At 40.3% G+C, this 72,089-nt stretch overlaps 1 protein-coding gene and 1 long non-coding RNA gene across 5 annotated transcripts; one reads left to right on the forward strand and one right to left on the reverse strand.

Moving 5' to 3' along the window:
* Nucleotides 1-33,928: 33,928 nt before the first annotated feature.
* On the reverse strand, nt 33,929-38,960 carry LOC138626802 (uncharacterized). 2 transcript variants are annotated; one of them, XR_011311321.1, is made up of 3 exons: nt 38,685-38,960; nt 38,518-38,597; nt 33,929-34,763 (listed from the first exon to the last, which is right to left on the reverse strand). It is a non-coding gene; the product is annotated as an uncharacterized lncRNA (long non-coding RNA). The 2 variants fall into 2 exon arrangements; XR_011311320.1 differs by having other exon boundaries at nt 38,518-38,960.
* On the forward strand, nt 38,014-48,386 carry nr2f2 (nuclear receptor subfamily 2, group F, member 2). 3 transcript variants are annotated; one of them, XM_069708713.1, is made up of 3 exons: nt 38,014-38,164; nt 42,890-43,417; nt 45,701-48,386. In XM_069708713.1, the coding sequence occupies exons 1-3, from the start codon at nt 38,125-38,127 to the stop codon at nt 45,973-45,975; spliced, it is 843 nt and encodes a 280-aa protein (XP_069564814.1). In that variant the 5' UTR covers nt 38,014-38,124; the 3' UTR covers nt 45,976-48,386. The 3 variants fall into 3 exon arrangements, with proteins under 3 accessions (XP_069564814.1, XP_069564811.1, XP_069564812.1); XM_069708710.1 differs by lacking the exon at nt 38,014-38,164 and adding an exon at nt 40,583-41,843 and having other exon boundaries at nt 42,872-43,417; XM_069708711.1 differs by lacking the exon at nt 38,014-38,164 and adding an exon at nt 40,584-41,843.
* Nucleotides 48,387-72,089: the final 23,703 nt, after the last annotated feature.

Genomic DNA, 72,089 nt, shown 5'->3' on the forward strand with positions numbered 1-72,089 from the left:
TCAATACGTAATCAGCAGTTTTACATTGTTTGGTTGTTTGTCCTTGTGTGTGTAGATGAACTTTCCTGACCTTTGCTTATACGCTGTACAGAAGCGACTGATTTAGCCTGCGCTACCTATAAATCATTAGCATGTCTCACCCTGGGAGACAAATACCACAGGCCTCCCGACTGTATCCAAATATGATGCGCTCAATTATCTCGACATGTTTAAGACCAAATATAAACAGGCCACAAATAACAGAAGAGGTCACGCTGACAGTGCAGTAAGTACATTGTTACTCAAATGGAAATTCAAAAGGACACTCGTGAAATCAGCGGAAAGCTCGACCACCCATCAAACACTGACAAAAACATCCACGCCAGCTCCCCGTAATGTTTGAGTATTGTATGCTTTTCAAAGGCCCCTTCACCATTTTTAATTTAATCTGCAGTGAAGAATGGTTGATGGTAGTTTTTTTTTCAGTCTTACTGTACATAAATATTACGCACAGTCTTTTTTTTTTTTTTTCCCAGAGAGGCTATTAGCCATAATTTCCCTGTCCTCTCCGGGTGTTATTGTCAGTATTCACGTTTGATTAAATCCCTGCGGCATTAGTGACCAGCCTCATTGATTTGCCATCCTGCTTGTTGCATTGACTTGCCAGGCCACAAGAGGCTTTTTGAAGGCTGCTGATCCCCAATATATATTTGTAACACATTTGTTTTAATTAAGTGTTCACACAGCATGGAAATTGGATAGCTGACTAAATGACTGGAACCAACAGTAATACGGCTAATTGCGGTTACTGTTGCAGCCATTGTGCCTCACAGATCAATATTTAGAGTAGCTGGATATTGAATGAAGTAAAAGGAGTGATCAAATAGCTTGGTGAGATTTCGTGGTATATTTTTTTTTCTACAGTAATCTCTAAGAACTTTTAGTAAGTATTTTTCCTACAGTAGAATTTTTTTTTTTTTTAAACTGGGAAAGATTCCCTTTTTAAATTAAATACATTTAATATTAAATGTAAAATTTAAAAAAAATCCATCTTTATCCTGCAAAAATGTATCGTTGGTCTGACATACCGTGCAGTTTTAGATGTCTTAGTCTAGCCAAAAGCATACGCACGGTCCAAATCAGCGTTTATAAACTCCAAAACTAAATGAAATAAAACACTCAAAGGATTAGAACAATTTAGAAAGCAGACCCCCTTCTTTTCCATTGTGCCTCTACCATGCTGTGGCTATTTCTCTATGCCCAGCATGGGCTCCACTTTGTGGCTTTTAATAACCTACCCCTTCAAGCTTCTACCCCCTGAGACACATTTTTCCCTACTTTATTTGTGCCGCTCTGTTTCTACCTACCAGCAGCTGCAGCGAGGAGCGAGCAGTGAAGGCAGCAGCAGCAAATTTCTTCCAGTTGCTCAACACGCTAATACTCCCCTTTTCTTTGCAGCTCAAGCATTATATTGCAGTTTCATTGACTGGGAGGTGTTGTGTTGCAGTGGAATCAATAGCTGAGGGGATCCCAGCCCAACGATTAGCTTGTCAGTCAGGCCTCTGTGGTTGAAAGGAGGGGAGGCAGCGTAAATCCCAGAATACCAGGGGCCACCAGCATGGAAAAGCTGGAATGCTGAGAGCCGCCGATCGCGCTGCACCACCTGTTGTAAGAGGCAACATGTGCTGAGTGTATTAACCTTACTGCTACTGTGGTTTAACCGCTCACTGCTACCACTGGTCCCTCTGCACAGTGCTGATGACTTTAACCTCGCCAGGAAAAGATGCCGCTGTTATCTAATTGAATGAGCTCGAGCTGTTTTCGTGAAAAGTGCGTGCTCGTGTCTGGGTTAATTAGTTTGCCAAAGATCTTTTTTATTTTTATACACTGGAAGACTTTTTATTTGGTTTATTCCTGGCCCACAGTCAGATGATGCAGCGAGTTTGTGGTTTTAGATGTGTTGCTGCAGAGAGCTGAAGTGTGCGTTCAGCGGAGACGTGAGAGAAATGGGTCTTTGATTTCCATAATACTTCGTACATTCTCATGCAGGGCTGAAAACACAGAAACTAGCACACTGATGTGAAAGTGCTTCCCCTTGCACTGTTGACATGTTGGGACATCGGGGAGTCCCCACTTTGAAAATCACTGGCGTACAGAATGTGAGCACTCAGTTAAATCCAGGTTAAGCGTTGTGTCTAAATGATGCAACACCAGTGCAATGCGGTTTGTGTCTTTTAGTTCTGTGTTCTGTCTCAAAATGAACATTAGTAAACTTCTTTAGCGTGTCCGGTGGATTAAATACTTTATAATTCCCCAGGGTCCTCTCCCACTGACAGTAGGCAATGCTTCATTCTTCATTTCCTCAAGCACAAAGCAATTGCAAACAGTTTGTGTACGAGTCCCATTTAGAGAAAATTTTGACAAAGTAAATCTTTGACCTTTTTAGAATGATTTAGCTCTCGTCCCGGGGTTGCCACACAGTTCACCATCGATACAAAGCTACGTGATATTAACAGAAGACAACATACTGTTTTGTGATGTTCCTTTGGCCATTATTCCCCATATGCTTCTGTGACCTTTTCCTGCAGCTCAGTTAGAGAATAGATATGATCGTATCCATTGTTTTATCTGAAACCTAGCCATGATGATCAGAGCAACTGCATATTGAGTACTATTAGAGTTGTATTAGCAGAAAAAAACAGATGTGAAACGCTGCAAAACGCCTGTTTTATAAATATTGGAAGTTAACTCTATGGCCATCAACTTTTATACTGACTATTATTACTTCAAATGCAGATAGGCCTTGATTTAAAAAATAAATAAATAAATAAATAAAAATGTATTACTTTATTTTAAAGTGAATATAGTTTTTTTTCTGTTTTTCTTCTATTACTCTTCAACATTTGATACTTGTTCCAACGTCGGTGTGTAATTGCAGAGTATTAACCGTATTAACTATTCTATCTGTACAAAAGGTTTTTGGATGATCAGGGTGTTTTCAGTATTCTGGCAACACTCTCCTTCTTATAACACCTAGTCAACAATGAATGACTTCACTCATTAGCAGCTAGTCCCTGTTTGATTAAAATGTTGTGTAAGGATGACTATGGAGAAAATCGACTTGAATGTTATTGTTGTTTGGAAGGACCAAACATTCAGAACCCAACCAATACTGGATTTTTGGTGCTGATACCGATATTAAGGAGTAAAACCATTCCAATATTGATATATTGGCTGAAATTTGGTTATGAAACACTTGTGACAAAGATATGTAACGGAGGCAGGCTATTTTAGTTTAATGATAAACTTTAATGTCCCAAATGACACTAGTTATTTTTGTACAGAGAATGTCACTGAGAATAAAATAATTTGAAATAACTGTGAATTCAAAAAACAACACACAGAAAATAATTTCCGATTTACCTCAAGGACCTTTTTCTACATTGATGTTCTGTAAAATAAAATAAACACCGATACTTGTTAAATCATTCGATATTGAATCGTGCTCTACTGTGTAAATGGAGTAAAATTCAGACTTGATCAAACCAGTTAGTATTGACAACTGTAAATGAGAGACCATGGCTTACACTTTGAACTAATATAATCATGGGTCATTTCTCACCAGGTTGTCAGACTCAAAGAACTGTTTCTAGAAAGTGGAAACAGAGGCCATTTCTTCCCGTCAGCGACTGAGAATAACTAACAAGCCTCCCGTCGGGTGGGGGGGGGCTGTGGTACCAAGACTGGTGATCAGTTGATGCCCCCGTCTTCAGACTGGGCTTAGTAAAAGGCAGCTTAAGTTTATGGCACCAAGAGAGGCTGTCGACCAGGGGTCACCCCAAGAGAAGGCTGGGGTGTCAGGCTGCAGCACCAGAGGAGGAGTCAAGGGCAGTCTTGGACTGTTTGTCTTGAAAGAAGATGGTGCGGTGTCAGGGTCACTGCAGAGGGATTGAGACCCCATTAGCAGAGTTACACTTACTTCCACTAGCTTAGCTTCAAGCTTAAAGAGCAATTTGCTGCTATAAAGTTGTACTGAATTTTGACATTTTAATTCAAGCAAATTTAAAATAGAAACTATTTGGAGAAAAAAAAAAAGTGTTTTACTGTTTGGATTTTACATGCTACATGAATACAGATAGGAAGGATCGGATTTTATTATTAGACAACCAGTTATCTTATAATAAAGAAGGGCATAGCCTGACTCTGCCAAAACACATTGTCTCGTGTTTTTTTGTTTTTTTTTTTTTTGCCAGTTTCAGTTTAAATCTTACAGATATTTAATTATTAACTTAAACATTAACTTTTAGCAGAAAGACACTCTAACTGTGCACTGTGGTGAAGAGAGGAGACTCTACCTGCAGTCCGGTACAGGACATTCAGTTCAGTAAGGTCCTTCTATTCAGTACACCTTATGATCCAAACAATTGCCATCAAAAGAGTCTGTTTATATTATGTTATTATATTCAAGAGTGCGTGTTCCATCTGGGAAGTTTGGCAGTGCACCAGTTGTTGTGTCTGCTCTGGTAAGCAGGTAGAGTTTACCTTTTAAAGCTGGGTAGACACTGCAATTTGTATTCATCTTGTAAGATTTGTTAATTCACATTACACACTTAGATTTGCCTTTGTGCATGCAAGAACATTGCTAGTCCTTTATTATTATAAATAGCTTAATGAAAACTGTTCTAATTTGAAAGTGTGCTGTACATCCCTGTGAGAAGTATTTACTCACTCATTTGTTTACCAAGGTGTTCATTTTAAATGATCAAATCGTCAACAGACATTTTGAGGCAACATTTTAATTAGCAGGGCAGTTAAAAAGCAGAGAAAGGCATAGTTAACTGTAGCAAGATGTGAAGCTGGTGCCAATAAAGACATTTGGCTCCAGGAGAAGTTAATGTAACAACTTCAGTCACAATCTGAACTTTCTAAAAAAGAAGTTCAGGTCAATGCAGCTCCGCTATGATCCTCTGTTCACTCACAGAAATAGCTATCGTTTTTTTATTTTTTATTTTACCTACTGAGCCAAAAGAAGTGGCAACTATATGACAACACTTTTTGTTTGCCAATAAACCAGATTTGAAGAGGAAAAAGCTTTTTATTCACTTGGAATTGCACAGTCGACAAACAGGATCACAAATGTATATGTCTGATCACAACACATGTAACTAACTCACTTCAACATGATGCCGTTTAATAGTTTATAATGATGTCTTGTTTTCTGTGGCACACACGTAGCATGTGTTAATGTGAGTGTGTGTGTGTGTGTGTGTGTGTGTGTGTGTGCGTGTGCGTGTGCGTGTGTGTTAATGCGTGTCTGAGAGAGACAGACAGAGGCAGATAAAAAGAGGGAAAGTCTTTGTAAAGAATTTGGCAAGCTCAACAAAGTCCCTCAAGAGTCCTTACCAAAGGATCTGGGAGAATGTTCTAGGTTCCAAGGAGAAAGACCCCTCAAGAGTGAAAACACACTAGCGTTAAGTTATTAGCTCCACTTTGAGCTGTGTATGTGAAACAAGCTCTCACAAGAGCTGGTGAGAATCCCTTAACTCACATTACTCCTCCCCCTGGCTTTGTCTCTTTTTCAGAATCAGACTAGGAGGGTTATTCTCTCCATGTGGATAGGTCCTCGGGCCCAATTATCTGGCTACAATGCTCAATTAGCCATAATCCCTCTTTTGAGGTGATAAGAAAGGGGTTTAAGTTTTTTCTTGCGGAAAACGAACCACATTTCGTGCGATCAAACACAAAATACATAATTCTTTTAGTAAAAGGAGATGGAGAATTATTTATTTAGCTAGAAGTTAGCTCAATTTTGCCCGAGCACATAACATGTGTGCTAAGAAATATGGCTTCGGGACTGTAGATGCTGCCAAGTAAATACAATTGGACACTGGAGTGCGCACTGCAAAAGATTAAGCAGCAGCTTCAAATACTTATGCACTATGATTTTATAAATATTTGAGTTGAGCCGTGGTTGGATGGAATCAGGTAAGTGTCACAGTGTGCAAGGTCATATTTTGTCACCAGGTGCTCAATTAAAGAGAACATTAACCTTGTTTACAAAATACAAGAGCAATACCGAGTGGGGCAGTAAATGTATTGTCATTAAACAGTAGGAGGCCGCTCTCTCTTGGCCGGTTGCCTATGAGCCGCATGAGCTGGGCTGGTTAGCGCACACACATTCACACACTCTGCATTTAAGCCAGCACAAGGGCTACATCTGGGGCACCCCTTTTCCACAGCCAACTAATGACAAATGTTTTTGCTTTACTTTGGCTTGCATCTTAACAAACGAGTTCAAGCCTTCTTGAAAAAGTAGATTTAGGAGCAAGAGGTGCCAGAAGTAGGGGGAAAATGTCTGCCTCAACTTTATGATGTGGTAAGTAAAGGCACTGAATAAGCTGACTGCAAAATAAGTCTAAAGACATAAAAAAAAATAATTAAAAAAAAAAGCCAAACTCTGGCACCCAAAATGTCATTGTGCCGCTCCATATGAGGCTACCTCGCAACATTGCTCTGTTTATTTACGTGCCAGAAAGTACACATGATAAAAACCTCCTCGCGAGGTGAAGTGGAACAGTCTTCACTCTTAATTTTTACAAGTTGCTGTTGAAGGTGTTTGGCAGGAGACATAACCTGTGTGGGGCGTTAGCTTTCCAAAATTTGAATTGCACATGCATGTGGAAGTAGACCAAACTATCAGAGAGAAGGTGTCGGGCCAACCTCCCAGAACCTAAGACTAAAGAAAAATATAAAGTTCATCACCATTACAGAGGTTAATGCTCAGATGGATCAGGATACGCTGATAAAAAAAATAAAAAAAATTGTGAGATCTACCAAACAATAATATACTCAATATCCGAGGCACTCAGGGCTCCTGATCCCTCTCCCTGCTTCTCTGTAACAATACCTGATTCTACACCAAATTTGATACCAAGCGTTACTGCTAAGCTCTGTCACAGGTTCCTGCCAATCTAGGTATTACAACTGTCTCTGTTATTCTTGGAGGAGTGGCTCTCAGTTAACCTCAAATCAAGAGCTGTAATTTGTGGTTGATGGCACACTTTGAGATCTGTCTGATCTCTGCGCCTCAGGCTTCAAGGCGCAGGACTTGATTAGAGACAGTTACATGTGGGAACTACTGCGCTAACCGCAACTCGGAGCCAATGTCAGCCGCATGCATGTCACATGTCTTTGGCTAAGATATATTGATGTGAGGATCTGCAGTAGAAAACGGCAGTATCTTTGTAGTTACAGCTACAAAGGTAAGAGAGACCATCATTGTTTGACTGTCGCTTTCAGGGTTTTTGATCTAAGAATAAATTTTCTGATACAAAGACCATCATAGAGACAAGATTCATCACCTTTAAAGGTTCTCATCCTTTGCTTTTTATACACCATTCAGTTGGACGTAAATACCGAGAATTTAATTTTGATCGGTCTTTTTTTACACATGTTTTGGTAAAAGGTACATTACACAGTTTAAAAACCTTTTTTCTTTAAATAAATGCCAGGTCATTGTAAATTTAGCTTTGGAAATATGTCTTTTAAAACTTAAAATTTCGAATGCAAAAATACAGCTAAGAAGTATTAACATTCCTTAATTTTAAAGCTTCCACCTTTCCCCTATTTAACCGAGCTTAATACTATAATCAAAAAATCTAATATAAATAAACTGGAATTCAAATTAAACTGAACAACTGAGAAAACTTTTTTTTTTTCTTAATTCCTTTACGTGACACAGAAAAGTTGTTATTAATCCACATGCAAGCTGTCCTAATTAACCAAACCCTTCAAATCAGCAATTCTTAAAAATGACAGCAAATTTCATTATCAACATTTGCTGCTCTCCGTCACACACATGCACAAAAATACAGATTTGAGCGGCTTTATGTCGGGGTCATGGCCATGGCTGCTACCCGACCCGCCCCGCCACTCCACACTCCACAGGAATAGATGCTGAAAGGGTGAAAAGAAAGAGAATAAAACACAGCCACACCTTTCAGCGCCTGTGCTCTTGAGGAATTTGATGAGCGACACAAGCAATGAACAACTAATTTGAGCTGTAGCAGAGCCATGGCGTTGCCTATGGATTCATTAGCCCCTTTGCACCGCCCCACACTTCAGTCCTCACCGGCTCTCTCCCTCTGTCTCTCATTCTTTCTCTCTCTCTCTCTCTCTTAACACCCTCAAACGCCTCACTCTTTGCCTTTCTTTCTTTCTTTGCTGTCTATAAGAGGGTTTTAAGCCCGGCCAGTGTTTGTAATTAGCTCCCAATGCTGGAATGGAACATGTTGAGGTGGGTGTTAATGGGCTGGCCAGGCCCTTACTCGCACAGCAGGCTGAGAGCAGAAACAGAAACCAGTCTTTGTTCCTTGGATAGGGAGAAGACAAAACACCGGCATTAAAAGTGTGTAGAAGGACCTCTGGAAAATATTAACTGGCATTCATATTTTAAAAGAACACTTGGACTAAAGCACAAGGCCCTTATAATGACTGTCACCTCTGTATATGTGCTCAGCTGGAAACTCTTTGGCAACTTGGTGTGTACAATTTCAGGACTCTTTATTATCCTTTTTGAAATGTTTTCCATGAGTTTACAGGGCATTGTTATGCAAAACGTTCTGTTTGGTTTTTCGTTCTCCTTTTTGGGGGGTGGGGGTGGGGGGAATTTCCAAAAATATCAAACAGATAACAACTTCTGAACAAGTGGACATCACTGTTGACGTGGACGGGACAACAGCACAGTGCTGTACCATCACTTTCAAAGGAGGGAAAGCCAAAATTGTAGCTTTGTGTGTTCAGTCTTTCAGGTCAGAGTTCAAATGCACTGGGAAAGCAGTGGGCGTTATTCTGAAACCTTTCAAGATCTTCCCTTCTCCCCTTTTTTTTTTTTTTCTTTCTTTCTGGCATCTTCACATTAAGCTGTGCGGCTGCTGAAGCAATCCATTACTGTGTCAAAGTTCTTGTTCTGCTTTGGCCTGGAAGCATAGTGAAACAGCTTGTTTTCATTTCAGTAGGGGAAAGGCAGGACTGTGTTTCAAGTCCCCTGCCCCTCCAGATGTGCCTTGATCAAGGGAAGTTGACTATGTGCTTTGTGTTCTTTAAGACACTAATGTGATTATGTCACATATTTTCAGCTGATTCCCATTGCTATTAGTCTTGGTGTGGGGTCTGCGTTTCAATGGACTCTATGAGGATGGGAGTAGGAGGGATTTTTCTTTCAGCACAGTCTGATTCCTAGCCAACCGGAGAACACTGAGGATTGTGTGTGGGTATAAATCTCCCTTTCTGCGCAGTGCAGAGTAATGAGTATAATATCTTAGCTCTTCAAACTGACTGAATGTTTCACTTGGCTTTGCCTTTTCACCAAAAAAAAAAAAGTATTTGCCTCCAGGACATGTTGTGACTACATAATATGTACTTCAGGCTGTTTTAACTTTATCCTACATAAACCCTTATACATTTTCTTCTCTCTGTCACATAAACTTGAAAAGCCCCGAAGAACCATTTCTGATGGTTCAAATGTAAAGAGAAACACTGCAAACTTAAATCCCCGGTCACAACAGCATTCAGGGCACAAACATTTCCGTCAAATCAAATTTCAGTTGAATTGATACATCAGTGGATTTAATACAAAGTCAATTTGTGCTGTCGTTTTGCCTGAAGTTCAGCTTCGGCAAACCTTGTTTGGACATAAATGTAGAACATGAGCGATACTAAACTTTGGGGTTCAATGCTAATACCAATATCAGAATAAAGAAATTCTGATATCGATACATTGGCTAATATTCTTCATACATATACTGTAAAATGTATAAACACATTTTTTTTTTTTTTGAATGATCCCTCCATTATGGTTATAAAACACTTTTGACACTTGTGACAAAGATATGTAATACACGCAGAACTGACACGCTGACTTCTTGCCCCGAAACAGTAAACTTCCCTTCAAATTTACTAATTATGAATAACAACAAAAGAACAATTTCTAATTTACTCAAGGCATCTTTTTCTACATTGTGTTTGGTAAATAAAGTTTCCAAATGTAAAGCCGATACCGACATATGCGTGAATAAAATCGGCTTGACAATCTATCAGTCAGGCTGTAGACAGAAGCAAAGGAATACACGTAATGCAACAAACCTACAAATGACCAAGGCAAGGACCTACAAAGCTACAAATGTTTTTTTTTTTAAAGTTTTAGAAACAATTGTCAGCAAACTAAGTTAATGCTTCTGGCAGAAGTCAACTCGCTTTGTTCAGGACGGGCAGTTTGAGAATATGTAAAGAAGTTACGTGGGTGAGCCTGGGTCAGGGGCCTCACCGCTGTCCACACAGCGGCGCATTAGTCCAGGAGAGAGAAACCTCCGCACTCTCCACTGCCAGTGTGTCCAGCCACTGAAAGGATGTAAAGAGCCCCACCAAAAAAAAGAAGAAAAAAAAAAGCTTGCCACTAACAGCAGATAGTGTGTGCAGCTAGCACGTGCCCCTGCTTCTTGTGCACTGTCCATTAGCATGTCTGCACGCTGCTAAAGAGCCCACCTGATGGCATTGGGAGGGAACATTCCCCCCTCCCCACCCTAACATTACATTTATCTGCCCGTCCACTCACCGTGTGTCAGGATGACTGCGTGTTATGGAGAGTGGCAGCAGAGCTACACAGTGCATCCTCACCCACCGCTAGATTAGAGGCCAGCTGGGAAGACAGCTCCGTCATCTGCGAATCCAAATGGTGGACCCCACTTTGCTTTAAGCTGCCAGCCTGGGTAAAAACAGGATTATGCCTCCTGCTCACTGACTGGGACTAGATTTGGTCCCTGATGGCTGCCAAACAATTTTGTGACAGGCCACCATCATCAGTAACCCAATTCTCCAAGCCCATAATTGGGGATGGGGCCTTTACCCAGGAGTTTTAGCCGGCCTTATTATGGGTAAAACATATTAAGAACTCCTAATGTCAGCCGAGTCACTATACCCACTCCGGCTACTGTGAAGCCACAGGGTGGAGAAGGAAATTGCTCATTTGCGAGGCATCGTCATCGCCGTCCTCCAAACGAGCAGCTTCACGTCTGATGCGGAGTGCGAATACTACGAAGGGTGGGTTTTGGGACAGTTACAGCCGTACTTGGCCACGTTTTCATTACAGTAAAGCTCCGTGAACAGCGTCGTGCTCAACACCGAGACGCTGCCATGGAGAATCAAACAGGTCGTGGCAGGACTAGTACGGATTTGAGCACTTCCCTGATTGAGACATTATTTACTACATTCTTACCGGCAGTTGGTTGACAGCCATGATTGAGAATTCACTCTCCTGCTGCTCAACCCAGCGAATGCACTCGCCCCGTCTTTAGACTTTTAGACCTTTTTGCGTGAAGAATAAACATATTTTGCAGCAATCGCGTTTTTACTGTGCGGTTGAGGGCTGGCAGTAACTTGACGCTACCATGCAATATTTCCGTTCGTACTTACCTGTCCTGTTAGCTAAAGTGTAGCTAAAGTGGCTAACGTAAGCCCATATGTGTACCAGTCGATGTTTCCAGTAAACTAGTGTTCGCCTCAGGCTGAGGTAACGGGGCCCGTTTCCAGCGTGTTATCTGGAAGATCCCGGCTTGAAACTAAAAAGATGCAACTGCAACCCTGGGCCTGGGCTTCCTCATCCTGGCTCCAATGCAAATCAGTGGTTGACGTCATTACACATCCATCTTAATACACAATGTACAATAAATTGTTCCAATAATTCCCCTAGCTGTATCAATAAATTATGTTTTTATATCTATATAAATTACCAATAACCAGATAAAAATGAGAGCCAAGCTCACAACACAATGGGTTTTTTTGTCAAACAAGCACAAGCATTTGGCCGAGTACATGCAGAGCTTCTCTTTTTATGTTTTTCTTTGTGTTTCACATATATAGCCATTGTTTTTTTTTTTTTTTTTTTCTGTAATACAAGCAAATAGTTTGTTAGACATAATCCAACAGATTGTAACAGCTCCAAGTATCACCATTAAATGAAAGAGGCTTTTATGCACTAGAGTCGTTCTGTCTGTAGATTGAAGGCTGAGACGGCAACAAAACACATTTTGTGAGGGGATTCATTTTATTTTTTTAATCTGAAAGGTCTCCTTTCATAAACAAGAGGCTCGTTTGACCCCAACCAGCTGACTTAAAGTAGGTTAAGTTAGTTCAGTTTTATAAAAGGCATTAGTGAGAAATAAAGGGAGAAAACCTTTGCAGATTAACCGAAGTGTCAGAGTTTTCTCTTTATATCATGACCCAGATTTACAATTCAAGGATAAGTCTGGGAAAGAAGCGTGTAAATATTGAATATGAAAAGTGTTAACAGAAGAAATGTTTTGGCAGAAAAAATATTTTTGCTTGTATGGACATTTTAAGACTCTTTCAGAATCAAACACTCCCCTTACGTTCATGCAAAACATTGCAATGTCAATAGATCTGATACCAACTAAGAGATTTTCTGACATATAATGGGGGAGAATTTGATTAAGAAAATAGAACACATAATCCTTTATAGGTTAATCTATATTTAATGCTGCTGTTGTGTACACACAACAGAACATCCAACTAATGTGTGTACAGTATTAAAAGGTTGTTCAGTTGCTATTGTTTCAATGCGAATGAAAGCTGAATTTGGGGTCTTTGGGATAGAACAAAATTAAACTTTTAAAATATTTGCTATTTTAAAGACTTTACGCTGTTAAAGAATGGCAGTGGGAAAAAATAATCAAAGAAAAATATCAATATCAAATATCACTTAAAATCTTGCACCTGAAGAAGCATAATGATAGAAACCAGACATTGTAGTTGTGAGCAGAGATTCGTACCTCTATGTTTACCAATTGAAGCAGAAATACTTCATAGATGACTATTACTGCAACCCTGAAGTTGAGTAGAATTTTAAAGCCTGACACTGTAGAAAGTGTCCCACAGAGGTTATGTGATCAGTAATTTACCCAAAACTTTGGACTGCATGGATCCATCATAATTTTTTTTAACTGTAATTGTTCAGTGTAGGTGTTGACAAAAAAAATACAAGTTTACATCAAGAGACATGCATTTCTTGTGGGATTTCTGACGTTTGCATTGCCACAAACTGGATAATCCTGCTGTCAACAGTTTGTTAAATGCAAGAGCCACTTTCTGGGTTCATCACTGTTTGGAGCAGATTAGTAGAGGGTAGTGGATCTCATATGGCCTGGTCAGAGGCCATCATTGAAGGGCTTAAAGGATTAATGTTGTCTCGCGCGCTCACTCTGTCTCTCCAATATTCAATCAAACTGTGCTGGGAGGACTCATACAGCACAATTTGTACAAACATGTCTTATCACTGTAGTTTAACAATACACATCCACTGAATTTACTGAACTCCCTATGAGCACATATTACATATTTCTGCCAGATGGTTTACTTAAGGATTTCCCTGACTCCTGTTTAGCACTCAGACATACCAGTATTACAGCATGTAACGTGTTGCAATACAGTGGAAAGCTATCTATGGCCACTGAGTCATGATGTAGTAGTGTCCATGGGCTTGAGGAGGATGGGTCAAAGGCTAAATCCCTGCTTAAAGACACCGTAGTGAGCCTTTTCTATCAACAGACAGGCCATTTCAGTATATGTTGGATAAGATGTAATTTCCCATCTGCTTTATGGCTATTTCTGATCCCTGGGTTCTTGTCAGCAAACTCCTCAGGACAGATATCATCAGTAATATAAGGAGGACTCTGGCAATACTTAGGGCCTTAAAAGGCCCTTCACTTCCCTCAGTCATGTGGCTGGCTTAAGGGGTTTGAGAGCGCAGGTCACAAGTAAACGTTTCACAAACACTATCAAATAGCACAGATTTAAGTGGTTTAGGACAGCTTCTTCTCCGAATGTTGTTGTGTGTGTGTGTGTGTGTGTGTTGGGGGAGTGGCAGGTGGCAGTTTGAATAAAACTTACTGTTTTTATACATTCTTATAATGCATACATGGATGGATACCGAGTCAGCCCAGATTTCCAGAAAATATTTTTATATTCTACCATTTAGTTTTGCCAGATACGTTTTGGGGGTAAACGCTGCCTGGATTATGTTCAATGGCAACTTTCTTTTAAATTGAAGTCTTTTGTACCTTGCAAAACTCCCAGGGAGGTGACTGCGGTGGAGGGTTGGCATACAAAGTTCCCAACCGGCAACCTCGTCTTGTAGAAATTACATTTATATAGCAGTCATTTGTTTCCCTGTGTTAAGTTAGGAGAGGTCCTGCATTGAGTTATGGCAATAAAAGCAATTATTTTAACTGATTATTATTAATAGAGTAAACACATGGTGTCATTTAGCACAGTGGTGCTCTGGGCTGAATGAAAAAATCCGGATGGTAACAATGCTGATGTTCTAAGATACACCCTTAAAACAGTGTTTAATATTTTTTGGATGGCAATATTGTGTAGATACATGGATAACAAGTATCAATATTTTATTATATTAATACATTTATTCGATGCCTGCAAGATTATGAGTTAGCAATCCCATTTTACTGTGATAAAAATGACTTAAAGGAGATGAACAAACTAAAAAATGTGTCTATATGTTTCTTCTAATGAAAGAAAGTTTTCCGTTTGTGACATAATACGCTGTTGAAAAAAGGTAATAAATTGCAATACATTTTCAAAATACTCAGCATAAAGCAAAATGTATATAGTATCGTGACTTCAACATTGTAATAGTACCGTTGCCAGACTTGGGTATCTTAATAATATTGTATCTTGACTTAAGTACCGTGAAGATATCGTATCGTGACTCACTTAAGTATTGAAATAATATCAAAGCCAGACTTAAATATCTTAATAATATCGTATCATGACTTAAGTATCCCAATTAAATTATATCGTGATTTAAGTATCAAAATAATGTCCCATTGGGAGACTTCTGATGGCCCGTGGTTGGGAACGTGAACGTTGCGTTCAAATTTCGTGATAGTCAGTAGGATTCATCCTCTGGGGAGCCTGAATGTCTGTACATTCATTCATGTCAGTCCATCTGATAGTTGTTGAGATATTTCTATCTGAACCAGAGTGGTGATATTCACGCTGCTGTAAACATAATTCAGGTGGCATTGCCTTTCTCACAAACATACAGTTAAATTACAAGTATATAAACATCATTTCCAGCAGAGAGAGTTGAGTTTAAGGTGTATATTCATACAAATAAGTCAGTGAAATAGCCTTATAATAAGCCTTGCTGACTTAGCATATACTGTATGGAGCAGGTAATTAGGTAATGGAGCAGCCATTAATAGGAACACTTTTTTCAGATCCTATGGTCAAAAGGCAACCACAGCCTGGTCATAAATGATAGTGAGCAAAAATGCTCATTAGAGGGAAATTTTAGTGAAACACTAGTTCACCATTCAACTAAAGCATTGCTGTAAAACGGCATTCCTTTTTTATGCCTCATTATAGGCAAACAGAATCTTGGCATATGAAATGAGTTATGAACACACTCTTGAGAGGAATACAAAACAGCATGAGCCTCAGTCTGGCCAGGAGTGCTGTAGTTATAATATAAAACATTAACTTGGCTCCACCGCATCATCCCAACACATGTTAGTGTGGCTGCCAAATGCCAAATTTGAGTTAGAATAATTGTCAGACAAGTTGATGACATATGCTTAAATCCCCTGTAATTTTGAGGTATATTCTGGTACTAGAAGGTGGTTTAATTTCTCCAGAATAATTTATGTTTTTTCATATTTTTCCCCACATTACACTTCTGAATTTGCATTGTCAAAGATGACATCTTCTAAATGAGCTGCTGTGGATTGTTTTACAAGCACAATTTGCAAAGGAAACAGTCTCTCATCCTTTTCGTACTGACATCCTTCAGACAAGTTGCATTCATTTTCTTAGCATTCACATCCTAATCCTTCTACCCTTCATTTACGAGTTTTGGACTACCGTTTTATCCTCCACTCCCACCACAGTACCACAGAGATATGCCTTTGTGACCCAACCGCACTGCTTTAAAAAAATCCAGCTGTTTCCCTAAACCACTTTAACTCCCTCTTCGCTTTATTCATGAGCGTGTATTCTCCTCACTTTCGAGAGAACTGTTTGTGGGTGGATAGCAGTTAAGACAATGAATTGTTTTCTCGGAGTCACTCAATGCACAAGGCCCATATCCAGCTGTGTTTCCTCAAGCATGATACACTTCACTTGTTAAACACGGTCATTAGTTAGTCAACACTTCTTGGGGCTGCCTTGCAAAGAATTAGTGATGACAGTCTCTGCTTCATGCTCCCTCCCACACAGCCAGAGCCTCCCACCGTGAGTTTCCTCAGTCCTACGCCTGCTCTGTTCATGGGAAAGTCCCAGTGCTGGTAAAGTTATGACCAGGGTGAATGATTATGTAGGAACAGCAAAATTTGGTTTCAGTGTTTTACATTCACATGACTCGGAGGGAAAACAACTTTCCTAGCTAAAATCAGTGCATGAAGGTGTAATTCTACATTTGTCTATATGTATGAATATATCTTATCATTTTCATAAACATTGTGATATTCTTCCCTTGAAAGCCTAGGGGCTCGTCCGTTGCAATTTTTTACTAACTGTTGTTCCTTCAAATCACTGCTAGCGGCAGGAAAAATTCTGATCAGGATTCGGAAATGAATTTAAATGCACATATATCTGTCAAGCACACGTTTGTGTCATAACTGTCTCCTCTGAGGACATGAAAATCAGATGTGGAAGCGCTGTGATCCCAGAAGGGGGAGTGTCGTTCCTTGTGGCATTGAGACAACCCAGGACTCCATAGATCACACATGGCCTGCCTGAAATAAGCCATGTGCGGGTGACCCCCTCCCACCATTTATTTTAGCATGCAGAGCCGAGGCGGGCTGGTTATCAAAATTACCTCCAATTTGCTGGAGTTGATCGTTTCATTGAAATGCAGTGTGTGATAAATGACGAAACCCACCAGGAGCTGTTGTCACTTGGTCGTTTGACTTCATTAGAGTTGCACAAAGGATACCTAGTCCTCTCAGGAAGCCGTGATGAAGTAACACGATACATTTTTACTGTGTGGCTGCTAGGAAGAAAAATGTCTCCCCCACGCAAACGCACGTCACATGTACATCCACTGTACACATTTTATTTAAAGTCACTGAAGCTCAGTACGCCGCAGTGTTTCTCCTTGGAGTTTCATTTCAGGAATGCAAATGCCTTGGGCCCAGACACTCCGTGATTTATCTCCTCATTTATCTTTCCACACATCTGCCTGTGCCCTTGTGTCTGCCTGTTGCTCATTCCTCCTTCCTTTCAGCCGGTGTGTCTCCCGTGGGACCCGGGACTCCCCCACTTGCCCCGCTCTGCCCCTCGCGCACATGCTCGTGTGCATACGTATACACGGAGCACATGCAGACGGAGGATGAGAGCATTCAGCTGCTCTCGCTGTCGCGGAGCTCGACGCTCCCCTCACCTTGCTACTGTCAGCTTTGCTGGGGCTCAGTAATCCAGTCTGTTCACGACCACGCGCAGAGGTCTCTGCACTCGGAGCGTCCGCAATCTGCGCCGCCGTCTCTGCTGGATTCAGAAGACTGTGGTGGTGCATTACTGGAAGCCATAGAAAGTGACCTGATACCCACACTTGCTTTCTGTCAACAAAGATTACACTCAGACGAGCGCAATGGGAGTCCCGGGCAGACCGACCTGCTGCTTTATGTCTCATGCGGACAAATAGAGTATGTGCAGGACGGGCTGGAGCTTTGTTTTTCTTGTCAGAAACAGGTATGAATAACAGCAGGGCCTGCCACAACACCCCCCCACCCCCGAGTGAAGTTTCATATCTTCACAGCATTGCCACAAAGTAAACACCAGTGGTGCAATTGCACTATGTTTCTTGACATGTCTTGCTGCTCATTCAGACGTCCCCTGTCCTCTGGTGCTCTGCCCTACACCCGTCTCCTAAAGTGCCCCACATTCTGCCTTGATTTCACATTTCCTTGTTCAGGCTTGTCTCGGGCCCTGCAGAGAAACCACCGCCTGGTGTGAGGTCAGTTGTTATTTATCACAGCCGTCTGCGCGGGGAGTTGACATTCGCACAGGCGTTCTGCTCTGCCATTGTAATTGACTCTCCTTGTCTTTTCGAGGACACCAACAGATATAACTGTGTCAGGACACCTCTCAGCTATATATTACCTATCTCGCTGAGGAAGACAACTGGTGAGTTATCATTCTGCATCAGCTAAACACAAGATGGACAACACGGCTGGTCACTGGGAAATGGCAGGATTTCATGAAGCCAATACAAATCTCAGTAAGATTGATATCTTTCTTTCTTTCTTTCTTTCTTTCTTTCTTTCTTTCTTTCTTTCTTTCTTTCTTTCTTTCTTTCTTTCTTTCTTTCTTTCTTTCTTTCTTTCTTTCTTTCTTTCTTTCTTTCTTTCTTTCTTTCTTTCTTTCTTTCTTTCTTTCTTTCTTTCTTTCTTTCTTTCTTTCTTTCTTTCTTTCTTCTGTATCAGCTAAACACAAGATGGACAACACGGCTGGTCACTGGGAAATGGCAGGATTTCATGAAGCCAATACAAATCTCAGTAAGATTGATATCTTTCTTTCTTTCTTTCTTTCTTTCTTTCTTTCTTTCTTTCTTTCTTTCTTTCTTTCTTTCTTTCTTTCTTTCTTTCTTTCTTTCTTTCTTTCTTTCTTTCTTTCTTTCTTTCTTTCTTTCCTGTATCAGCTAAACACAAGATGGACAACACGGCTGGTCACTGGGAAATGGCAGGATTTCATCCCTCCATCCCTCCCTCCCTTCCTTGTTTTCTTGCTTTCTTTCTTGCTTTCTTTCGTCATCGGGAAGTAAACACTTATTAATGGTTACCTGCATGACAATCAGATAAACAGGTCATGGTAATCATTAAGCCAAGGTTGGCCAGGTTATAGGCCATGTGTGCTCAAAAGCATGTTGGATGAAAGCAGGTTCAAGCTGGTGCTAAAGGAGTGAACGTAATTGTTCTAAGACAGCGATCTTTGACCTGTGATGTGTGAATGCAGCAGAGAGAAACCTCTGCATGACTTTTGTAAAACAGCCGAGGCACATTGACGATTGACAGCAGCTACAGTACCACCCTTGAGATCTAAATAGTTCAAAACGATCCAAATTGTAATGCAGGTATTGTGTGGAGAGTTAGCTGCTGACTGAGTAAAATGAAAAGAGAGAAGCAGAAAAAAAAACATTCAACCCAACTTAAATTCACAAGGTCATTTCAGCTCAGGGATTAAGTAAACTAAACAAAACTACACAAGCTGCAACTTATCAGACTGCTTGCATACCAGGACTTTTTTTTTTATTTTTTATCTCCCTCTCATGTTTGTGAGCGTGACAGAGAGTGCTCACAGTCCTCAGCGGTGTCAAACATGGGAGAGTCCTTCAGAATGCTAAGAATCCATATTCTCTCTTTTATAAAGATTATTAAAAATAAACTTTGGATAATACAGATTGTGGATAATGGAAGGAGCCGGTGTGATGTGAGGACAGTCGCTGATCACTTGTTTCCAGCACACACGCGCCATTTTTCTTTTTAACTTAATCAGTGATTGATTAACTAGCTAATTTATAATTTTTTTACTGAAAGAGATGTGTTGAACTCAAGTTAGCTGGTTATTCAGTGTCAGAATGAGTAACAGTGAACATCGTCTCTAATCACAGTGTTGGCCATGCAGGAAATAGCACTTTAATTCTCTGCCTCAACAAAGCTGTAGCTTTTGTGTTGATTATTTAGTTTATTTTGATGAAATGCAGAGAACTATTTTTTTTATCACTGCTTTCTCACATTCCTCTGTTAACCAAGCAGGGTTGTTTTTTTTGGAAAACGTATTTCTCCTCAACATGATCACTCAAAACCACCGGGGCACTTCAAACACAGATCCTGAATATTTTTCAGCTTTTTAAAATACAGAAAGTCAGTGGTTGTTTGACCTTTAGACGCCTTTACATGTTTATTTATGATGTACTTTTCACTACTTTCAAATTTCTCAGCCGGCACTGTTTAGAGAACAACTTTTCAAACTTAATAATGGGGGTTTGCTAAATAGTGGTCTAAATGATCCACAATAAATAAATAATCTAGCAGACATCATTTTGAAAGATAATATGCCGCAGTTTAACTGAAGAAATAAAGCTCTAGATGTCTGTGGTTTGTTTTACCAAAGTAGATTTGCTGAAAAATTACAATCTGATTGTCATTCTTATTATGACTATTCCATGAAAAGTAAACTTTGACATGCATGGAAAATGCTGACTTTTATGTTTAATTATGTAGATCCTTAATTGTGTTGATGAGACAACATAAATTCAGAATAGCAATAACTTTTACCAACTGTATTTACTTTGTATAACTGAGGTGAAATAAAGGAGATGCACATAGTTGCCATTGATTTTGCCTCAGATATAGAAATTCCAACATATTATTTACATAATAATTTATTGTAATTAAGAAATCGCTCTCTTCAGTGGCTTCAACATAAGCATCAAAGCCCTGATTGAGAACAGAAATGACTCTGAATAGACTTGATGTAGAAAAAAATGAGGGAAGTACCAACACTTAGTTGCATTCAAGTGCACCTCAGTCCTTAAACCCCACCCTTGGCAAGAGATAACTTTTTGTAAACTCTTCTGTTGATTAAAGTCATGAAAGTTCATTTCCCCCCCCAAAAAAATCATCTTCTGGATTGCACATATCACAGCATCCAGATAAAATAGCTGTTACTTACCTTGAGCTCCCAAATAAAGTTTTTCATTTGTTTGAATAAATCCTGATGTTGACACAATCTTTAAAGCAGGTGATCTGCCGTGCATCTAAGCTGATATGTATGCTTTGTTCCAAGCCTTACACAGTGTCAAACTCATTGGTCAAAGCCAAAATAGGAAATGAAGCTGCCAAAAATACAGGCATAAATTACATAAGTGAAAGAATACTCTGAGTCAGTATCACCTCAAGAAAAACTTCAACGTTAAAAAGCGAGGGGGGGAGAAAGGTCATCTGGTTTCCATTAAGAAGATAAAATGGTTCACTCTGAGCCTTTTACTGGCCGCTTTGTTACTGGGAGGCGTCCATGCTGCTCTCTCCATCATCATCCAGTTGACACAACATTAAAGGCTTCAAACAGCCGCACAGGGTTCCTTAATCAAAAACTAATTGTAATAGATATTGAGGAGTGCTAACACTCTGACCGCTCAGCTGGTATCAGTGGTCCAAGGCTGGAGATACCATTAAACACAACAAAGGCATGATAGCTGAGACAGGGCAATGCAAGTGTGAAATACAACATGTGGCTGAAAAGGCACAGATACCCTGATACTATAAAGCACTGGTCTGAGGCGAGCCCGTCAAGCTCGGTTATTTAGAAACAAAACAATGGATCTGGAAAATTCCTGAAAGTGGATACAGCACAGAGATTTAAAATCACTAAAAGCTAACGCAAGGATACTGCGACACAATGTCAGGCTTAGAAAATTAGGAACATGTCAGACCTGACAACATTTTGAGTTTTTCTCTCTCTGTGTGTGTGTGTGTGTGTGTGTGTGTGTGTGTGTGTGTGTGTGTGTGTGTGTGTGTGTGTGTGTGTGTGTGTGTGTGTGTGTGTGTGTGTGTGTGTGTGTGTGTGTGTGTGTGATGTGGGCCTGTGACATAATAACTAATTTAGCAAATTAATTCTCATTAATTTGATGAGTTATTATCATTAACAATAACTCATGTCCAATCAAAGGACTTTTCTCCTATATATTACCCTCTTAGACACACTCCCACTTAGCATATTAGAATTTGAGTCCAAATTCCTGAACAAGGTGAGCGGAGCTTCTCCCTCAGAGTGATACATGGTGCATTTCTCATCCTCTGGGATGACTTGAGCAAGGAATTAAAGCAACACAGACTTGTCTCCTTTAACGTGCCACTCCTGTTGACAAGGCCCATTCTTTTCCTGTTAGTGGGGAAACTGTTTGATAAACCTGTCCTCAAATGAATCTTAACAGACTCATGGAGGTCAGCACTGTAACAGTGGACAGACTGCTAATAGGACCAACTTTTTAAAGGCATCTAATCTGCTCTTTGAGTTCAGAATGTGGTGATAATTCAGCGCAGTGCCCACTTAAATCACATCCACACTGAGTGATTTCACACCTAAAGATTAACATCCAGTGCCAGTGTTCATTGCCAATACAGGAAGTAGTGCTCTTTTGTCTTTAGTGAGGTAGAAGTTAGGGGTTTGTTGTCAGGGGGGGTGCATGTGCATATAGCATGTCTGACTTTCATACACGTGACCAGACTTCATCTCCCATCACAAAACTGCAATTATTATTAACTGTCACTACAATCATTTCCAAACCATAACCAAGTGTTTTAATTACCCAAACTTAAAGTTACAGTGCAGCCCTTTTACATATAAATGAATGTCCGGTACATTTAGGCCCTCGTACAGAGTTTTTAAATCTGATGCCTGGTGTGACTTTCCTGCGCTGGCTGGATAAATGCAAATTGGCAATGCTCTATAATCAAAGTTAGCCTTATGCTAACTTGAATGGGGACAAAGAAAATCCAATCATACGGCTCATCTGGAGCATTGTTCAAATTCTTATAGTGAGGCATGTCATTTTTCATTTGTTGGGATGCATTTTATTGCTTTTATCCACCGTTTTACAGCCATAACGTTAGCGATGGAGTAAGCTATGATGGAGCCTATAATGTCAGCACGAGTTGATGGTTTTTTTTTTGTAATTACTCTCACTGGCAGAAGGGAACGACAAGAGCTCCACATTGCAAGTTTAATCGTACCCTGATTATTGTTTAAATTACATAACCTTTGTTCCCTAACCCTAACCCTATCGTAGTTGCCATATTCACACAATGTCAAAAGAAAGAGCTTCAAAAACATAAATAATAAAAAAGCAATTTTTCCATTGACCTTAGTCTGAAGTTTTGCAGTTTTCTCCGTTACTAACACTCTAGTCTTTTAATAGAGTCGTATTATTTGACATAACAACATAGTAACCCGACACAAAACAGTTTTACTCTGACTGTTTGAATATACACCACCCGTAGATAAACACCCATAAGTAAGTATGTATGCACTGTGACACGTGTGTGTGTGTGTGTGTGTGTGTGTGTGTGTGTGTGTGTGTGTGTGTGTGTGTGTGTGTGTGTGTGTGTGTGTGTGTGTGTGTGTGTGTGTGTGTGTGTGTGTGTGTGTGTGTGTGTGTGTGTGCGCGCGCGCGCGCGCGCGTGTGCGTCTGTGTCTGTCTTTCTGTCTGTCTGTCTGTCCATCCATCTGTCTGTGTGTGTCTGTCAGTTTTACTCCTACTCTGTTGATATTAACGAGAAGGATATTCAAAGTTTATATTGTATGTCACTTTGGCTTTAGCATAGTCAGTTTTCTCTGACCATAAATGTATGCCTATGCACGGTAATTGTGTGGAAAATGCATTCAGCCTCCACCTAGCATAACCACCCCTGCTGCACTCCCCTGTGGATAACAAATGGGCCTTTTCTCTGGGAATTGAGGCTAAACGATGGTTTCACTTAGAGAGCAAAGTGACTGTCCATCTTCATAACAGTGCTCTCCATCAAAGAGTAATGAATCCCATCCCGTCCCACTGGCTCTGATTAAACACAGGCAATGGATATCCCCCTTTATGAAGGCCTGCAAAGCTGGCCCTCATGTCAGCCTTGCACCTGCAACTATCAGCTTCTTCTTTAATAAAAAAAAAAAAACCCAAAAAACGCCCCACACATCTGGTCAGGGGAGCAGTGTGCTGCTCCAGCAGGCTTATTCAACCGAGTCTGTTTGAAAGTGACACACCTCCACTTGATTCAAATTACCTAAGTCATTTCTTATTTGGTGGGGTCGCTTGGAAAGCCCACAGGTCACAAAGTTCACAGGCCAGGGGACTTTCACTCTTGGTTGTTTTTTGAACTCTCCCTCCGGTCATATTTTTCCTAATGCTTGTGCAAAAATATCATGTCAAAGCACTACCCTCTCACATCCACATGAGGTTATGACATGTTATTGCACTGTTTTATTTTTGTCCATTTTTTTTCTAAACCAAATCTTGAGTGTTACTCATGAACTGTGGACACTTCTCCAAGAGATCAGAGGCTGGTACAAGCTCTTTTCTGTTACTTGCTTTACAACTCAAACTGCCCGTTAATCAGCACAGACTTGAGTTATCATGCTGCCCAAAAGGCTTTCAGATGTTGCTCTTCTTTTGCATTTTGGATGCAAATTCACCCCCTTGAAAACTTACCTATATATTTCTGTGGAAAAAAAAGACACTTGTTGAAATCCCCTTTTAAAAACTCAAAGCTCCACTGCCCTACTAGGTGAGAGTTGCACACAGTGTAGCATCCCTGGCTCATATAGTCTGCACATGGGGGTAAGCGGTCGCATCAGATCTCGTCTTCAACTATAAATGTTCCTCCAAGCTTTTTCATCGGGTCACATCCGAGCAACATCTTGAGGCTTATCCTCAAGAAAACTTGAAGTTTTACTTCAAGAAATCCAGCAAACTGGAGGTGAAAGAGCTACTAGTATCTGATGAGTCCTGCCATCGACAAGTTGACCTCTCTTTACAGGGTACAGTGTTAAACCACTTGTGCATCAGGTATGACTTACTAATAGCACATACTGTACGTGATGAGAATCACTTGCTGTGATGAGTGCTTTTAGGAGATTCACACCAGAAAATAGACTGCTCGGCCACCAGCCCAGCACAGAAGACAAACAAGCCTTTGTGTTTAATTGTCCTTGTAAAACAGGTTGCATATTAGATGGAAAGACAATGAATGCCTGATCAAGTGGGGGCAGACAATTCAAAGTAAATGGTTGAATCCAGAACAAAGTGCTTGTGTGTCTCGCTCTCCGTGAGATATCAGAATGCACACAGAGGTATTCTATTGTTCATACATTAGCTAATGCCATTATCTTGTCTGCGAAGTCAAAAGGGCTAATCTCATGTTATAGGATTTGCAGCCACCTAGACTGATCTCATTGGGTAAACGTTTGGCACAGTGACAAAAGAACTGGATGAACATCCAAGTTCTGTAAGTAGTATCGATATACCAGCAGCAACCTGACCCTGTGACTGGTCGGACTGGAACAGATACAGATGTAACCATTCTTACATTTCACTTTACCATCGAGTTTGACCTGTAAAATCAAATTGAACACAAGTGTTTTTGTTGATGTTCTCCTGGGCTTTGCAGCAAGTCCAATGAGACTCTTTTGAGTTTCTTGATAGAAACATAAAAAAAAATAATTGAAAACTCATATTTACTGTTATCCAGAGGTTAAACTTAGATTTTAGAGGGAGCACTTGTAGAAGGGGAAAATGTCTTCCCTCAGAATGACTGCCAAACTGGTCCAGACAGTGGAGTCGTAAATGATCAGCTGCTAGATGGATTGTACAGATTGGAAGCCAGATGAACTGCTCTCCAATCCTTCAGCACAGCGTTAAACTTGAGTTTGGCAAGGTGTTATCATTGCTTGAGTTCATATTGATGACTTCTGTCTCAGCCTGATGTCATTTACAGCAGTGACCATGATCAATACATCCATTCTAAAGGCTGTGATATGATCGTGTTGATTTAGTGCAGCCAAGTCAAGTACATTTTATTTGCATAGTCCAATACCACATCACAAATTTTCCTTGTCGGGGCTCACAGGCTTTCCGATGTGTACCAACCCAGTCTCACATCAGAATGTGTGATAGCTGCAGGGGTTCACAGTGCAAAATGTATTTGTTGCACAATAATGGCTCAAAAATTGTGAGATGGCTACTTTTGAGACTGGGTTGTCAAAGAAATATGTCAGGTGTAGAAAGTGGAAGAGTCTGCACAAGGAGGAGGTTAAGGTAGTTGGTTGGATGGTTCAAAACACAAGACTTTCACCAAAGAGGCCGCTGTTTAAGTCTGTGTGAAAGCAGAAATCAACGTGGATTTATTTTAAGTAACCAAAGTAAGTAAACGTAACATTCAACTTAACGTATAAAACATAACTTAACTTACATAAGTAAGTTTAGCCAGCTAGACTGGCTTCCTACAGAAATATGCTGACTAGCTCGTCTTGTTTTTTTTACACAAATGTAAACACAAATACAAACAAAACTGTGTTTTGTTAACTTTACATGCGACAATAAGTTCTTGACAAACAGTGAATCCACTTCTACACAGAGCAACACAAGTTCTTACCATATGACTGTGAAGATTATTTATCTATTAGGTCGTGGTCTAGCTAAGTGTTAACCGAAGGCAACAACTTGCTTTAGGTTCTTGAAGACGTTTCGCCCCTAACCCGAAAGGCTCCTTCAAGTTCGAACAGCTCTCAAGGTGTGAATGACCCCACAAAAGGTCAAAAGCCTGGGACTCTCAACTTTGACTCCACAACAGGTTTAGAGTCTGAGACTCCCAACTTGGAAGTTATGAACCCTTTTGGATGAGAGGTGAGACATCTTCAAAAACGTCTAGCAAGTCCAGTTGCCTTCAGATAACACTTAGATAGAGCTATAGCAACGGTTGCAGTCTCACTGTGACAAAGGCACATTATCTCTATATTGAGTTAAAGTGGTGCAGTAGTTTTCTTTCACGAGCACTGACCTTAATTTTAGTATGAACTGTTTCTGCTGAGAACCAGATGGGAAGATGAGAAAACCCCAAAAATGCCTTTGGCTGCTTTGCTGTAATGAGATAATACCCCAGTATTTGTTTAAACCTACAGTTCCACATACATGCTAACCAAAGCAAAACAGAAAAGAAAACCTTGCAGTGAATGTGATAATTTCCTGTAGGACACATTTAGCTGTGTTAACATTTTAAACTGAACGTGTCATTAAATCAGTTGCCCACTGTTTTGTTTTAATCATAGTCAGATGTAAAGAACGCTACCAGACACAAAGACAACACCAAAACCTAGGAGCTTAAGTATGGAGCATGTGTGACACTCCATTTGTAACATTTCCTATTCTTCCACTTTTCATCTTCCAATACTGTGGGAAAGGAAGGTCACAATGGTTGAGAATACTTCCTTAAACCAGCCTTAAGATGTGTATCTTTCTTGGCAATCCTTAGATGGGCGCAGCTATTATCTTGATCCTTCCCCAGAGCTTCTTTTGAATTCATTAGTCCCATAATGCCCATTTGCCATATTTGTTAACATGCTGGGTCACCTGTCTCACAGCTGTCCATGTTGACTAGATCTGCCTTTTCATCGTTGAGAGCTACCTGCCATAATGACCCCGTAATAAAGTGTCATTATCTTCCACCCAGTGTAGTGTAGCATGCACAAAGCCACTGGAGGAATCCAGGCCCTGTCTAATTCATTTCTGCCAGGTATAAATGTCAGCGTCCTTTTGTGAGGATTACAGACATTCCCACATTAGGGCTGGACTGATTGTTCTATATGGAACGGTGGGAGTGGAATAGAGCGTTTGATTTCAGATAATGTAGTACGAGACAAATGCCGCTGGACCGGATGGGCTTTTTGTCTGAACCTGGCTGCAGACCTGAACCTGAGACTGTGACTGTGTCGGGGAGATATTGAAGAGATGAGAATGACAGTGGTGTAGCTTACACAGTCTGTTATTACAATTTGTCAGTTTTTATGATGTCAGTGACGGCTGGAATTTATCTCTTCAACCTTTTATAGTCCACCTCATTGTGACATCCAAAGCCGTCCAAGATCCCAATTTGTCACTTTATGTATCATTCATTGTTGGTTCTGTTAAAAGGCGTAACTATATTTATACAGTGTAATCACAAATTCAAACTCAGGCCTTTAATCACGTGCAGTTTTTGAGTGCACAGTTGAATGTGACGGGGACCTTTTTATTCAGCGTAGAGTAGTGAAAAAACATAATTTCACACTTTCGATTGACATTTTCGAATGGTCTTTATTGCGGTGATTTGGTCAAATTTGTCCTTTTAAGCATCAGCAACAGTTTAAAAAAAAAACTTGTCAATCAGCTTTCCACTTGCCAATGACGTCATGAGTTACACAAAACTTCACAAATCCTTGGAGTGTACAGTATATAGTTTGTATAGATCATTGCTTTGTAGAACATGCTTAATATCTTGTTCAGTAATTGGTATATTGATTACTAATGTCATCGTGATTTAGTAGAGAAGCAGTCATGTGGCAGCTTCAACAATTCAAGGGCCCCTTTGTCCATTCATCAGCACCCCTGATTGGGCCCATGTCATGGTTAGCTGCAGGCCCACCAGATAAAGATCAGTGGATGATTGGGCACACACATTCTTAACATGGCTGACCCGTGACATCTCAGGGGCAGGCAGGGAGCCTGTCATTATGTGTACAATGCAGCGCTTTCTTCCCTCTTATCTTTGCTGATGACATTGAGAGTTTTTGCATTAACTCATTAATGAAAAGACTCATCATTAAAGGCATCGTGGGGCACGGTGCGGCCGTGGTGACACTGCACTGCCAGTGTGGGCAGGAATGTGTCCGAGGCTCTACGGGAGCATGCTGACAGCATGAGAGCTTCTCGGTGCTTTGTTGAAGTTATCATGTCAGCTATAGATTCCCTTGTTGTCTTGTGGATTTTAAATGGTGTATGTAACGTGATATATTACAGCTCAGTACCCCTCTCCGATAAGGCACCTTTTATAAAGTGTTTTGTAAATACAACTTATAGCTTTATTATTGTCGCTAAATAAATCATGTTTTAAATAAGACAGTGAGAACCATGTTGGGTTGCCAGGTTGTGAAAATGTTTGCGGAGCATCTGGAAAAAAAAAAAAATCCTTTTCTGAAAAACTTTTAACAAATTACAACCGTAGCCCCGATCAATATATGAATGTAAGAAACTCATGGCCCTTCTAATGACTTAGTATCTGAGTTTTATAGTTTATGAGCAGGTGAGAGACCTATGAGTAATGTTACCATCCTTTGTAACAGCATTATTATATTTACAACGGAGTAAACATCAGCCAACAGGAGTTTTCAAAACCTGGCAACACCAAACTTCTTATTAAGTGCTTACAACTGATCTATAAAGCATTTAAGTGGTGCCAGGATTAAAGTTATTTCCCCAAAACTAATAATTTGGCTTCTTTGCATCATTTTGACTCACACTAGTGAAATGTATTAGGCCCTGTCATCCTTATGTGCCGGTATTAGAAGTCTTGATGACGCTATTTTAGATAATGTGTCATGATACCACGTGTGCAGAGTGTTCACCGCACCTTCGTGTGTGTGCGTGCGTGTGTGTGTGTGTGTGTGTGTGCTCAAACTGGTGCGTGGTGGAGGGGAGTGCTTATGTGCAGCTCATGTGTTAATGCCGTCGTTTCCACAGATCAGTCACAGCAGCCTTTTCTCTGTTGTTTATGGTTATGTCACCACAATTACAAGAGAGAAGGGGGGCAGAAATAAAGTGTCTGTGAAAGATTGATAGCTTTGGTCTTTAGTTCAATTGTAAATTAGAATAGCAAAGTCCCTCTGGGATACAAGAGCTCTATTTATGATTAAGAAAGAGCCTCCGTAATAGAGTGGTGGTAGAAAAGTTTGCTCCCTCTCACAAACAGGCAATTAGCTTGATGAAATGGGCCATACTTTTTTTCACAGCCTGGTTATGTGAACCCATATTATTATGAGCATGTCTTATAGTTTATGGTATTATTTTCACCTTGAGCTGCAAACAATATGGTGTTTAAATAAACTGTGGCATTTTTCTTGTACGCCACCGTTTTATCACTGTAGCTGAATTTGGGCAGAGTGAGTTCAGAAGTAAACAGAGGTGTTTATATCATGTGATGAAGGTGGCAAATATCACACCCTCGCCAGTTTTTAGACTGGCTGAGAATCATCAAAGGGAGCGTAAATAAAATGGGTCACATCATTGCTTCATTATAACCGGCTGCAGTTCATGGTTTTATTTGTACTGTATACTGTGAATCTACAAATATACTTGTTCACGAATGCTTTTCTTAGGGAAGCGTAATATACCGACATATGCGCACACCTTAGTTCAACCGCTACGATTCAGACAAATATTTGAACATTGATAATGAGTCCTCATAAGTGTTACAGACCTGCAATTTGAACCAGGGTACACACTTTCTTCTTGCCTCAAGAGTTTTCCTTTCTAGGATCTAATCCGTGCATTGTGGGCTCATTGCCATGCCAGTTATTCAACCTGACTGTACAGATTTACCCTACTGTATGTTTCCTGGGAGAGATCAGTCACACCCTTTTTAACAGGCTAAGCTTTACTAATGTTTCATTCATACAGGAAAATCTGGATCAAAAAAGGCGCCAGGAGTTAGTATTAGTTAACACTCGAGAGCGTGTCCGTCTGAAAAGCTATAAATCCTCCACTGAAATAAGCTGCGTAAAAGATTATTACCAAAACCATTATGGTTAATGGCATTATGGCTGGAGAGCCTGCAGAGAAGCCTGCAGATTGTTGAAGCAATAGAATATCATTGGTTGTAGTGAGTGAACAAGTAAATATGCGAGCCGGTATGTGCCAAAGGGCACAGAGCACAATTTATGTGACGATTGGAGATTCACCGGTCATTGAAAAATAAATAAACAAACAACTCTCCTAAATGAACATGTCCTAGCACACCTTGTCAAAATGTGAATCAAGATTAATTATTATGTTAATTGAAAAGTTTAATTGAAAAAAAAACTGCAGTTATTATATTTACTAAAGTCAACATTGGAAACTGTTGCTGCAGAGCACATTGCAAAGCACTCATCTACAGTATCAACCTGAATTACATAAAAATAGACAAACTAGTAGGGTTGCATGGTATTTTCACGGACTTTATTAATATACAATACGCTATTGCCTCATGAAATTGCAGAAGCAGGAACCTTTAGATAATGTGAAAAATAGGAGTAAAAGATGCATTTTAAGATGAGAGGACTGAATTGTGGATTAAAAACAAGGCTGTCATGCATTACTATAATGATTTCCCTACTGCTCACTATGTAGCTACCACCTCAGTACTAGTACAGCGCTGCCCAAAGCTTTTCTTTACTCTATTAGTAATTCAATGGGCACCAACTGAACGTTTGTCTTGTTGGCTGTAAGACACATTTCTGTTGTTTTTTTTTCCGTCCTCATACTTCTCCTCTGCAAGACAGATAAGCTTCTCAACTTCAGTCAACACGAGGCATGTTTGGCCACCCTTTCTTTTCCTGATGGTTTTGCCTGAGGGCACATACTCCTGGACCAGCTGTTGTCATGGAAATTACACCCGTTTCTAACTTTTTATTTTTTGTAGTGCAGAGACAGTGGTGGTCATCCAGTAGCTCTCGTCAAATTGTTGGTGTTTACACGTAGCTAATAAGTTTATTTCTGTCCTCTGTTTGCTTTAATGCCCTCCAGTATCTGTGTGCCAGACGTTATGGCAGCCACCATTGTTGTTTAGAGCTCAGTTGCGGCTGTCGCTTGATCCACAAACAGATGTAACTCTGACTGTGACTCACCAAAGCTGATTAAGTCACAAGTGTTTTCTGTGGGTTCACCCCATTTGTAATTATTTTAGTTGTCGGTCTTTGCTGTCTTTTTCAATTTTGTACTCACCTATTTAATTATTTTCTATACCTGTTGAACATTAAACTCTATGTCATCTCGTTATATAATATATTTCATGGTGTAAAATACACAAAAGTCTTAATGCTATGCCACTGTGTTGGGTGATAGTTTACAGCTACTGGATCTCTGCAACAAAATGCATTGCAATTGTGATAGAAATGGTTGAGTGAGCTGCCTGCATAAAGTACAGAGATGCTCTTATGCTGTGTGAATGATAAGTAAATAAATAAAAAAAAATGCAGGATAGTTTTAGCCTAAGGATATGAAATAATCAATTTGTCACAGTAGCAGTTATCTAAATTGTTTCTCATAAATACAAGTTAGACCCTGCTGCTGTAACAACACTGTCTGTGGTGCCGCTTCATTTGAGGGTCGGATATTTTGGTACATACCTTGTAAAGGCCATCTTGGTAAACATTCAGTTTTGAAATATATTGCACAATCTTTAACTGACTAAACTGTTCTTAATAACAGCCGTCTCCGGATGTGACAGAGGGAGGGAGCTGTCAACTATCAGCATCAGGTGTTTTTGTTTTCTTCCAGTAAAACATGCCAGTATGCGCGGACGGTTACACCTCCTCTTCATGTTCTCACGGATTATTTTTTTTTACCCACACCAACACGGATACCTCAGTGATGTTAGAAACCAAAAGCCATGACTCTAATCGGTGATATCATCAGGCTTTCAGATGCAGAGCAGCTGTAGATATTTTACATTCAAGCTAGTTTCACATCACAGTGGTGCAGCATTTTATTTTAACGGGCAATCATTCTGCCACTGTACAGCAAAGAATACTACGTATGAATTTACTCTTACCTCTCACATGTTGACTTATTCAAGAGTTTAGTGTGGGTAACAAAATGCTTATCTTTTGTGATATTTTGACGAAATATTTAGCCATTGTCTCGGTGTCAAATGTTTTTTACAAAGTTAATAAATCCAAAATGTTGTCTGCTCACCGTCCTCAAAAATTGAAGATGAAGTGTGGCAACAAAATATAAGAATTCCAGCCGTTGGGTCGTTATTTAGAAATATGTTAATCGATGTACACTTACTGAATTAGTAATCTTCCGTCGCTTAAAAAGAAAAAAGTATAATACTGTCAAAAAAGTTTTGTATTCATAATTGATTACATTGCCAGCCATAATAGTTAATTAGCTGACCATAAAGTGGAACATTGGAAATAAATAGTTATGTTATATGATATTATAGAGCACAGTAAGTCGTCACTTTTTCTCACCTTTGGGCTCAATCATTTCCACAAATCCCCACTCGGTGTGGTGTCAGTAGAGCAAGTCTAATATTCTAAATTTTTAAGGAGCATTGACTCGCATGTTCTGAAATAAAAAGCTAAAAGAAGCTTCTGCGTGTCCTCATATGAAGATAAAGTCACCACGACCCTGTAAATAAGTGATTCCTTCTTTGTAATAACTTTTCCCCTCGAGGCCATCTTCACACCAAGAAATTTTTCTCCTTTTCATATGGGGAGTCATTGCTGTTGTGGAGGTCTTACCAAATCCCATTCAAATTCCATTTAGCTTTTATTCCCTCCATCAGTTCGCAAGGACCATTGATCACATGTGGATTTGTGTGATTGAAAAAGCTCAAATGGCGATATTTGCTGTTATACAACATGTTCTGTTAAAAAATGTTGAATCAGTGGCTGTGGAATTTGAGATGTAGTTAACATTGTCAATATTCATGGTCTGCTGGCTTTGTTCAGAGTTATAAAATCAGGTATGCAGCACTTTTCACAGAGAAACGCGTTCTTCTGACAAAACATTTAAGCTGGATTGATTTCTCAACCTGCAGTCTTCAGGCTCTGAACTGGTACACATTATGTTGCTGTGGTTTAGTTTTAAGTGCGACTGTATTACAGACCTGCACTTTGGTCACATTAGGTTCACAACTGATACATTCTTCCCAGTCCTGAAGCTGAAGGTATAACTCCAGACACACTCCTCAAATAATCCACGTTTCTTTGATTTGTACTTGACCAATAATTTTGAAACATCAATATGATACAGTATTATAGGTGGATGTTTTCCCAAATTTTCTAATTCCCCACATTTACACCACAGAAATATCTTTTAAAATATCAAATATCATCTTATTTTTTTCTGAATGGGAAGTTGCCGGGGTTTATAGCACACATGCTTTCGCTAAAACACCAGAGATAACATTGACAGGCAGTTCAGTTGTAATTAAGACATCCCACACAATCACAAATACTGAAATAGAGAATAATTTAAATACAGTATAACCGCATCCTCACTCATTATAGATTTATACAATATGTTAAGTCGGTACTTTATAGAGAAAATGAGTCAAAACACAGATCATACATTATATCTTTATTATTTATAGACGTGGTAAATTGAAATCATACACAGCGCTAATTAACTGTCTACTTCAGTAACAAGTCAAACATTCATACTTAAAATGATCATCTCATAACTTCACATGGACCCCTCAATGTCTATCTTTAATCTTTAAAAACAGCTTCTGTTTTTAGTTTACCAACTCGCGTGTATGATTTGATCTCCTGCTACAAACACAAATAAACACGTGAAAATCAATAGGTGATTCGAGGTTGTTTTAAACAGCGGCAGTTTGTTATAATTGGTAAACCTAAAGGTAGCTGGTTATCACTATGTAACATAAGGCTGCCATCATAACTAATAAATGGTTATAAATAAAGTTTAACTAAATAAATCCATACAATTTAACACGGAGTAGCTCCAGTGGTAAGCTGAAGCTGCAGTAAGCCTCTACTACATCCGTTTGTGTAGTTTTTACATATCCCCCACTGCTACCACATTACACCTTGAGTTACAGTAATTCAATCCACTGTCTGCTGCCTTTGGGGCCACATGTGAGCCATGTCTGGCTCAGGACTGAATGCTGCCACGGTTTTGTCTCTTGTGTCTTCTTCTCGCAAACTTTTTTCACTCGGAGCACATGAAGCGGAAAAAAAAAGAAAAAAAAAAAAGGAGAGTGTGAGGCGAGTGGACTGCCCACTCTCCCCTTTTAAAAAGAAAAGAGAGGGCTCAAAGAGACGCATATCACAAGTGGCTGGTGTAACTGCAGTGTTGTACTGATGGTCGCTGTGCAGCTCCACTGGGACAGATGGGATTTAAGCTGCTTTGCCGAAGGGCACTTCAGCAGTAGTTTCTGGGGGTGAGAGAGCACTTATCACACAATTCCCCTACCCAGACTTTCCCAGCGAGTCCTCAGAGTTAAACCATTGACCCTGCGGTCATTGCTGCTACAATGCTGGTGCCTGAAGTAATCATCATGTATGCTCCATCAATGCAGTCTTTAGCAGCCAAAACAACACATCATTTACACCACTCATCTTCCTCTCTCCAGTTTTGATCGCTTTAAACCCAACAGCAATGATTCAAACAAAAAGCATTTACAAATACATTAAGAGCATGCTGGCAGTCAGCCTAAAGAGTGATCATTGAGACAAATTGATCCCTATCTGTTTAAATTGGCACTATAATCTGTCATTGGCAAATTGAACACAGTGAGCTATCTGGGATCTATTGCCTTTTTAGATAGCCACCCTTGGGGCACGCAGACGGAGAGAAAGTGAGCTACACCGTGGAGTGAACTCTATGAAACGGGCGCAAGCAAAATGTCTGCTTACTCGAACACACTTTCAAAAAAATAATAAAATAATGCACACTTTTTTCGAACACTATGCTTCTGTACAAGAGTACGTGCGCATACCATCAAATCAATTACATGCGCACACACACACACACACACACACACACACACACACACACACACTACATTTACCATAAGGTGGTGTTAATTAAGATAATTGCATGCATTTTTTTGTTGTTATGGCATATTATTGAGAGGCCAAAAACACGGAAACATAATTCAAAAGATACACACTTTTTATAATTTAAGTCTGTAAAGTCCATGCTTCAGTGAGCAATTCAACCATCAAAAAAACAAGTCAAATCAAAAGGAGCTACGTAAGAGTAGGTACACATTGTTAGTATGAAACCCATATGTAAAATCTAAAAAATATTTTCTGCTCACACGGTGATCAAATGGTTTATATTTGTGAAAATGTAAACATTAGAATATGCTTTCTTGATACTATTTTTGCTTGTGCTATATTTTACTCTTATTTCCTCCTGTGATTATCTCACTAAAAGGGACTTCTTAGAACTTGAACTATGTTTTGTCAGCAAATATTCTTTTACCTAAATGAAGCCAAATGTGCAAGCAGACATCTGACTAATTGGTCTACGTTTTTGTTTTGTTTGTGTTTTTTCATCTTTGCATATAATCACAACATCCCAATGAAGCACTGCAATAAAGAGACACAAGATAAAAACCTTTACTGGAGCGTTAAAGGCTGCTGACTGATATTATGCAATGCAACAGATAAAAATGCCATGACATATGGGGCACAACCACCATCAATCAAGTGATCTTTATCAAGCAGGGGGGGGGGGGAAAAAAACAAATATTTGTGGGAGTTGAAAGGGTTTCTGAATACTGACAGTGTGCTGAAAATGTTTAATTTTGTACCTGTTGCTTGTTAACAAGAAAAACTATCTCTTCTATTAATTCGGGATGCATTTCTCTATTTTTGATATATTTTGTTTTTATTATTCAAATTGTGTTGCTTGTAAAAAAGTAACCGGCGTTCCTCTTCAGTGAGTTTTTTTTAAGTGGGACAATTTCGGTTCTGTCCTGATTCCACAGTCATCTAATTCAATCAGACTCTCGAAGTTGATTAGCCTGGTTAACCTTTGCTCCTGCGCGGGTCTGGAAGGGTTAATCAGGCCGGGAACTTGGAGACCTCCAGGTCACTATCCCTCTATCTGCATGAAGGACTCGGTAAAGGCAGAGATAAGATTAAAGTCAACTTTTTTTTTCTTCTCTTTTTTTTTTTAACTCCGGTTTTGACTTTTAACACAACTGTGAAAGGAATCTTCAGCCGTCAGCAGGACACTCCTTTTTTTTTTTTTTTTCCTTTTTTTTTTTCCTTTTTTTTTAGATCGTCTTTGTCAGAGCGTTTTTAACCCACATTTATAGCATTGAAATGTGTAAATCCAGTTCTGTAGTTTGTGTCGATAATCTGTTGACTTCTCGCTGAATAATTACTAATATAAATGCACGTGCCAGTTTAACCTGCAGTGAAAGCTTGTTCTTCGCACGCCCGTAAATCTCCCAACTATTATCTATCTCGCTATCGATCAATTTACTGCAATCATCCCAATCAGCACATCTCGACTCCCGTGTTCCAGAGTGTGTGCTTTGTTTTACTAACAATAATAAAGTGATTTAGTCCTTTCTCCCAGCCGGAGCATGGGAAATCGTTAAAGATCCAGCTATTTGTGTGTGATCAGTAAATATTTAGTGCAGGCGACATCCTCTGTCTACTTCTTAATCGATACTGATCCCGTTGGGCAGCGCTATTGTTGTGTGTATGCGGGCTTGCTGAGCGTTGTAGTAGTGCTTTTTTTTTTTTTATATATCCTCCGTTTGAAGGGGAGAAGCAGACACAATCAGCCAGAGGAAACTTTTAAACACGGGGAATAAAAACTGCAACACAAGATTCTTCGAGGTGGGGGGATGGAGGGTGGTGGAGGGGGGTGGGGGGGAGTTTGATAGCAAATCAATTGCGATGGAGGGGAAAAAAGGTGCGCAAATATTTACCCGGTATACATTTACGCGAGGTTAATTGGCCTATCATCATTTCGTATACAGGCCGTCTTACTTTGCATTATGTATAATTGGTTTTTTTGTTTTGTTTTTTAAAAAGGGGTTATTTTGTCATCTGTATCTTTATTAAATATATGCGATATTCTATAATTATTAATAATAATAGAATAATTATATTGACAGTAATGCTAATAATAATAACGATGATGGTAATAATAGCCTAATGATAATATAATAACACGGTCACTCCTTTTTAGGCTATAGAATGCACAGCCTACTGAATATTTATTTAACAATAAATGTAAATGTTACTTTATCTAAGAAGAGCTCTAGTCGCAGCTGGTATTGCCTCTTTACTTCCAATCCCCATATAATTTCTAATATGCGGGATCTCATAATGCTCGCTCGCCTTCACTTAAAGACAGGTGTCTGCTTTGACTTCACCCCCTCCCTCTCTCCTCGATAGCCCACACAAAGCAGCGGCGTACAAGCGCGTTTTGGCCACATTACTGTAAGGAGAGGAAAAGACGCACAGGATCTCCGCCTGCTGTAAAGCTCACCTATCATTGCCACCGGCAGTCAAATGATATTCTGCTCGGACGACACGTCAACTTGTATTTGAAATTGCTCGCTCAACAGCCCTTGACGTCAAATCAGTTGTTTGTTTTGGCTCTCCCAAAGTTTTTCCATGATCAGATACCAATAAACAACGTGTTTTTGTGTGTTTGATCCCGTCTGTTGGAGAGGAAGCCTTGCCACCTTAAGTCTGAGCACTGTGTCGAGGAAAAAAAAAAAAAAAAAGAGAAGACTAAATATACTCTGAATAAGAAAGAAGATGCATCCCGCTACGGACGAATCAGCAGCATGTGCATTTGGTAGGTTTGTTACCTGTAAGAATACAACCTCCTGCCTCACTCTCACTATCAAAATGACTTTATGAATGGTTATTTGCAAGCTCGCTGGGTTTGTTGTGATCATGATATAAATTAACACTTGGATAAAAAGCGAAAATGACTGACAGAGTCGTCCGTGTTCAATGCGCTCTGTAGAAATATCGTCTATGTACGTGACTGATGTCTGCCTGCAGCAGTGCGTGTCTTTTATTTCAACATTTACGCCTGGTCGCTTATTAAGTAATAGCTATATTTAATTTAGAGCACAGGAATAAAGCATTGCCAATTTGCTTGATTTATCATAATAAAGAATGCAAAAGGAAGACTATACTTACCATTTGAAGCAAAACTCGGTCCTCGATAACTCGCTACCTTGCGGAGTATTTTATTTACAGACTTTCCATGTTGACGGGATCTGTAAATAAAACCGACAAAATAGTAATGCAGACAAAATATAATCGGCTAATTTGTTTTAGAATAAACACATAATTGGTGTAAATACCACCACTGGGACCGGCAGAAGTGGCAAAAAAGTAAATCCAACTTTGGCAACTCTCAAAGCTCTGCCATCCAAGTCATGTAAAACAGAATTTAAACAAACAGTCATCAGTTTAAAATGGTGCTCGTTAGTTTGGTCGATGCGAGAGACGAGACTGAAGCAGTTTCCGTGTCGGATGGCTCCTCTAAATTGAATCTTGTTTGAAGCAAAAAGAATTCATACGCTAGGGGGCACCCATATACTGTAATACATCCTGGGACAATGCATGCTGCTGCTGCTGCTGCTGCTGCTGCTGCTCTCTGTGGTGCTAACGCACTGACCAGGCTGTAGGTTCATCTTTAGGCTGTGACTCTGAAGTTTTACCTGCTGTTCAAGTTTGATAGCCTGCGGTCGTGGTGGAAGTGGAGCAATCTTTACCGCTGTTTTAAATACAAGGTTAAAAATGATGAAGCACCAAGGCTCCAAATCTGAACAACCACGGACCCAATATTATATGCATGGTATATTCACTTTGTTTCTCCTCTTAATAAACTGTAGACATGTATTGTTGGGGCAACAAAATGACAGGTAAAGTAAATCTCATAAGCATCTTTTTGCCTTGCTTATTAAGAAGTGGCTCTACTTTCACCCTAGCTTTAATGTGAAGGGCCTTTGACCACAAGTGACATTTTTAAATGTACTTCTCATTTAAAGTTATAGTCGTTTCATGGTTTGACCGCAAACCAACAAAGCCTCTAGACTTTTGAGAACCAGATTTGGCCCCGTGACCCCGTGGATGGTGGATATTTACAGGCTGCAGCGGCTGCACAGAGGGTTTCAGTAGCACACTACAACATTTTTATGAGATATTGTGGATTTTGATGAACAACATGGTGTGGTTAGATGTACTAATTGGTATATCAACCTTTTATTTTTTTTTATTTTTAAATTAATAACTAACATAAAAAAAGGAGCATTATAGGCAGTCATTATTGTCTTGTTCACCTGTGGGGGACCCTTTTTACTGTGTGCTTTACTGTGCATAGACTAATCCGAGTGGACAAATGCTGTTTTATTTCCTATTATCCTAAATAATATTGACACTGTTACTTTAAAGTATCATGCCGTCGCAGTCTTATTTGTCTCCTTTTGTGTTTGCATATGTGTTTTTTTTTATTATTATTATTATTTCAAATGTGTAGAATGTCTTTATATCTTCATACCTAAAGGATCCCGATTGTAATGAACACAGATCGTGCACATTTGTGTCTCAGGGACAGAATCTCCTTGGATATTTCAGTTTGTTGTAGGTCTACCGGATATACTGCAGCGCGATATGAGGCAAATACCTTGATTTATTTATTTTTTCCGTACAATTCTTCTTTTTTTAAAAAAAGCTTTACCGGGCTGCATGCGAATATACCTTATAATCTGAGCGATTTGAGTGACTAGAAATGATTCCTCTTTTTTCCCCGAAACACGTCTCCTTTTAGGACCAAGCGGCCCTTCTCGACCTCCGTGCCGGCTCTGGCAAGGTACCAAGTAGCACAAGTGCCGACTAGCCAATGGGGTTCAGGGGGAGGTCCCTGAGCTCTGACCAGTCAAACACACTCTCCTTCCTTATATGGCAGCTGATCTCCATGGTAACGTGTGCTAAGTTGCAGCAGTCGTGTCAAAGTTCACTATATAGAGAGCTCAGTGAGCTGATCAGAGAGAAAGCATTCTGCCAGCCCGGCTCCTACCAATCGCAAATCACTTCCTAACCTCCGCCTTTTTAACATATTTGATCACTTTGATTCTCTACTCCTGTTTTTTTTTTCCTATTATTTTTTCCAGTGCACGGAGGAGGTTTGTAGGTTGTGATCTTTGTTTTTTTTTTTTGGTTTTTTTTGGTTTTGTTTTTAGTGCTTTCGCTTCTTTTCTCCTTTTTTTTTTGGAGGGAGAGAGGAGAAGGAGAAGGACGAGAAGAAGAAGAAGAAGGAGAAGAAGAAGAGTTGTCTTCATATTTCCAAGCTCTCAACAAAAAAAAAAAAACATTTGGCTTCAGCTGGTGCGCGCTTTTTTTTTTTTTTCCTTGCTGGCGCTTACCTCACAAGGAGAAAAGGAAGAAGACGCGATTTTTTTTTTTCCCTCCCCAGTTGGTGATTTTTTTCTCCAAGACTTGTGCTGGAACTTGATAGTAGCTGCTGCGGTGTGTTGCTCCTCTCCACAATTGTTTCATGCTTGCTGCGGGCACGGTCTCACCAACCTGCTCCATCATCCTCTGAATAGTCCATGCTGCTACCTCGGTCGGTTCTTTTTTTTTTAAATATTTAACCTACCTTTTCCCACCTCCTTCCTTCCTTCCTCCCCCACCACCACCACCACCACCACCACCACCACCCCCGGTTGATGGGTGTGCTGGATGGCTGACTGTAAGCGCCCCTGGACTTGGCCTTTAAGCGAAAGGCAGCGGCTCAGCTCGCCATCGCATCAGTTTTGAAAAAAAAAAAAAAAAAAAAAAAAAAAAACAACAACGTGCTTTCGCGACGTCTCCAACAGCAATAAGTCGACAGTTTTCGGGAGATTCAGAGTGGATTCAACGTAGGCTAGATTTTTTTTTTGGGGGGGGGGGAAGGCATTTTGTGCGTCCACGGCTGTTAATCTCAGTTTGCCGCGTTTCCTTTTGAGACATTAATCCACCGCGACACCAAAACGGCAGACAAAAAGTTTCTTTACGTTGACTGATAGATATGGCAATGGTAGTGTGGAGAGGCTCCCAGGACGATGTGGCTGACACCCAAGGCGCCCTTTCCTCGCAAACCCAAGGAGGACTATCTCTTCCCACCCCTCAACCAGGCCAGTTGAATCTGACAGCCTCTCAGGTCGCCCCTCCGACCCCTCAGACTCCGGTCCAAGGACCCCCGAACAACACGCAGTCCACGCCGACGAACCAGACGACGCAGCAGTCGGAGAAGCAGCCGCAGCACATTGAATGTGTGGTCTGTGGGGATAAATCTAGTGGCAAACACTACGGCCAGTTTACTTGCGAGGGGTGCAAAAGCTTCTTCAAACGGAGCGTACGAAGGAACCTCACTTACACATGCCGTGCCAACAGGAATTGTCCAATCGACCAGCACCACCGCAATCAGTGTCAGTACTGCCGCCTCAAAAAATGCCTTAAAGTCGGCATGAGACGGGAAGGTATTGGGACTCTTTGTTTTCTTATCCGTGTGTGTGTTTGTGCATTTTGTATGCTTCCAGACGTGAAAACCATGTAATGTCGCCCCCCCCCCCTTACCCCCTTACCCCCACTCCCCATAGCCTGTTCTCTCCCTGTCCCCCCCCCCGACTCTTCCCTCCTAGGTTGTGCGGCTTGGAGCACGCAATGGAGCCGCTGTGCTGTGGTCGAGACGGGGCTCGCCTCCTTCCTCTTTAGCGCAGCATTACAGTCTCCAGCTCCGGCGCATTGTAGCTCCGCATTTTCACAAATAGGATCCGAGCCCCTCCACCACTACCACCACCACCACCCCACCCCTCGGCCGGCCGAGGGCTGTCGAATATATATATATTTAGATAAAGACTATGGGCGTAGAGATGCATCTGTGTTGAATAGATGATCATAATATTTCCTTCTGCGCTATAATGGCGAGTGCCGAATTAAGAGATAGCGGCGTGCTGGGCTACATCCATCCGGCTCGTCATGTCCACTGTGTCTGAAGCTCGGACTGGGCACACAAAAGCTCCGTCTTAAGTCGAGAATTTATTTAAATATTACTCGTAAATAGGCCTGCACGGTAAAACGAGATGAATTGCTAAGTAGGTTAAGGGTTAAACATGCAAGGTCTCCCTTGCCCTCTTTGTGTTCCTTCACAGCCAGCTCATGTTGCTGTTGCTGAATAACATCATTTTTAAAGCTAGACATGTGCAAGGCTTGTGTTAAATGTGTTTCAGTACATGATTTGTCACACTACACTCTCGTTATTATCAAGGCTGCATGTCCTATTAAAAAAAAAAAAAAAAAAAAAAAAAAAAAAAAACTCGTAGGCGATAATGTGTGTGTTTTGATCCTATACAGTAAACATGCCGAGTTATTTATTGTCTAAAGCTTTAAAGTATATAAAATGTATAATATTCAACAGCTTCTTTTTTTTTTTTTTTAATTTGTTTTATTAAATGCTCAGAATGTGACTATATGATCGTTTGTAGAATTCAGGCTTCAATATCTGTAGTTTCTCTTTTTACTGCAGCCGTGCAAAGGGGACGGGTGCCACCCACACAGCCTCACCACGGTCAGTTCGCCTTGACAAATGGAGACCCACTCCACTGCCATTCCTACTTATCCGGATATATCTCTCTTCTGTTGAGAGCGGAGCCCTACCCGACGTCCCGGTATGGCAGTCAGTGCATGCAGCCCAACAACATAATGGGTATCGAGAACATTTGTGAACTAGCAGCCAGGATGCTCTTCAGTGCCGTGGAGTGGGCCAGGAATATTCCCTTCTTTCCAGACCTTCAGATCACCGACCAGGTGGCTCTGCTGAGGTTGACGTGGAGTGAGTTATTTGTGCTCAACGCCGCGCAGTGCTCCATGCCCCTGCATGTGGCTCCTCTCCTGGCGGCGGCTGGCCTTCACGCCTCCCCCATGTCTGCGGACAGAGTGGTGGCCTTTATGGACCACATTAGGATCTTCCAAGAACAAGTGGAAAAGCTCAAAGCTTTGCACGTTGACTCTGCTGAATACAGCTGCTTAAAGGCAATTGTGCTCTTCACCACAGGTAAGACAATAGACTGGCAACTTTAGTGTGTGTGTGTGTGTGTGTGTGTGTGTGTGTGTGTGTGTGTGTGTGTGTGTGTGTGTGTGTGTGTGTGTGTGTGTGTGTGTGTGTGTGTGTGTGTGTGTGTGTGTGAATGTCACTAACCTGCACACTGACATCAGCTAAAACAGCGCTGACCTAAATAGATCTGCACTGGCCTGAGGCTGTTTCATACATAGTACTTAAATGTTCACCTATGCTGCCTTCACGGTCAAGGGCTCTCGGTTAGGCCTTGGGCTACTAAATTATAAAAAACCACTTGATTAATCAAGGTATTTATTAGACGCGCATAACAGGGATGAAATGCAAATTGTGTCACCAACACGCAAGACGTTTTTTTTTTTTTTTTTTTTGTATTAAATTGACAACAAAACAGAAGAAAAGTGCCGCCTGACTGAAACATTAGAACATTTAATAAAAAACTAACACCGCCGCAATAATTGCCCTAAGCGTCATAAAATCTAGCACACTTTTAGAGAGTCATAGCCTGCAGATGAAATTATGCACTTTAATTTTTTTTTATTTAATTTATTTATTTTTTTCCGCCCATTTATCAATGTGTGTATAGCCCCACGTCTTGTTTGTAGGAAATGACAGATATAAATGATGTCAGGCTCCGAGGGGGAGGGGAATAAGAAAAAGAAAGACAAGCCTAATGTCCCATTTGCACACAGTAAAAAGAAGCGCGCAGGTTTCAACGCTCTCTTGTCATTTAGGCGACAGACATGTGCGACAAAACGCGTGTAGCGGCCACGCACGCCCTGTAATTGCAAATATGCCAGTATCTACCAGTGTGGTGTGATATTGAGCAGTGACAGGAGGGGCGGCTTTCATTTTTATTTGCAGAAATATTCTGCCCGCCTTGTAGGATCCAAGGCGTTTCTGGACTTGCTCCAGAACTGGGTCATGACCTAAACTTCCCGGTTATTTTGTTACACTAGCAACACCATTAAAGGGGGAAATTAAAAAAAAAAAAAAAAAAAGAAAAGAAAAGAAGAATACATCTGGAAAAGATTTACAAGGTTTCACCGATGAGAGAATGCACGTCTTTGATATAATACTATACCTGCGAGCCACCAGCCTCTGTACTTCATTTAGCTCTCGCAAGCTTACTATTGTTCTCGTTGCGGCTTTAAACACACACACACACACACACACACACACACACACACACACACACACATATTTAATTTCATTGAATTTTATCATGAAGCCTATATAGGGGCACGATGGCTCAATTTGTCTCCTCCATACCTGAGCCCCGGAGGCTTGAACACGAGCTGCCCGCTGTAGCTAGAATGACACGCCTTACTTTGGTGGTTTGGTTGTTGTCATGCATAAACTTTACAAACTTAACCAATGCGGCGTACAAGCGGTTTTTTTTGTTGTTGTTGTTGTTGTTTTTTGGTGTTTTTTTTTTTTTTTTTTTGGCACATTATCAGCTGCCGCCCACACGCAGCAGCACAGATAGTGATTATGCGTCTCTGATGGTATAGTATGACGGTAACTCCGTGGGCTATGGGCCCTTTTTTTCCGAGCTAAATCTCTGCTCACTAAAGGTCAGTAGGTCTCCCTGTCTTTCCCTCTCTCCCTCCTCCTCCCCCCTCCTCCCTTCCTCCCTCTGCCTCTGACTGTGAGAGATATAGGCCCATCTGAAACACTGTCTTTAGCTGTGAATATGCTTCATTATTTAGTTCACTTTGAAGCGTCTTTATCTGAAGAAATAACCGAGTTATGATGATGAGGGTGAAATGGGAAACACAGATTTAAGATAGTGGGGAAGCTGAGGTTCATTCTTAATCTGCTTCTTTTACATGGCAATGTTTAAAAAGAACCAAAAAACAACAACAATCTTTATAATTTAGAAAACATAAAAATGTAGTAGTCAAATCAATTTAAGTTACATTCACGGTTTAAAACCATATTTTTGTATATGATTTGCGACTGACTTGTCTCGCACAATGTTATTGTTCCGATTGCAACCTCTGATGAAATTAGATCCCAAAAAAATGACTCCTTATTTATAAAAAAAACAAACCTCAAGACAAATAAACTCTACTTTAACATTTAGTGATGAGAATAATTTCCCTCAAACGTTACATCTTTAAAAACAATGACAGGCTATGAATTTTCTCTGCAGTACAGCCTCAATCAATGCAGTGGGAAAATGCTCCTAGGGAGAGAAACACTTTAGGTTACAGTTTATTAATGTTTATTTGCTTTCCCCCCCCCCCTCCCTCTCAGATGCTTGTGGCCTCTCAGATGTGGCCCATGTGGAAAGTTTGCAGGAGAAGTCCCAGTGCGCCCTGGAGGAATATGTCCGGAGCCAGTATCCCAACCAGCCCACACGGTTTGGGAAGTTGTTACTCCGCTTGCCTTCCCTCCGCACAGTCTCTTCCTCGGTCATAGAACAATTATTTTTCGTCCGATTGGTAGGTAAAACCCCAATTGAAACTCTCATCAGGGATATGTTGCTTTCGGGGAGCAGTTTTAACTGGCCTTACATGTCAATTCAGTAAACCAAGAAGGAGACGAACAAACAAAAGGTGGGGTTGGAGGGGGGGCGGGAGGGGGGGGGGGGCTGCGAGACTACAATGATTATAGCTGCTTTTGTGGAAGGAATAAAAAACCAACCGGCTGTTACACGGGGCTGGCTTTCATGAAGAAAGACATTGACGTAAATGACTGTGAATTCCCCCCCTACTCCGAAAAAGAAAAAAAAAAAAAATTGAGACATCCACTGAACTTTCAAAATGGCAGATACAAGCTCCCAGTGTTCATGCAGAACAACCTGCTTCGTTCCATTTTTTTTTTTAATGAAAGAAGAAAATGAGGAGGAAAAAAAGGATAAGGGATTTTGTTGATCCTTATAAGGAAATTTTAAGTATTAAGTGCATTTAAAAATGACAATTTGGGTAAAAAGAAAAAAAAAATTGGAGAAAGGGAAAATACGAAAGATGAATTTTCTTTTTCTCAAATGACTTGTCCTGTGTCCATGTATAGCTGTGTTTTGTACTTTCTTTGTTCCTCCTTTCTGGTTCCAAACCGGCCTATGTGATTTCTGTAGTACAGGTGGTGTTATTTTCTAAGACAATGATTTATTTTGAAAAAGGTGAAATAATGTAAAATAAAAAAATAAAAAAAGTTCTAAGAAGAATTAAAACCACAGCAATAGGAGAATAGGCTTATGATCTAGGCTTAATGCTGCAAGCGCACTTATATTCTTAGGATGACCAATACCATCTGGGGAAAAGAGGGAGGTTTTTGGAGTTCATGTTCAACTTTTTGACCCCAGCGGAAACATTTTGCTCTTTATTACTATGAAGTTACAGGATACACTTTTGTTTTCCACTCCTGCTTTAGACTTAAGCTACATAAGCTCTCTTAAAAATTTGAATTAATTAGTTTTGACGCTCGCAGACATGACGGGTTTACATGATTTAAATTATTTGGCAAAAAAATATTCCCCATTTCATCCAGCTCTGAATATTTGGCATCAGTTCCCCAATTGGATACAATTAAAAAGAAAATTCTACAAGCTGCCTGGACCTGCTGTTATATGTGCATTTAAGAGCATTTGCAGTGGCTCAAACTGCACTGAGAGCATAACTGGCTTGTTTGAGAAAAAAAAAAAAAAAAAAAAAAAAAAAAAAAAAAAAGTTGGAGAGGTCAAGGGTCATAAAAGTTTGAAGCCTAGCCAGAGTAGTGTTTAATAGCAGTATTATTAAAGCGTCCCTGAAATGTCACCCTTTATTCACTTCAAGCATTAAGTGCCTGACAAGCATGGTGTGATTTTCTTATCAAAACGTTGTTAAAGTAGGCCTATACAACATTTTGGGGGAACTCGGATTAGATTTGAAACTTCAGTCGTGTATTTCACTTGAAAAAACACTGATTAGAGGCAGTATTCTTGTAAATATAGGTCAATTCATTTCAACGAGTTTTTCCTTTATACAAAGTATATGTGATTAAGAAAAATCTGTGGTTGCCATTTTTTTTTTTCTCTCGGTAATACAACGTCTTCAAAATTGAGTGGCAGACTTAGCTAGTAGCACTGAAAGTTATGTTTTTAATGTATATACATATTACTACAAATGTTTTCTTTTTCATGTATATTTAGACTGTGAATGCATGGCCACAGGTCGCTAACCTATTTTACCTTTGATATATAAATGTAAATGTTTTCTCTCTCTCTCTCTCTCTCTTTTTTTTTTTTTTTTTTTTTTTTGACTGTATAGATATAATCTGTGCATTCAGTACACTAGCCCTTGTATTTAAAGAAACGGAAAAGAAAAAGAAAAGAAACAGCGTTCATTATTAGGCTACAGACTTAAACAGGGTGAGCAGGTTTGGAAAAGGAGCTGATATTTTAACTTTAGTGTTATTGCTCCTTTGGTCTTTGACAGGTGCCGTGGTGCGCGTGTGCACGCGTGTGTGTGCGTGTGTGTGTGTGTGTGTGTGTGTGTGTGTGTGTGTGTGCGTGCGTGTGTGTGTGAGTGTGTGTGTGTGTGTGTGTGTGTGTATGTATTTGGAAGCTAGCAATTTTGTCCTTGTTTTGAGGCTTTTCTTCAACACACACAAAAAAACACCATGTTGTGGTTGAATTAAAAGGGATCACTGATTGAACACTGATCTTTGGCTGTTCGGAGCCACATATGGACCAGAGAATGATACATGATTGTAATTATGAACAGTTTAAACTGACCCACGTTTTTATATAAATATATAAAAATATATGACTGCAGGGTATTGATAACGTATAGATACTTTTTTTATGATTATTATTATTATTAATTGCAAGTGATATATGTGAGTGTGTGTGAAAGTTTATAGTTGAACACAATTCTTGTTTGTTTGTGTTAGCTTATTGTAAACAAGCATTCTGCTGTAAATTTGTTCTTGGTATTAAATTATAATTTATGAATTTGAACACACCAGCTTTTCATGTTTTTTTTAAAAAAAAACTTCCCAAACGTCCATGTGAACTTGTCTTTGTGCGTGCGTGCGTGCGTGTGGTGTGTGTGGTCGGTTGAAGGTGGGGGGGGAGGACTGGAGTCAATTTGCTGGAGCAGGATGTTGCCCTTTTGCCCTGTGAAAGTGATTAATGAATTAAAAAAAGAATGAATCAATCAGGCCGGCCTGAAAGCCAGCACTTTTTTTTTTTTTCATATATTTCCTATTTAAAAAATGTTTAAAAAAAAAAAAGATACCCTATTTGTAATTTATTCGACTGTTTGGAAAATAATGCTTGAAGGCTGCGGTCTCTTAAAACTTCAGAAATAAAATCCCTCGTAATAAGGCGCAGTGCCTCCACAGATAATAACAGTGGATCCCCCCACCCCCACCCCCCACTCACACGGGGACAGAGACCATAGTGCAGGAAATACCCAACTCAGCTTCCCCACTGCTTTATTCGCGGAATAACGTTTCACCTTTGGACGCTCACATCAATATTAATGGGCAGAATTTATATAGTGGCCAATGCATCATAAATAATCGCAGCAAAATAAGATAAGTCCTGTTGAGAAGAAGAAAAAAAAAAAGTGGTATATTATTTCTCTCTTATGTGCTAATTGCTCTCTATTACTGGTTGTTCTTTGCGGTGTTAAGGTCTACTTTCTATGTCCTGCTGCATCACTGAGCTCCGTCTAAACTACTGACATGGCTAATGCGGTTTTTTTAATTTTGTATTTACATATGTGTGTGAGATCCTAGAAGTTGGTGTGATACCTTTCAGTGGCAGGTATTTTACACACGTGCTGTGGTGATGCTGTAAACCCCCTTTGGTCTATCGGTAATTATTAGTAGTATTGGCTTAGTTGGGAGTTCGGCCTGAAGTAGAATTAGCCTTGTTGTGCAGAGGTTTAATAAGGGATCAGTATAAAAGCCAACTTTACCACAGTTTCTGCTGCTGCTTGCTGCTGCTGCTGTGTGTGCGTGTGTGTGCGTGTGTGTGCGTGTGTGTGCGCGCGTGTGGTTTTGTTGCTGTTGGTAATGATGAAAATGATGATGATGTGATGCTGATGGTCTTTTATCATTCTTCCGGAAAGCGCTATTTATTCATACAGGGGGCGCTTTCCCTGTTTGTCCAACCAAACTGTCCCTGAGGTCCATCTGGGGCCAAACCAAGCCCTTATATTGATCATTAAAGGTGCACACCATCAACAGTTAATTGAACCAAGTAGTCTATTTATTTAAAGTACACCACTACCCTCTTTAAAAAGAAAATAAATAAATAAAAAGGCAGAACAACTGTACTATTACCGTCCTGACATCAGCAGGGGTTGAACCTCTGACGCTGGATTCACCCACAAACCACAAGTAAAATGTTCAGAGTGGGTCTCGCCGGGTCGGATCTCGACGTCGAGCGGGCTGATTTTAGTTGACAGAGAGCGTGATTTATATGCTGGACTCCATAATTTGTACTTCTGTTCATTTATTAGCATTGTACAAAAAAAAAAAAACTAACGAGGTGTAACTCGCTGCCACGTCACTTTTATTTACGTCTGACGTGACGTGAGAACTTTTTGACACGCGAGCTGGTCGGCCTGTAACCTAAAGAAAGAAAGAAAGAAAGAAAGAAAGAAAGAAAGAAAGGGAAAGAAAGAAAGAAAGAAAGAAAGAAAGAAAGAAAGAAAGAAAGAAAGAAAGAAAGAAAGAAAGGAAAGAAACAAAGAAAGAAAGAAAGAAAGGGAAGAAAAAAAAGATCCTCCAGGCTGCATGCGGGGATGCTGCGGGGCGTGCAGAGTGTGTGCTGCTGGTGGACGCTTGTTGGGGTTTACACCGAAGCTGAGAACTTATTTAGGGCTCACAGGCTATTAGTGGGGCTATTTGTTTAATAAGATAAGGATATGCTTTGCAGTCTCTCGCTCTGCTGTCTCTTTCACACACACACACACACACACACACACACACACACACACACACACACACACACACACACACACACACACACACACACACACACACACACACACACACACACACATACACACGCACATGCACGCCCGCACAGTTGAGCGACAAATATGCACATTATTTGCACCTTGGCACTATCGCTATGACAAATTAGCCGGTGCAGCATGCGCTTTATTGCATATATATATATATGTATATGGACATATATATATATATGTGTGTGTGTGTGTGTGTGTGTGTGTGTGTGTGTGTGTGTATATATAGGTTCAGCCACGGCAGCTCATTTACAATGTATCCTGTCAGTCAAACGCTTAGCAAGGTGGGCCACCTGCTCCAGGTTTTAAATTATTATTATTATTGTTTTTGTTGTCATTATTATTAAGTCTTGTAAAGCTTGACTTAACAGCGATTAGTGTTTTTTTCCCTTTCTTTCATGTTTTAATCTTCTTTAAATAAGACGTAATATTGCTTTTAGTTATTTTCTTATTCATAATTTCTCCACTCTATCTGTTGCCTCTCAAATAAATTGCCTTTCACTTCTACTCTAGTGCACAAGGCTTCCCTGCTTTCTGCCCATAAATGTAAGAAAATTGTGCCATCTACCCGCTGTCCCTGGAACTGTAGCTTCCCAGGACCTCGGAGACCTCGGTTCACTTTTCACACCAAATGGGGAAAGAAAAAAAAAAAAAAAAAAAAAAGCGACCAGCGCCGCGCATGCCTCCTCGCACGTCCACGACAGCAGCTGCCGAGTGCCATTAGGCTGTAACTTTACAAATAATGTGTGTTTTAAGCACCTGTCATCCACTCTGTATCCCACTGCGTCTGTCTGTGTTGAAGGGAGAAGGTAGCGTTTCTGGCCGCTGGGCACCTCCGCTCGCAGAGGAGAGAGTCACAAATTCACAACGATCAGAGAAGGGACAGAGCAGGGATTTAAGGACACACACCAAAAAACAAAAAAACTCAAGAAATCTGTTTGGGAGGTTTGTATCAAGATTAAATAACATCAGGGCGTAACTCTGGATTTTCTTTTTTTGTTTCCTCCCTTAAATTGTTGCACATCAAATGTGACCCATGTCTATAATTTATAACGCTGTGTACGGAAATCGTATTATGTTGTTGACAACATCAGCGCTTTGATTCCCCAGATAGTTCCACAGTTTAAGCGGGTTTGGATGTTGTAGAAAAATATTATAAATAGCGTATCAACACCTCCCCCACCCCACCCCCCACCCCACACCCTTCCCCTCCTCGGTTCATGCGTTGTATGCAGACTACAGCAGACCGTTTACATATGAAAACTATAGTGATCATGTCTTATACAAAACAATATTATAGTACTGGATTTGTTTCATTTTATGGCGTTTTAATTTGATTTCAGGGAGAAAAGAGAAACTTAGGGAAACTGTACAAATAAAGACACCAACACGACAAAGTTCATTTAAAAAAAAAAAAAAAAAAAAGAGGACGAAAACTACTGCCAAACTTTGAAAAAGGGGGTACAGCGCTTTGAGGCGATTAAAAAGGGAGGTAAAGACAATTACAGCTGACCAAGAGTGTGAATATACCCCATGTTGAATTGCCCCCCGTTTTGGGAAGCCTATTCGAGTTTTCTTTTAACTCAAGCGCGCGCACAGCGAGCCTATCTCAATGCCAATGGAACAGCCAACACTTCCTGTCATAGTCTGAATATTTGCATGCCAAAAAATAAATAAATCTAATTGCAAGCTACGATTTGGCCATCGGGGTAAGCATGACTCGCGCGTATAATCGAACAGTATTTTTTTTATTATTATTTATTTATTTAGCCGAAAAGAGGACTAAACTTTCACGAAGAAGCAGGCCAGTGATTGGGAATCAAATCACAAGTATGCCCGATACCAGAAAGCAGGGAGACGGGGCACCTTTTCTTAAAGCACACAGTGTGATTTTTGTCTTAATATACACGATCGCACACAGAGGGGAGGGCCAAGACGAGCGGTGAGCCAGAGGGGATGATTTGAAGAGACCGCAAACACTCTGCAGGATATTAGACAGCTCCCCCCCCCCCTCCTCCCTCAGCCTTCCAAAACCCAAACGCATTACTTCATCAGGACTACTTCATAGGTATTGATCCATATAGGCCTACATCTTGTATTGATTTGTTACTTGGGGTACATAGATACTTTATTAAGATCCCCATTAGGTGCACCGCAGCGGTTGTCAGTCTTCCAGGGGTCGCAGTATTCATGTTAAAGGCTCCGTCACTCTGCAGTAGTTTGGCGCAGGAGCCTCACTCCGCTTTTACGCACAGAGATCACGTGCATATGCTTTTGGAGGCCCCTCGGTGTGTGTGCGTGTGTGTGTGTGTGTGCGTGTGTGTGCGCGCGCTACTCCGAATTGGCTGATTGAGTCAACGTAACCGACAATGTTAATTGTGCAAGTTTGTTAACTTAAGTCGTTCTCCCCTTACGTGCACGTACACGCGCACACGTGCCCGTAAAGCAGCTGCTCACGCGCACGCGCGTCCCAACTCCAGCCGCAGGATGACGGCGATGATGAGGGTGATGACGCTCGTCCCCCGTGATGGCCGGGTGTGTGCGGAAGACACTGGACGTGAGCTCACGCGCACATGCGATCCCGCATAAACTGCCCAAATAAGAACTTAAAATGTTTCATCAATTTTGCATTAATTAGGCGGTCCGGCCCGCCGCGTCCCGCTCGTGTCATCATCACACGCGGCTCTGCCTTATCCGTCCCGCGATGGAGATGGTTTTTTTTTTTTTTTTCTGTTTTCCTCCCTGAAAAAAAAAAGAAGAAGCTCTTTTCCAGAGAACCGCGCCGTGTCTCCGTGTGTGGGAGTGCACGCATTTGCCGAAACTTCAAACACGCGCTTGGCAAAGCTCTCTCAAACTGTGAAATTAATTTGGCGTAATTTCTGGTCCGCGCTGGTGGTAGACTGAAGGTGCTTTAACAATACAACTCACACCTTGCGCGTTATCTCTCCCGTCCAGTCTTCATCACCATCCTCGTCATCGTCATCATTATCACTGTTATTATTATCATCATCATCATCATCATCATCATCTCCACCTCCAACACTGATCTGCTGCCTACACGCTCACAAATTCCACAGGTGAAAAAAAAAAAAAAAAGGAAAGTAAAACGAATTCTAATGTCGCTCCGGAATGTAAATGAACAGACACACCTGATAACTTAGACACCAAAAAAACAAAAAAAACAACAACTCTTGTCTGTACCGGTTTCATCAAAAGCAGAGAGTCGCTTTATCTTTTTTTTTTTTTTTTTTTTTGTCCTTCCCATGTCTCTCCCACGTTGTTTGTGCTCTTCGGCGCAGACGTCGTTCATCCGAGTGATTTCTCTGTTGAACTGAGCTCGTTGGGCTCCTCAGAAACTCCCGGTGAACACCATGGTGCGTGTCGACACCTTAACCACAAAGGCCGAACATTCCAATCTCTTCCATTGCTTTGCATTTTTACGCGTTATTTAGCTGCATTTGTGTGACCTGTAGGCCTTAACACCGCTTCAAGGTATTTTCTGTCCTGATCAGGAGTTTGTTTCAAAAAAAATATATATATATATATATCTCGCAGAGCACAGAAAACAAAATTAAACAAAGGAAAATAAATAATAGAGAAAAACTTTTTGCTGATTTTTTACATTCAATCTCCCCACGCTGATTGTTTCCAGGGATTCTCCGCAGCCTCAGTGATGCTGAATTTCGTGACTTCTTTTTGATCATTTTTTTTTTTTTTTTTATTCCGCCAAAGCTGATGCAGACGCTCTGAGCACAATATTGAAACTATAGATGGTTTTTGTTGTTGTTGTTGTTGTTGCCCCCCCCCTCCCTCCACCTCATATTCAAGTCACCCAAACAATATATTACAAAGACAATAAGTGCGTGAACAACTCTTCTCTTGTCATAAGGTCCGGGCTCTCTCGCTACCAATTCTTGAGCTCCCAGACCTTTTCGTGTCATGAACACCCTGCGCAGATGCGCCTTACAGCCCCCCCCCCCCCCCCCCCCCCCGGATCCCCGCTTGATATGATTTTTTTTGTTTGTCACAGGGATCCACATCTGACATTTTCTGTGACTTGGTGGAATTTTTTTTTGTTTTTGTTGTTTTTTCTTCTTCTTCTTCCACGGTGTCCATGTGCAGCGGAGGAGCACGTAGCAGCGGGGAATCTGAAATCCAGGATCAACAGCAACAAGATGTATATACATCCTGTAAATGTGCAACTAGAAGCCAAACGTGACCCGCAAGAGAAATTAATTTGTGTCTCTGATTTCCGAGGAGCCCGTTTTTTGTTTTTGTTTTTGTTTTATCTCCCTTAGTGACCCAGCATCGTCCCGGGACATCAGTTTGGGATCCACTGCAGCTTTATGTCCGGCTATGAGCATTTTGTTGAATTAGATTACAGTGAAATGACAGCACTTCTCAAATTGCTGAGGACCCGCTCCACACCCCCCCCCCCCCACACACACACACCCTCCACCCCACCCCACCCCCCTCCTCCCCCCTCCCTCCTTCAGTGACCCCGCAGGTCCCGGGATCCGCTCCGGGACCCCCTGCACTAATGAACAGCGATAACACATATAACTGGTGGCCGCCAAAAGACAGCAGCATGCAGGCTGTTGTCATAGCTGGCTATGCACACAGAAATCGGTCAACCCTGTGAGAGGACAAATCTTCACGGAGGGTCTCCGCAGATCGAAGAAAAAAAAAAAAGATGTGGAGGAAAATCGGCCAGCAACAGCGAGATGGCGCTATTCTGCACGTTTGACCTCAGCTGCTCCTCCTGGCTCCAACATCTCCTATGTCTACCCGGGTGTATTTCCTTTTTTCTGCAAAACATTTTTCGATTAAAATTGAAAAGAAAAAACAAATAATAGAAACATCACAGGGGCAGTGCGTAGCAGCTGTGAGACAGTTAGGGTTTGGAAATCCACTCGTTTTTATTTACAATTTTAATAAAATTGTAAAAAACACCTCCTTTGTTTTTTTCTTTAAGAAAAGGACGGTCCCTTCTGACATCCATTTAATATTCAATTAAAATCAAGGACACGTTTTATTAGGGGAAATATTCAATAACAAATATGACCACATTAACACCGCAATAAACAGTTCAGATAGTTTGTGTTGTACGATATGCTCAAAACACCTCAAATATCTCGAGGCTCCAGAGCCGTCACTGTCGGGCAATATTTCGATTTGTTTTTTTTGTTTTTTTTGGGGTTCTTTCACGAACTTACATTTCATCGGCATCTATTTCGTGATAACACTCTGATCTGTCACATGAAGCTGTGTCTCATGTATCGAACATGTTTTACACCAGATCTGTTTTTTAAGAACTCGGAACACATTTAATGTTCATTGAAAAGATAATTTATCAACAGCACCGACAAGTCTGACCCCTTCCCTCACAATGCTCTCCGGATTTCCCCCCTTCTTTAATTTCAGTTTTACATGTGCTCTAACTGTCTCATAACCTCCTTTCATTTTTTTTAATTTTTTTTTAACTTTTAAACTATCACTTTCATTTCTATATATATATATATTTAAAAAAAAAATCCTGCTTGTGCTTTCATTTGTGACCCTACTGTGTCTGTTGGAACGGCCTGTAAACGACGGACAGTCTGTTAGAACTAAATGTAAAATATTACGATGGTATTATTAATTCATATTACTGATATTAGTTCCTGATATATTAATTCTGTTTTTGAACTACTGAAAATAAAATAATACAGTTCTGATATATTTCCCGTTTTTAATTCGTTTTTTTTTTTTGGTTTCAGCTTTTTCTCTTCTTCACCTCCTAAGATGCAATGTGATTAACGGAATTCTTGTGTTAAATTATTATTAATGTCACTATTATTATTATTATTTTAGCTGATTTTAAATTTTCCCTACAGCAGAATTTATTGTAAATCAAAGCCTCAAAATCCTGAAGTGGCTCATTAACCGAAGGGAAATTAGAAATGTGAACATGTGACGTGAAAGATACTGAAACGAATCTCCCCTGAAGGCTCAATATACTGAGACAGATTTAATAATAATGAACAATATTAGTTCTAATTACCATAGCTGATGTATATACACTTACCACTGTAATGTATTTTAAGGTGGTTCCTATTCTACAACTACTTTCAACACGAGATTAAATGAACAAAAATCACGTGATACACTTCGTAGTTTCCCTGAAAAAGTTCGCTGTTTCCGAATGCAGGTTCTGCACAGAAGGTATGAAGGACTTAAATGGAGCCATTTCACGATGCTCACATGTTGTGGACTCAGTGATCAAGCGCCTTGAAGGCTTGGCCAGCGAGTCCTCTGAACTTTACAACTATATGTAAACACGCTATAATCGTCTTTACTTTTTATTGGAATGAAAATTCAATCTCTTCTTAGATTAGGCAGCCGAGGTTGTTGTTTTTTTTGTTTATTTTTTTCTTCCTCTCTTTCTCTCTCTCTCTTCTTCTTCTTCTTCTTCCTCATTTTTTTTTTTTTTCCCCCCGTTCCTTGTCATTGGTGGGGCTGGACTTTGGTGGACAATAATGCGGCAATTGTTGATGCTTTGTGACCCATAAAATTTGAGGGTGGCTATTCTGGCTTTGGTATGTAATTATGCAAAACACTTTGCATAAAGACTTGCCATCCGATCTAATGATAGAGCCTGCAGTCTCATTTCCAGAGAGGGAGGCACCAGCAAACCCTGCACTCCGAGTGACGCTGGAAAAACTGCCATAATAAACCCAAGACAAGTGCACATAAGAGCACATGCTATTGTTCAGGTAATTTTGTTGTGGTGTGGATATTTATCATCTGACAAAATGGGAGAGTGTATTTAAATTTAACTGCTACTTACAGTATGTATTTTTTTCCCCACACCCTCTGTTTTAAAGCATGTTATCATATAATGTCATATATTTAGATTTTGTTCCCTTTGGACTCCCCTGTTGTGTTTTTTTTTTTTTTTTGTAGAATTGTATGATTTTTAAGTGTCAAATCTTTTTGATTTGATCTGTAAATTAACTTAAAATTATGAAATAGAAGAAAAAGAGAAGCGAACACAATGAGAAAGTCAAACCATTTTATTATCTGCACCGAGGAGCAGATTAGCCAGAGGACACAGTTCACGTTGATTGTGTTATTTAGGAAACATCTTTCGTGGATCACTCTGGGTTTCTTGACTCCATGGATCTGGGGGAGGAAAAAAAAATAAATAAATACAAACCGTGTTTCTATGGCAATATTTACTCTTTCATTGTAGTAAGAAATACAGTTTAAAGGATTTTTGTGCAAGAAATATATAAAAAAAAACATCAACAAAAAAAACCAACATAAATTGCTGTAACATATATTCTTTTTCTTTTTTTTGTCAGATTGTCTAGGATGTTTATTAAAAGACTGCAGACTGCATGCCTTTGAGGTGTGCACTATATGGGATGTTCTGTGTGTATGCACATAATAAACACTTGTGCTGCCTGACAGAGGTGTGAATCTGAGAGCTTTTCTACCAAATGAAGTGCCAGCAGAGAGAGAAATAAAGAGATCTGCAGCTGTCAGGGGTCAGTCAGGCAGAGATTGCTTCTAGAGATCTTTTGAAAAAAATCACACGTTTGAAGGCTTAGTGCTTTGCTGTCTTCGCATTTCAAGTTCAGATCAGTGGAATCAGAAAAAAAAAGAAGAAAAAAAAAAGGGGAGAAACATGGGTTGGATAATTCTGATGTTGGGATGGACACGGGACGAGTGCTTTTTTTTTTTTTTTTTTTTTTGGAAGGAAAGGAGACAAGTCTTTATACCTGATCCTTCAGAGGGAGGAGGAGAACCCAAGTTTTTTGTTTTTGTTCTAACATTAAAACATGTATCACACAGTTAAAGTGACAGTGTCTCTAATGTCTGCACGTGTAAAGGACATTTTAATGCACAAAACCTGCTCTACACTCGCCTCTAATTTGCTGTGCGTGTCGACTAAGAAGGAGTGACAGAAAACAACTCTGAACTCTGAAGTGTTTCATGACTCTCTCATGGATTCAGTTTGTTGCTGTTAGAGAACCTTTATAGTTAAAACGTGAAGGCCTCTTTTCAACACGGAACACTCGTGAATAATTCTGGCACTGTTTAGGCACCACAAACCAAAACTGTTTTGCATTTCATTATTTATTATCTTCAGGATTTAACTCATCGTGTTTACTGTTACCTCGCTGTTGCCTTTGAGCAACTTTTGATCCTTTCCTGACGCCTGCAGCCGAGCAGCGTCTCTCGGTGCAGCTTTAAGTTGGTGTCTTGTGGTGATCACTTGCTAATTTTGGCTGTTGATTGAATGATCACACGTTATATATTTTTTCTACAAGATTTCAGATGACTCCGTAAACAACTGAGGCTACACGATCCCGTGCAGAACAACAATTTGACGGGATGAAGTTGAGGAAAGAAGGTGAGTAAGTCGTCAAGAAGTATTTCACCAGCATTTGTTGGTTTGTGGTGTCTGAAGGTAAACAAATGTCTAGTTATGTGCACAAATTTGAACTGTGGAGCCCCTAAACGTTTTTTTTTTTTTTGTATCCACGAGGACTGAACTGATTAAAGTTTGGGAGTAAAATTAAATTAAACAATATGTCAAAAGGATATTGATTTATACTTTTAACCTACTTATAATGTGTGTCTTTATATACTGCACACACTTTTCTGTCTCTCTCTCTCTCACACACACACACACACACACACACACACACACACACACACACACACACACACACACACACACACACACACACACACACACACACACACACACACACACACACACAAAACATGTGCGATAGAGCAGAGTCTGCTGCGAAGCAAAGACCCAGTAGGCAGTTGTAGTCAATTTTGCCAAAGTGTTGAGTCAAGCTATTTCAGCCAATCAGTGCTTCAGGAGTAAAACCAACAGTTGTTCCTTAACTTTTGGTCAGAACTGGTGAGAAACAGACATCGCTGTTAAATGAAGCAGAAGTTTTTTTTTTTCTTTTTTTCATACAAACTCTGTCATATACAGCAAAGAAAAGATGACACTTTGTTTTACAAACTTTTGTTCTTGGGATAAACTTTGGAAAATCCTGAGCTGGTATTTTCCTACTTTACTACTCTACTTATTCTACTTTTTATTTTTTTTACAATTTATTTATTCATTTTCTTTACTATTTCTTCCTCTATGTAACATGGAATTAATGGTCTACTTATCAACAGCTTCAATAAACTGACAAGAAATCTAACAACTTTTCCTTCAAACACTCAACAATCCCACCGTAGCAGAGATTTACCACTTTGATTCTCACATTTTGTGACAGTGCTCCCTAAGTAACACCTATTTGACAGCAAAGTTTTTAGTGTATTTTGACACTTTTAAAGCATTATTTTTTTTTTTGAAATGGCAGAAAAAAAGTAATTCTGTTTAGAGATGAAATAAGAGAGAAGTGAACCAAAGGGAACCAGATCTAGTAAAAGAGAGAAGGAACAAAGTTCAAATAAGCACATTATGACTTATTATTTGATTAATAATCTTCTTGACTTTGAGTAATTTCAAAAGTGATCTTGAAAAAGCTTTTACCTTGAAATCCTCATGTTTTCAATCACAAGTCAGTTCTTGAGAAGCATGTCTGTCTTAACATGAACCCTAACTCCTGACTGTGTTTTGTAACCGATTCTTTTTCATACGCCCTGTGATTTCTTTTAGCATGCTTCTTGCGAGTAAGGCAAAATATGCAAATCCCATCAGATTTATAACACTCGGCGCCTTTCAGCTGTTCGTGTGCTTCTGCTGTGGTGTATTATTATTTTCAAGGGTTCTCAGCGGGACATAAAAGGATCATAAGTTATTCTTCCACCTGACAAAAATGTTTCTTTCCCCCACTGTTTCAAAGATGGACCCAAGTAAAAGTGATAATGACGTGATTTATTATCATCTGAATGGCTGATGGAGAGTTGATTGCTTTCGACGGCGCTTCATGCAATGCTGCATATGGAACAAAATATAAATTGACGGGGAATGCTTCCGATGGAGTTAAAACTTCTTTCATGTGACAGCATCGTGTGCTCATTAAATCATCCGCAAAACAGGTGATACAAACATTTTCATTCAAACGACCACAAAGGGAAACCGGTGGACTTCATTCATCTCAAACTGGAGATGAGAGCTGAATCTTGTGTGAGAGAAAAGCCCGTCAGTGAACTCTAAAGTTTCTGTTTTTGCCTTGAATAGCAATCCTTAAGTTGTTGTTTTTTAAGAACTCCCTAAAACTTTTGTCCTTCTAATTAACCACTTTTGTGGATGTTTTACAGCTTAATGAACCAGTCTCTTATATAATTTGGTATTTATGTGGCTTTTTTTTTTTTTTTTTAAGTTTCTTTTTGAACAATTTGAGTGTAGTCATGTTTTCTTTTCCCTTTTCTTAAAAAGCTGTCGTTGGGATCCAGTGGTTTCAGCAGACAGCCCTCTGATTGGCCTGGTGTTAAAGAGCTCTGATCTGGGCCATGACAGCTCAGTCCAATCAGCCTGTTCAACATGCTGGTTTGACTGTCACTTTCAATTTTCACATGACCCCGTGGTCCTAGAATGGGGGATAAGTGGCAGAAAGTAGGACTGAAAGCTCATATTATTGCTCCGACAGCTTCACTCATCTGAAAGTAATGCAAAATGCAGTTCATATTTATTGTCTGACCTTCTGCTCAAACAGGGAATCTACTGTATCTACATGTTTAGCTTGCAGAGACAAAGGCCCAAAAATTCCTGCTGCATAATTTTGTCAAAATGCAGATTACTTCCCGACTAATTATTTTTGCAGATGTAACTGAAAGAACAAGAGAGCGCTCCTTTAGCGTTTGCAACAAAGAGTTTCACGAAAGCAAAACAACATTTAGAGCATTTTTAGGCAACAAAACATGTTTTCACTTCATGGATCAGGAGCAGCTACATATGCAATGTATGTTTCTTTTTTTCCCTCTTTTTCACATAACATTATGGAAACAAAACAATGTAAAAAAAAACACACTCTCTGATGCTTCACTTGCACAGCTGATAATATTTTCAATATCCTTTCTGAAATGTTTTATCTGAGCTGTATTTATGCTCACGTAGGTCATAAAAGAAGAGCGCTATCAGTGGTGGATGTGGTCATTATCAGACATGGTGCTAGACAGGAGGGAGGGGTTCATTGTTCGCTGTGCTGCCTGCCCAATGACTGAATAAGGTGTGTTCATTGTTCATTCTCTCCACAGAGCCATAGCCAGAGGCTCCAGTTTTTCACCAGTGTTGTTACCGTGTTTAACCGCCGCGCAGCAAAATAATCTGGTGACCATAAAATACGGCCATTTGTTTAAGGGAACTAAGTGAGATCACCTCCCACCATGAAAACACTCACAATATTTTGTCATTTACCAAAAGGCTGTAGATGAATGATGGTGTTCGGTTTAAAAATGTGTCCCCTAATTAAATTGAGGGCTCAACACGTAGTCAATATTCCCCCCCCCCAAAAAAAAAAAAAACATGAAAGGAGGACATCGGTTACACGATGCTTTCTCTTTTCTTTTGCGTGCGGCGTCGTCTCCTATCAGCCACTCGTTGGTGTCGCCATGTATTTTGTCATAACTCCAGCAGTAAACATGAAGAGTTGGGTGTGGAGCAGTAAAGGTTGTTGTCTTTCCTGTATAATCCTCACTTCTTGTCCCCTGCCTGCCCTCCTAATCCCTTGGCATGTGTTGGTGACATCACATGGCTACTGGCTCCAAATTCCCCCTGCAACTGTCATTAACTCTGTGAACAAATGAATAATGACTGGGAGACTCGCTGGCTCCCACCACTGACCTTGGGTATTATTAGAGTGACCTCTCTTTGGCTTGACCAAAAAAAAACCTTTTTGATATCATTGCTGGAAGTACACTAGGAATGATGGCCAGTCTGCTGGGGGAAAAGGGGGTGGGGGTGGCAGGGGTGGTGTGTGTGTGTGTGTGTGTGTGGGGGGGGGGGGGGTGCAGTCAGCATCCACCAGAGTCGTGTAAACCTACACTATCCTCCCACTGCTGTTTCATGAATACTTAATTAGAGAACACAGCCCTGAAATACCCGACTTGCAAGTTGCCTGACCCCCTTCTCCACCAACAATGCACAATATTTTGGGTTTAGCTGGCTGACATGGTCAGATGACATGTTTCACTGTAAAGGAGGGTCTGCTGGGAATCTGGTGGCAGTTAGCTGTGTGATATCATCTGTGCAGACAGAGGAGAGGCAGTCAGGTGTAGCTGTGGGAGGAGGCATCTCCATATGTCAGAGAGCTGCTTCACATAAGAACGCCCTGCAAATCACCTGCTGATAGTGATCACAACCTGCAGAGAGATGAGGCGGATTCATCGTGAGCGGCGGTGGTGGAAAGTAACCGGGTACATTTACTCGGTTACTTTCCCGATAGTGCTTCCGTATGCTTGCTTATATAAAGCTGAAGCAGTGTGCTCGGTGCAATTTTAAGTACACTCGTACTTCGCCACAATTCAGAGGAAAATATTTGACTTTTACTGTTAATCTGAGAATTGAAGGTGTGGGTTATTTCACAAGTTAGGATTTTACGCACAAAACATATAAACTTGAAGTTATGAAATACATTTAAAAGATTAAAATTCTTATTTTCACACTTTAGCCAACAAAAGCATCATGCTAGTTAGAAATTAGTGCATCGATAATATTAATAATACAGTAATATAATATAGCGTAATGAAACATTTGCAGGGGCTTTTTTCTTTTTATGCTTTGCTAACACACATGCACAGCAGTAGTTTTTTTTAATTTTTAAAAAAAATTTTTTTAGCAGCGTTGGTGCTTTTACTTAAGTAAAGACTAATTTGGCATCGAGATATTTAGTAAACACTTGGAAAAAAACAAGTCTCAAGTTGAATATCTAATTATAAATAAATGTGTTTTAAGGCAGAATGCCAGAGCATCTGATAAAAAAAAAAAAAAGTACAGTATGTTTTAACCGTCTTCTAATCCAGGTCTGAGATTAGCGAATGAGTGAAATTGTCCGATTGTTAATCTCTCGTCAGTGATGGAGAGTCCATCCCTGTATGGACACCGACAAATACGTGTAGAAGCTGCTGCTATTTAGGGCAGAACGAATAAATACCTGAGATATGAAAGGTAGACGTAGAGACTGGCTGATGTAATCAGTGCAGCCACATGGAGGGCTCTCCATCATTGCAATCTGAAGATTGCAATAAAAAAGTTCCCAGGATTGCACTGAGCAACCCAATCTAAACCAATAGACAATCACAGCCTCTGATCTCAGTCCAAATTGAGACATATCCCAGCTGAATGTCCCAGAAATTAGACCTACTTGGTGTGTTGATGATCCTGAGATGGACGGATAGAGCAGGTGCCTTCCCTCTGTCATCTCTCTCTCACACACACACACACACACACACACACACACACACACACACACACACACACACACACACACACACACACACACACACACACACACACACACACACACATCTATATGCATCAGTCGACATGGTTTACAAAGAGTTTGATATTTACAGCAGTTTATGTTGCTATAATTTTACACAGCATTGCGTGAGCCGGTGGGGGGCGGGGAGGGGGGGGGGGTCGAATTGAGTCGCAATTAAAGGGTGACAATTAGTCGTCTGGTTATGTTGAAGTCACTAAAGCCTGCGACACAACTGCACGACCTCTGGCAGCGGGGAAAAAAAAAACACTACAGAGGGAAATGAAGAGGAGGGAGAGATTCTTCCTCGTTCACTGGGGATGCTGATGTTGTCGGACACCGAGCGGCAAAGAGTGTTTAATACACAGGCGGTGTAAAAAAAAAAAAAGCTGCCTGTCCCGTGTGTTACGCGACCGACAGTCGATATAGTTTCAAAAAAATCGACCAATTTAGAAAACGTTTAAAGGATATTCCGTCGATTTCTCGTTTCAATAAAAAATAATGTTAATAATTCAAATGTTCAAAATCAATGGAAGCTATGAGGACACGAATACTTTTAGACAAAGCAGCATTTTTTTTCATTCTTCATTTAACTTTCAGTAGGTACTTTGTTGTTAATTTAATTTCGGTGTAGAGATGTGATGAACTTGCGCCCGTGGCCACCACGACACTTTATCCAGGTGGATCATCAGCTCCATGTCGTGATCAACCAGGCTATATATATACGTTATATTATGTATGTTTTTTTTGTTTTGTTTTGTTTTTAGTTATCTATCTATTTTTTCCAAAGTCATTTAGAAGTTTTAATCCAACATATTTTAAATGCAAAAAAAAATCCTTTACAGAATTTTTTTATTTGACTATAATAATAATAATAATAATAATAATAATAATAATAATAACACTGTGCTGGGTTTTCAGTATTGCAGGGACATGAGCCAGTTAAACAGTGCACGTGGAGCTTGTCTGGGTGCAGCAGCGGTGAGATCTGAAATAGTTCCAGCGCACAGACACATTTCCTGAGGCGGACTTGCTCAGAGCCAGACTCTGCCTGGAAATGAGTCGTGAAACGCGGCGCTCTTGGAAACAGAAAACAGCAGGTTTAATGTCCGCCCAGCACCTGTCATGACTTGGATGTTGTTGACGAGCAGGAGGTGGATGAAGAAGAGGAAGACCTGCGCAACGAGAAAAAAGAAAGAAAGAAAGGACGAGGAGGATGTGAAAGAGTGGGCGATAAATAAATGTCTATAAATCTGACCTTTCTCGCAACGTTTAAATGTGCTGGGCAAAGACCACATGTGACCAAGGTGGCCAAGATGATAGAAATCATCATCAGAGCAGTAATTACAGTATGGTTTATGGCTGGCTGCCTTTGCCAAAAAAAAAAAAAAAAAAAAACAGTAATTGGAGCACATCTCTTCTTTTAACCAGAGAAAGCGTTCAGCTCGGAGGATGGAGGCAGTTGTGAAAGCAATGATGGATACTATTGTCCAAAATTTGACCCTCTATTAACATCTCTTGGCAGCATCTGGATCCTGTCACCGTGGAAGAGGACAAAAGTCATTTTCTCAACATACCAAATCCCCTCTTTTTAAATGCCTCCCCTACCAATAAAAGGGTGGAGGCCAGCCCAGACGCCCGCTCTCTTCCTTTATCGCGCTCCACGCTACCACCTCTCCATCCGCCCCTTTGTTTTGCAGGTGTCTCCAATTACCTGCTAATTTGCCTCTAATCTTGGCACAATTCTTAATAAACATGTTTATCCCCCGTAAAACCAAAGTCGCTGAGAATCGGAGTGAATACACAGCAGTGACATTCTCCTCCGCTGTGTCATTAAACAATGTGTCGATTTATTAATTTCGGTGTAAAAGTATTGCAGCCCAAGAGGGAAGTGAAGAGTGTCGGTGTTAGTGATAGATGCGGGTGGTCGGGTGGCATTTCATTATGAATTTTCTTGGTGAAAGATGAGTGCCAAGGAGCAGTCAATTCAACACAGACACCAAGAGAGAAAGAGTGTTGCTAAGAGACAGGGATGCTGCACAACTTCCATCAGGAGCTTGACTCTGACCTTATGCAAATTGGCTTCTGCCAAATCTTTTGTGTGAAAGCAACTGCAGAGTCACTAATACCTGGTCTAAAAGTGCTTTCATATCCAGATTCCTCTCAGAATGCACTTTGGAAAGTGTAACAGTGCAACGCATCCAGACCCCCTGACACACTTGTTGGGGTTTTAACAGGGTCTAAATGAAGTGCATAAATGAAGGCTGAGGTTTCCTACAAACCTTTAATTGAATTTGTCTGCCTACTATCAAAGTGGGTTATTTATTTTTTTTCCCTTCCTGGAAACAAAGCTCTGAGAAGTGAGAGCTGACACGTTTTCCAAAACTGTCCACTCTATGCAATTTCACCTGCGGCATATTACACTTAATTTGTTAAGAGAAAATGCCGCATCCTAAATTTTATTCAGATGATCTGTCATTTACGTGTACGTTAAAATTCGACCCGATGAAGCAGGAGGATGACATTTTGCAGGTGGTGTCCTGCAGCGACGTGATTAGCAACATGGATTATTCACATGTGACACATCAACACCGAGCATTTCTCCTGACCTGTGTGTCATTTAACATGAGAGTGATAATGATGGACAGGGGGGTGGGGGGGTGGATTGGGGAGGTGGGTGGTGGTGGTGGTGGTGGTGGGTTAGATGGCTGTAGAGGGCAGAGAGGTTGCGACCTGCGAAAAGGTCTGTATCAGGTTGGAGCAGGTTATCTGAAGTGGACACTGATAATGGCCTTTTAGACATGCCAGGTTTGATCTTTTACCATCGAGGAGGGAGAGATAATCAATAGTCTGAGTAGCCCAGTGATATGAGGTTACCGTATGAGCAACGAGTAAGCAGACAAACAACAACATCCGCCCGTCTCTTAATTGGGAGGGGGGGGGGGGGGTCAACATGTGAGGGGAAAACAAATATCTGCTCAACAATAGGAAAATGTTTTGAGGATCACGTCGTGGAGCATTAAAAATCAAATCAATCGGATATTGATTGTACATTATTTTATTGGTTCTTTGTACAAGAAAAAAAAAAAAAAAAAAAAAAAAAAAAACTACATTGGAAATTCAGAAATTATGATCACAGTCAGCCCTTCGCAGATTAACTTGTGCAGGCAATAAGCACAACAAGGCACTGGTATAAAATAGCCATTTTAATCAAAGCGAATTGAAATATAGATCGCTTCTTCCTCCCAGGGTATTTGACATTATGCAGAGAAAGAGAGAGCCGGAGGAGAAAAGAGAGGAAACACATGGAGAGAGAGAGAGAGAGAGCAATACACTACCGTGTTCAAAGCCAACCTTGTCAATAGTACTCACAGTGGGCTAGGGGAGTGTAATAGCACTTCCCTGATTCTACATTGATATCATATAATCCAGTGTGCCCTGTTTCAGTATCATATTTATCTAACCTGCTGGGGGACAGGGTAAGGGCGACAGTGTCCCTGCTGCTAGGAGCAGACACATTACACACTGCCTCGTGTATTCTTATTGATTACTCCCACCTCACAGCCCAGGGACCATAATTTAACTCAGCAGGCACTACAGTTAATACTGGAATTCAAACATTCCATCTACACTTCAAGAGACAAAAACAATTGACACTTTAAAAATGTGCAGGGCCTCTCTAAATGGGATCTGAAGGGAATGGATCTCCATTTTCTGGTCTGTGCTTTTTTTTTTTTCCCCCTTCCTCCTCTCTTCAGTCTCCTGCCTGTGCAGCCAGCGTTTTGTTTCTGAAGACTGTGGATAAGCAGCTTTAAAAGAACTACAATGTGTCGAGGAATCCGTTAATCAAGACGGACGTGAAAAGATTTTTACGTTCCGTTTTCTTTTAACTTCTCAAATATGGCGGTGTAATAAAAGTCAGACAACATTTGACGATGAGATAAAAAAAAAAAAAAAAAATTCAACTTCCCAACTTGGAACTTATTTCATACCTGAATTTCTACTGCAAATTTGTAACACCAACAAAGAAGATGAGAGAGGAGCAACAAAAAAGGGCAGACTGACTGGAGCCGTTCAGGCGTGTGGTGCCTTGCTCAAGAGCACAAAGGTACCAGTAGTGGCAGGAAACTAAGTTGTATTGTTCTTCTGACCGTTTAAGATTGTAAGCAAAGTAATAACCGGGGTTCTGTGAGATTATACAAAGTGAGAAATTGAGTAAAAGCAATTTTTTTGGAGCGCAAATGACCAAACATTACCTCAACCCTCTCAAAAACTCCTGCAAAATCCTCTCTGTGAACTGTTGATGTTTTTCTGAGACATCATCGTGCTGTCGGGGGCACTTAAGATGAACTCATTATTTCAACTTCAACAACCCTGGTTAACTGTCTGACCGCGATGACCGGGTTGGTTAAAGTGGCATCCATGACATTCATGAAGCTGTGTTAAGAGAGTGAACAGCAGGGAACATTTAAACAAGACATGAAGCTGGTCAGAGGAATTTAAGCAAGCGGGGAGAGACATGCACTAACTTAATATTAGGATATTTTAATTTACATTTTTTTTCCCACAATAATCACGTTTTTAAAGTTAAGTCAAACTAGTTTCTTTTGAGGTTTCAAATTATATTTTCAAATATATTTTCTAAATTACAAGAGATCCGATATTATTTAGCCTTTATTTAGACAGAAGACCTGTTAACGATAACATCTTTGAGAATTTGTTTCATTTTTGCCTTCATTGAAACCGACTAACGTAAAACAACAAAGACAACAAAACAACTGGGCTGAATGATTGGTAATCATGCAATTGAGGTAATCCCCTCACCTATTATTTAATGAATGAATGAATCTACAGATGTAAAATAGGGTTCAAAATGTTCCAACTGAGGTCTCGTGTTGATTCAGAAAGTGATCAAACAAAAATTTTTAGAAATGGATGAATCCACCATCGACTCTGTCGTACTTTTTTTAAAGCTAAAATGAGCATCAGTGGGGATTAATATGCATTAATTAAATTGACTCTATTTCTTTTAATGAGAGGGAAAGGATTTGATGTTAATGCTGTTGATCTCATGGAGGCTTCAATCCACCTAATTAACCAGTATTTCTGCAACACACTAAAATAATCAATAAAATAAGATATTTAATCACTGCGATGGATACTGATAATTGAAACGCATCACATGCCAACTCACCTTAGAAAGGACAGAAATAAGCTTTTCAGTTTGGAAACACGTTTCTCTTTAATTTTTTTTTGGTATTTTTTTTGGTATTTTTTTTTTGGAAGAATAATTAAAATGGCTGTTTTATCTCAGCTTTTAGTCCAAAGTGTGGCAGCACTCGCTGTTGCGTCAGTGTGTTGTGCGGAGATAGAGCGTCTGCGGAGGGCCAGGGAGCAGACTCCAGAGATCCATCCATCTCAATCTGAGGCTACAGCTGACACCTTACAAAGAGGTACAATTAATAAGGGCATTATCCAGCAGTAGGCAACAATAGAGTCCTAACGCAGAGACACCAACCTCAGGAGGCCCGCAGAGGAGAGAAAGGGAGCGTGTGTGTTTATGGGTGGGGGAAGGGCAAGCCAAAGTGCTCCAAAATGGGATGCATTACAACCAATGTCTTCAGAACATAAATTACAATCTATTATAACTGAGCCTTATGATAGATGGTGCAGGCTACTATGCATGCTAAATGGGCCACATTAGTTTCATACCTCTGCATCGAAGATCTTGTGATTGCGAAGTCCATTTTTAATCAAATTTTCTTTCTTTTTTTTTTTATCGCATAAAGATGCCAAATGTAAGATTTGTAGAGGTTATTTAAAAAAAATTAAAAAAAATAAAACAAAAGTTGTTGTTGCTGTTTGCTTGATGAGTTCAGTTTATAGAAACATCATGAGAAGGAAATGAGAGATATCCAATGCAGCATTACTGTTAAAGGATCTCTCATGAAAGTGTCCAGTTAGTGCAGGTTGAGTGCAGCTCTGTGGTTCACAGGGGAGAGGGCGGGGACACTCCTGCACTGACATTTACAGCAATCCAGGAGTTGTTTGTGGTCACTGGACTGGAGACAAACGCTGAACCCAAGGGTCGGAGGTCGGGGCTAAATTTCATCCACAGTGGAGGTCCCTCTGTTGGAAAAGACAAACAGAGAAAGCAGCTGAGGTGTGGAGGGTTCCTGCTGTCGGGGAAATCAATCAATCGCCGTGTATAAACACAACCCAGACCAAAGGAATACAGAGCTGAATAAATGTTGGTACAAAATTGTAAAAAAGAACAAATAACACATGCAGATCAATACAAAATGAACTGACGAGGGAAACAATGGACTGGGAACACGTTCTTAAATAATGAACTCTAATTTACTTTTAAGTCTGTTCCAGTTTTTAAAAGGAGTCAAGAGTCCCCGCCACCCCTCAGTGATGGTTTTATATTTTCCAGCTCATTCCATGGGGAAAGGATGAGCTTGGTTATGGATTAATGCTGTGATCAATAACAAGATAGGAGTCCGGCTCTCAAAGCTCAAGAAAATTAATTCGAAATGCAGTCAAACTCTTATCGACCTGCAGCCAGGGGTTGCTTTCATTGCAGGTGTAGTTGATAATCCACCAATATTGTGATGAGCAGCTAATCTCTCATTTTAAATATGACCTCCACTTCACATAATAAAAATGAAGACTGGCCATCCAGTTGTTGTCTATAGCTTAAGGTGTCCTTGTGGGGTTTTTTTTGTCAGCGGTGAGATTTCTATGATCTATGCCTGCACTTTGAGTTCATCGTCACTTCAGGGTTTGACTAAATTAAACAACTTTAATATCCTGATGAGTGGTTCCATTGAAACTATAACGTAAAGTCTGTATGATGGCGTTTAGTTTGGAAAACATATTTCAACACGTGCTTGTTCTGTTTTATACACAAAGGGATCGTTCAGCCAAAACTTTAAAATCGTAGTCTGGAATGCATCTAGAAACTGTTACGCAAAAGAAGAAGTGATGCAGTTAACTTTCGCACGCTTGGTTTTTGCAAAAAAGCAACAAACAAATGAAAGTTTTGCTCCATTTAAAATCATTCCCATTAAGATTCCATCTTTTAAAGTCAAACAGTGAAATAAACTTTCATTAAATGCAATGTGGACAGGTTTACATTCTCTAAAAAAAAATTATATCAATTTCCTCGAGTGGCAAAATCTGCAAATCGAAAAGAAAAAAAATTAAACGCCGCCAATTCTCCAGGTCCAAAGTTCTTTCAATCTTTCACGATTATTAAAAACAGCTGATTCCGCTCATGAAAATGCAAGCTATTTGAAATTGGTATTATTTATTTTGTACTACAGACATCTATGGATCAATCCCTCCATGACACCAGGCAGCGCTTGTGATGTGTCTTGGTCACCCCAAGCCAACATGATGCACAAACCTTAATCACTGAAGAGCCCGAGTAAAAAGTGGTGTTATGCAAGTTTCAAATCAGACACAAAACAAAGCAGGTTAATTGATGATCAACACAGTCTGACTTTAATGAGGCCACACAGCCCAGTTCAGGATATACGCGACTTTCTCCCGACAGCTCCGATTTCTTTGATCTTGTTTGCTTTTTCCACTTCTGGGACAGTCATTGTTGGTTTTAATTACTTCATCACGAAATGGCACAGATGAAAGATAGGTGTCTGTAATTAATACAATTTCCATAAATTTGAATCACTAACCAGTCTCATTAGCTACTGCCTTTTGTCTTGACTGAAGTTCTCATATCATCTTTTTCCAACTCTAACTCTACAGAATAATATTACTTGGGGCAGGGAATCACTTGATATGCACCATATTTTCTGATAATCAAATTCACTGTAGGTAATTAAATGCAGCACATACTGTAGCCATACTCCAGTGATTGAGGTCAAACTGAAGGAAATGGCAATTGTTGCATTAAACCAACGTAACACTCAAAAGTATTTTCAATTAGCCGTTTCAGAGGAGCAGTGCAGCGGCAGGCATGTCGATTTTATTCAAGCTCAAAAACATAATCAAATTGTTCAGGAACACATCTTTGATCATGTGTAATCAGGATCAGGGCTGTGTGCTGCGTCTCTGGGCCACAAACTAAATGAGTTGCAATGCTGCTGGCACTTACTGCTTTGGATGGTAGTCAGCTTGGCAGTAACAGAGCTGCAGTGGATTCACATGACAAAAAAAGGACAGTTACTCAGAGGGGCATTTTGAAGGGAAAACACCTGTTGTTTT

The sequence above is a fragment of the Brachyistius frenatus genome, unplaced genomic scaffold (genome assembly GCF_029030835.1).
Source record: "Brachyistius frenatus isolate BFR_SWC_R1_liver_20210118 unplaced genomic scaffold, ASM2903083v1 Contig_77, whole genome shotgun sequence".
Classification (NCBI taxonomy): Eukaryota; Metazoa; Chordata; class Actinopteri; family Embiotocidae; genus Brachyistius; species Brachyistius frenatus.

Bases quoted from the DNA above. Each gene is read 5' to 3' on its own strand.
- nr2f2 (XM_069708710.1), top strand. From the start codon at position 41,393: ATGGCAATGGTAGTGTGGAGAGGCTCCCAGGACGATGTGGCTGACACC. The intron at 41,844-42,871 runs GTATTGGGACTC...CAATATCTGTAG, and splicing joins AGTCGGCATGAGACGGGAAG to TTTCTCTTTTTACTGCAGCC. The intron at 43,418-45,700 runs GTAAGACAATAG...CCTCCCTCTCAG, and splicing joins AATTGTGCTCTTCACCACAG to ATGCTTGTGGCCTCTCAGAT.